Raw genomic sequence first — 71723 nt, forward strand, 5'->3', positions numbered from 1 at the left:
TGCAGTTTTTCGGATGAGCAGCACGAGTGCTGACTGGACCAAGGCTTTCAGGGGAGGTAGTCAGAGGAAAATCCAATTTGTGAATCCCAGCAGAGAATGAAACAGGAACTGTACCCCTGAGCATGCCATGACTGATGTTTTTGAGCAAGCCCATAGGTAGACGTTTAAGTGAGTATTATTACCGTCAGAAGAAAAGTATCCTGCATACGCTTGGTGCACAAACTGGAGTAGCTGAGCAAGGGCTCTGAGATTTTAAAATCTGGACTTGTCCAATTCTTTTGCCTGAAAGGAAATGGCATTCTGATGAGAAATGGGCTTTCATGTGTCCTCTACACAAATGGGACAAATGTTTTGTTATTGATTTCAACCAATTGCAGCAAATTATTTCCTAGAAACAGATGAGTCTGCATTCAGTTTTTAAAGTAAGTATCTCTGTTCTCCATTAATTTCATAACATTAGTGGAAAAATAAAAATTGTGTCAAACTTCTCATTTCCTGGTTATCTACTGGAGGACAGAATAGTTGCCTTGAGCATTGCATTAGTCACAAAACAATGTTGTTTTAGCTGCCATGTCTCTCCTTTTGTTTGCTTCCTGGTAGCCCTAACCACTAAGCCTTACAGCTGCTTTAACTTGCTTAGATCTTGCCTTTTATTTCATTAGTAATTCTGTTACTGAAGGCTTCTACCTTTTGAGCTGCCTAAGTCTGGTATTTCATGTTAATACAAACAGCAGAACTAACTGAATCACTTGCAGTAATGTACTAGTGCTAATTTCTGGTGACATCAATGTTTCATTCAGCTTAGTTGATAAAAAATTAATGAAGAAAAATACCTTAGGTTTTGTGACCCATCTGCTTTTGCAGATGAATTATGAAGATGTTATTTGATTTGAAACAAGGCATATTTATTAAGTCTTCAGAAACAAGAACCAAATTCAATAAAGACAATATTACTTTATTATTCTTAATGTCTCAAATAACTTTCTGATTGCAATACTAAATAATAAGTAGTATATGACGTAACTTATAATCCATTATTATTGTTAATATATGCATTCTATAAAAATAAGTCTCCATGTATGTGCATATGCATGTGTGTGTATAAATCAAGAGATCCTCCAAATGAACATTCTAATTTTTGGAGTCCTGGTTTGTGGCATTTTAAATTTAATAAATATAAAACCCCTTTCCAATTTGGATTTAATTTAGAGGATTGTCTGTGTGAGTGAGAAAAAGAGTAAACTATATTGTGGGTTAATAAAGGCTCATGGCATTTCTTAAAGAGCAAGGAGAACTTGCATCATGGGCACAGGGATGCAGAGACACCTGGGAAGCTGCCTCAGTGCCACCCCAGCCCTGGTACAGGACAAGATGGCATCCCAGAGCTGGCAAGAGGCTTTTTTATTTGTTCAGTTGACACAGACACAACCCACTGCCTTTATTCAATTGCCCAAAAAGTGCTGCTGATATACCAGCTCAATTTAAACATCTTTGCTTGGGGAAAGTGGCTTTGCTCATAAGCACTTTGCAGGGCTGAAAATGTGATCCAAATGCATTTACATCACACAAACTTTGTCTGCCTAAAGTTTCTAATGTCCATAAAAAAACCCCGTCCTTTAAAGGCAGAGACTCCCTGGCCATGTCTTGTGCCACCTGTCTGGGCAGGATTAGTTGTCACCCATAGGGAGCACTGCATGGAGGTGGCCACCAGTCTGATCCAGACCAGAATTTCCTGTGTTCCTCTCTACTCATCTGACTGTCCCAGCCAAGGGTACAATTTGCAGTTTGTCCAGCAAGAATTTACCTGTGAACAGAGTCATATCATCTCAGAAGTGCATTTTTTCTTCTTCACCCAGGGAAATAGTTATAGTTTGTTCACTTCTCCTGGGTGGCAGCTGTGCCAGCAAAAGTCCTCAGCACCCTCCTGCCCTCAAAAGACCACCACGTCGCTAGTCTTCTGATGACCTACCCAGACTTCTTATGGTCAAAATGAGCCAGCCTGGGTAACAAGTCTGTGCAAACTTGGTTCTTGTAATTAAGGCTGATTAGAACAGATGATAAAACCATAATACAACTATTCATGGCTGATAATCCTCATAATTAGATGGATTTCCATTGTAAAGTCGTATCATCACCTCTCTGCAAAACAGTCTCAGCTTTTTCAGCAGCCTTTGCTGATAGGACTGCCAGCAACTCCTTAGGAGACATCTCACACCTGCTTATGTAACAGGCAAAAAAATTTGTCCTCATGATTACAATATCTTTTTATTGAAGGCCCTGATGCTTAGGGAAGTTCAAGACCCATCGTCAATACCCGCTCACAGTGCAGAAGGCATGTCACTCAGTGCAAAATTCATTGGGACATGCAGATACTGTGGGGTGGGTTAAAGCCAGTGGCTGCCAAGTGCCCACCATGATCTCTCTTGCTCCTTCTCCTTGGCAAGGCAGTAGTGAAGGAAAATAAGATTGAAACATTCATGGATCAAGACAGGGACACCACTTATTGTCATAGGTAAAAACAGACTTGACCTAGTAGAGGTTTTATTGCTAATAAAAAATGGAGTAGCATAGGGAGAGAGAAAATCAAACTAAAACCATCTTCCTCACCCCACCTTTCTTTCCAGGCCCTCACACTCTGATGTTAGCAGACCTGGACCCAGGATCCAAAAGGCCACTGAGAGCCACTACAGAGAAACCCTTCTGGTGTCCCCTGTGCATGATGGATGGCTGGAGGCAGAACACCTCCTCACAGAGTTCTGGCTGCTCCACCAAGGAGGCCAATGTGAACCCCTTTGCCATCATGACTTGAGACTACAGAAAGTCAGAAAAGGCAAATGTCAAAGGGGATCTCTCCTCCAAGATGCTGTGAAGACAAAGATAGCAGAGGAAGTATAGGGAAACCTCCCCATCCACTCCTTTTACACTGTGGAAGCTTCAAAAGGCAGATCGTACAGTGAAGGAAAACAGCATGAAAATACCTCTGACAAGAGCTTTGTAAAGAGGTGTATCACCTTCAGCTCACATTTCCATCCAAGACACTCGAACAGCTCCAATCCCTGTTATTCCTCATCTCCTAAAGGTTGAATCTCTAGTGCTTCACTGCTGCAGGGTGAATGCCCACCTATCACAGAGCTCTCCCAGCCTGTCTGCAAGCATCACCTCAGACACACAGACTTGTCTCACTTTGATGGCTGCTTTTGTAACCACTAAAGACATCTCTGGCTTGTTTTTGAATTGCAGTGAAATACTAGAGTGATGGGCATAAAGAAATGGCACTGGCTTGGCAAACTCTGATCGACAGCTGGTTCACAGTACTGCAGAACAGACTGCAATATTGGTTTGGAGTGCTTCCCTTTAGCTGCTAAACTGAGGCATGGAAAGGAGAACAAACTGCATAAACACTGTGAAAAATGATGGCAGGAAGAGCTTCTATTACTCAGTGATTTTGACAGTTAAAGTTCTGTTTTCAGCAGTTAGCTAGGGACACCTTTCTCCTCTTTTCTGTCTTTAGGAAAATAAAGATGTTCCTTCCTATATGTGGGTGGCCCAAGACTGGAAGACAATTTTGTTACAGGAGACAAAGATGTAAACAGCTGCAATCTTTTATGCCTTTGTTTATTGCTATTTTTGATCTAAAAAGTTTTTATGAATGGAACAAACAGACTGAAATCTTCTTTTGTAAAATTCATGCACACAGCTTGTGATTTAACTGCTGATATATTTTTTTTTGTATTCTTGGCTTTTTTCTGGCATGTGAATGAAAGAGAAATTGCACATATGACAAAAGCAGAGCTTTCTATATGCTTATAATGCTGTTAGCTAGATTTACATGCTTTGACTTGTTGGGAAGATTCATTGCTGGCAGAGCAGTGAGGTCTGGACAGTTGGCAGGTCAAAACATTTATTAATGTGATTGTGCAGAAAAGTTTGGCTCCATGGTAGAGAAGATCCCTCTGAAACAAATATGGAGACTGGGAAATTAATTATTAAGGAGGATGTTGCAAAAACATACATCAATACTGTTCAATATGTGGTTGGAAGGTAATTGAAAAAAATTATATAGACCCTGACTTAAAAGGAGAGGGAGTCTGATGAGCACACACTATAATTCCTGACAGCACCGTCTGGCTGCTGAACCTGTCACCATCCAAAGTAGAGCTGGAAAAAGGCCAAGCCCAGTCTCTCAGACATGGTTTAAGCATGATGGAGACTGCCAGAGAGGTTTGGTTGTTTCTCAGTTCTTTCCTATGTTACTTGCACTTCACTTTTAGGAGGGCATGTTTCATTGAAGCATTTTAATTCCTCTTTCTATTAAAAAAGTATTTAATATGCTCCTAAAATTATGTTCCATTAAACTCTGTACATGATCATCTTCCAGAGAGGTGCATGAGAGAGTTGATCACTGTGTTCATTTCCATATATTAGTTACAGAGCTGCCTACAGCTGCTTAAATTTCACCACCACTTAAAAGTCCTTTGAACCATATTATAGTCATGGGGTGTGTTATTTTGGGTTATGTCCCTTATTAAAAAAAAACAACAAAACAAACAACAAAACTGTGTGATATTAAACACATATTGCTTGATTTAAATAAACATTGGAGAAGATTTATGTAACCCAGTTCAGGATACACATCCAAGACAATAATTTCTCCCACATATATATATAGAATTAAGTCTATATAAATCTCAAATAAAAATGGAATGGTGATACTAATTTTGTTTGCATTGTTATTTGGCCAGCTTTGACCAATTCTTTCTTTCTTTTCCTTTCTTTCCTTCCTTCTTTCTTTTGCTTTCTTTCTTTGCTTCTTTCCTTTTATTTCTCAAAGCAACAACAAGTACATGCTAAATTTCATCTAAAGTCAAATGGATTTCTGGGAGCCACTCTAGTCATTCTGCCAGTCTTTTCCACCTCCAAGGGAACTGAGAACTGAAGATTTCTTCTTGCAAAAAAAATTAAATAGTTCCAGAAGACTGAAGCACACCTTTTCCCAAGAGCCTCACAGTTACTTCAATGCAGTTTAATACATCACCTCTATACAGTATAGACTGTTGAGTGTGAACCTGCAGAAGGTTTTGATCGTAACTTTTTCTCTGCTGGACACCTCTTTTCATGACTGAGGTAGGAAGGGAGGATATTCTTGCTCTCTCATACCATTTTCACGTAAGTGGTATAGTAGTACAGCAAACTACTTTTTCAAACTGTCTCAAACATAAAATGTCTTCACAATCTACTCAGTAAATCATATTTCCCAAGTCTTGACTCTCATCTGCTATTTCAACACAGGACTGCAGGAAAGAAGTGGATTTTCTGCACAGTCATTCTGTTTTGCATTTCAGTGGGCTTGGGTTTACTGTGATTATTTGAAAAAATTTCTAAATAGCCCTGTGAGGATCCAGGAAATAGTTAGAGAAAACATCTTTCTAAGTGTGCAACACATTTTGTACCAAAAAAGTGCAGCTAATAGTCAGCAATTTGGCATATTGTTCTGATTTTGTTAGCTTCACCACTGTTTTCATGGGAAGCTGGCTTTAAAAAAAATGACCACAGAAAACAGTAGTAATACCTATTACGGGAACTAAAGTCTGGAGGTGTATCTCCTGCTCAATTTTCTTTGGCATATTTAGGGTTCAGAGTTCCTTTAACTTGGCAAGCCTGGGCAAGGAACTCCATGTGCATGCAGTACATTCACTCCCATATAATTACTTTTTATTAATGCTCTGAAATAATTTTCTTTCATTTTAACATAGTCTCCAGTCCTGCAGACATCCAAGCACATGAATAACAGACTTCTAACTTCAATCAGATTACAACTGGGAATAAGGCTCTTAGCCATGTGCAGCATCTGGTTGCAGAATTAAGATCATTTATCTCTTGGGTCTTCTTAGGCAATTATAGTATGAGATATATGCATATGGATGATGGGATTCATGCAATGGGGGCTGCTTTACCTAAGATGAGCAAAAAAGTTTTTAGAAATCTTAGGGCAATGGACACAGCTAGTCCAGCAGCTCCTGCAGAAAGTATATCAGCTCCAACAATCACACTATTCATGCACTGTGGCATTTAGAGGGGGAAATACAGTCTATATAGAGAGCTCATTAACTGTTCAAGCCAAAAGGAAGTGTTGGCCTAGGTATTTCATCAAGATCAAGGACTTTCCTTAATATATATATATCACCTTAAATAATACACTGCATCTGATATCTGAGAGAGGACAGCACCTTGGTAAGACCAGTATTCATTGAGCTTTACCCAACTGTCTTGAAAAGAAGTTTGTGATTTCTTTGATGTCTACAAGTTTCATTGACATGTACATAAGCTCAGAGCAGTGCATGATGTTAACAACCTTAGTCTAATATATCACACTTTAACCTAAATTCCTCACGAATTATCTAATGTATTTTTCTATGTCTCTACACACATTTATAGGATGTGTGTATTTCCAGCAGTAAAGGCATTTTTTGGTATTTTGCCAAAATACTTTCAAAGCCTATTTTTAAATTTATAAAAACATTTAAAATTTAAAAAACAAAATTCAAAACTTAATTTTTGAGCCGTTATTAGAAGAGGTAATTAACTTAATATGATAATGTAAAAAGTCAAAATAAAAGAGTTTTCCGAGTGTTTCTGAAAGCTGTTTTTAGTATGTAATCATTAATGTCTTAAAACATGTACAAAAATGCATTAAAGGATCAGAAATATTTCCCTGCAGGTACTTAGTATCTAATAAATAATTAATATGATGATTAACTACATGGGCAGAAGTACAGAACACCACCAAGAAAAAAAACTGCATAAAATCTGGCCTTTGAAAGGATGTGCACCGTCGTTTTTAATACATAAAAACCCACTGTGTGTGAAGAGAAAATAAAAGAAGTAAACGTGCTTGAATCGACATTATATTTTCAAATGAAACATTTAAATATCGCCGAGAGCAGTGAGGGTGTTTGGAACCGAGCGGGATGGCACCACAGTGAGCTGGGCGAGCAGCAATGGCCCTCAGCGCTGCTTGAGCAGCCACAGCGGTTTGTGCAGGTCCAGAGAGCTGAAGTACGACCACCACCAGGGCTTCTCCCTGCCTGCTGCCGACCCTCCTCGAGCCTCAGGCTGCCCGTGCTGGGCGTGAGGGTCGAAAAGTTCCAGGGGGTCGTGAGGGTCGTAGGCGTCCTCCATGGAGCGGCGCAGCAGCTTGTTGGGCCAGGCCTCCACAGGCCGCAGCACGAAATCCACGCGCCCGGCCTGCTTCATCCTGCTGGGGATGGTCACCCTCTTCATCACTCGGCTGTAGCCCGGCGCCTGGGCACTGATGATGTACGTCCCTGGGGCCAGCAGTCGCCAGTAGTCGCCATCAGCAGCTGAGGAAAGGGGCAGGAAGGACAAAACTGAGCTGTTTTTAGCCTTGCAGACCCGGTGGTCACACAGCCACCCGTGGGCACACAGGTAGCACAAGCAGCTGAGGGCAGGGCTATGGAACGATCTCAGGTTTTGAAAAATGTCTGAGTGTTAATTCTAGGTGGCAAAAGGAGACTTCACCCATGAAAACTTGGCCCTTGGGAGCTAATGGAGTGAAATTCACACACTAAATGTCAGTAACTGCTGTTCCTGTGTCACAGGGAAGAGAAGCTTTCCTTCATGCTGCTTTTCCCAAGGGCACAAGGAGTAACTCCCAAAGAAATTAATTTAAAACTACGTGAAACTTAAGAAAGTGAAATCAGAGTCCAGGCTACAATATATATATATATATATATTTAACATGTCTAAGGAGCTAAGAAATCCCTCTTTATTAAATTACATTCAATTACTTTGCAGACATTCTAGCATGTAAAAGTATGGAGTTGGAGCTGCAGCTGGTATAAATTGCCATTAGTGTAAAATGGGTGTAAATTTCCTCCAGCTGAAGGTTAGACCCTGCAGGCAAAAGCAAGGAGTTTTAAAACAGAAAAATTTATTCCTCATTTTATATTTCCTTTATTTTGAATGTCAAGTCTCTCAGCTCAGTTAATGTTGCATTAATTCTGTTTTCTCATGGAATTTCTTAGTCTTTTTTAACACCGAAATCAAAAAACTTTTTAATCATATTACATTCTTACCCCACCTAACTTAAAATATCCCTCTTTCCTAGAGTGTAAACATATTTTTTATTTAATTCTTAATCCTTTAAAGGTCCACTGCCGATGGGAAGCCATTGTCTGGAAAGAAGTTTGAAAAAGACCCTAATTCATGCCAGAGTCTCCTACCAGCCTCAAGAATCTGCCTCATCTCCACTATTGTATCCCCTCTAGTGCTAGCTTTTTTGAAAGCTGGAAAACATCCACTACATTATAAGCCATTCTGGCTTTCCAAATTGATTCAACAACTATCATTAGGGAAAAATATTACCATTCATGTCTTCTATTTTGCACTTCTATGGCCTACACTGTTCTCACTGAAATCAATAGTAAAAAGAAAGCATTGATTTCAGTGACAGCCTAAGAGCTCAGAACTTTATGACTGTGAAAAATAACAGTTGCATATGCCTCAATTCATGTTTATCCATTGGTGACAGGTATAAAGTGGACATAATTCAATGTTCTACTTTTTCTGCATTTGATATAGTTACTCTCTAAAAATTGCACATATTTATGCGTGTCCACATGAACAAGAAAGGTTGTGGGCCTTTCAGTTACTGCAATTATTCTAGTTGTGAAAATCAGAGAGGATCTAACTGTACTCCCTACAACTCTCATTCACAATATCTCAAATAACTTACTCTATCAGGGCTCCTCTCCTCTCCATGCTGAGTTACAGCCCCTGAGCATAGCTGCTGCCATATTCCCCCCAATACTGCCTTTGGTGGACAGCAGACAGTCCCAGGTGGAATTTTTTACAGCAAGAACTCTGTCATCCCAGAGACATGACAGACTTAGCAGCTACCTTGGCATGTCTTCTCTCTTGTTATTCTAGAAGAAAACCCACACCTGACCCTTCAGTTCTCCATTGAGGTGCCATTCCTACCAAACACAACAATACTTTTGCAGGTTAAGCTCTCAGTATTTTCACTCTGCCCCAGGAAAAATCAAACTAAAAGTATTACCTGTGGTGACATCATGCTGAATGCCCCTGACTGAAATACGAGCATTTTTTATTGGGTTGCCAAACTTATCGGACACAATTCCTTTTATCCCCCGATGAACCTGGCAAAGCAAAGCAAAGTTAGGTGGGAGTCACTTATTGCAATATCACAAAGAAACCTTTCTAGAGAGGAAAAAACTGTCAAAAATTTTAACCCATTATAGAGGCTCTCAGGCACTAATGCCCCTGCAGATCACATTCCCTATTTAGGGAGCTCCAAGGGGGCTGAGGGAAAGGGATAATGGAGCTTTTTCTGGGCTGGGTATGTGGCTCTGCATTGACAGACCCTTTTCTGCACAAATCACTGGCACCTCATGATCTGACCACAGGATTTAGGGACTGTTTCTGAATGTCTGCCCCAGACACAGAACCACAAAGAAATGAAAAGTTAAGGCTTTAAAAACCAGTCTGATGCTCTTTCCACAGTGAGGAGGCATCACCTCAGGTACTTGTGACTCATCATCACTCTGCTGCCTACACTTCACTGCCTGTCAGAATGCCATGACAGCAGCATGTGTGGCAGCCATTCTCCCTTCTCTACAAGCGCAGAACTGAGCTGCTTGAGCTGGTGAGAAACGTGCTTGGTGACAACTTAAAGAGCAATGTGAATGCTGTCATACAAGGAGGTGCACAAACAGCTATACTGGACGTCCAATACAATATAAAAAACAGTAAAAAATTCCAAATATTTAAACATTAAGCCTCTTAAGGTTCTCTTTTTACACTGCTCCAAAATGAACATATTTTATGTTGGAAAATCTATATGAGCTCTTCAAGTGAAAAATAATTCCATTTCAATTTTTTCTCTGAACAGGTATGACCAACTTGAGCTGCTCTTTACTTCACTTCCCCACCTCCTTTTTCTCTTCCTCTCACTTGCTTTTCCCCAGTACCCTTGTTACAAAAGAAGAATAGAAAGAAAACACGAAGCATCAAAACAATAGGAACAAGATATTTGCTTTTCTGTTGGAATATAAGGATGTCTAAAAATAATCATTACAGTAATTGATAATACAAAGCTCAAAAAAATAAGTCTAGTCTAGTTACAGGAGTTTTTAATTTAAGGTGAGACTGTGCTTTTGTTAAGCAGCTGTTCCATATTGAGTGAAGCTATTCACTGGAAGGCTTAGGAACAACTCAGTATAAGGATTTGAAAAGTATCCCTTATAATGAAACACTGCAATTTGCTTTTCAGCATGAACTTGAGGATTTATCATATGGATAGAGAGTAAATCTGGTCAGAAGAGTCATCTCAGACTCAAATTTAATTTACAGTGTAGACATACTCAAAGTAGTATGACCTCATCCAACTCCAATGATAATTTTGCAATTTCAACATGATGGGATAAAAATGACAAAATTGGAATTTATTTAACAATGTTGCTTCAGTTTGCTTTAGTATTTGTACTAGCTTTAATTTTCCCTCAAGTCGGTGTTACATGAGTATGGCAGAGTTTTTTTGATTTTACTTCTTATGGGGAGAAGAGATTGGCATTTAGGAAAATGAAATCTACTTCTGTGTGTTAAGCCAAGTAGATCTGTACACACACCAAACAGCCTGGTATATATCAGAATAAGAAAAGTTTGAATTGGTTATGGCAGACTTAATCCTTATCGGGAGTAATTCAGTCATCCTTATCTGCAAAGTTGTTTTGCTTACTGTCCTGCATTTACTCAAAAAGCTTTTTCGGCACAGACGTCTACAGTATCTCACACTATAAAATCTTTACATCTTGAAGACTTCAATTGTAATATATATGGATTTAACCCAGCTCCATTTGGATTCACTAAAACTCATTTTCATCAGACAGCTGTAAAACGAAATGAGTTTGGTGGTCTGTACTGTAGACTTTATTGAATGATAATACTTACCACAAGTAGCAAGGGGTTGCTTAGAAAGGCCATAAAAACACTCCTAACAATTTTAAATTACTGCATACTCTATCAAAATAAGGCATGACAGAAAGCTAATCTACTAATGGCTAAGAGAAAGATGAGCAACTTCTGTTTCTGTGCTCACTTACTTATTGTCAGTGAGGTATTTGTTTTTGCTGAGCTTAAACTTAGTATTAAAAATGACATTTAAGTAGCACGTTTTAATGCTCAGAGACACAGAGTTCTTCCTTTAGAAGATTTGGCTTCAGATATTTAATAACTACTTTTATAAATAAATCAAGATGGAAAGTCTGTAAACTGCATTTCTAGCAAGACTTTAGATGAATCTCAATCTTATGCTGTGGAACAGTAGGGTTTGGGACACAAACATGGAATACAGAAAGGAAAAAGTTTCAGGAAGCTCTCTGGGGAGCAGATCTTGCTGCTTTAGTCTTCAAGAGGAAGGTTGATTCATATTTTTCTGAAAGTTACGGTTTTCTGTAGTGTTAAATTTTGGACAGTTGATGAATAATGTTGCCCAAAGTATTCACAGATACCCTTTCTCACTATTTTCAAGACCTTTGCAGTCCTCAATCTCAATCCCTTCTGCAGCACAAGCAAAATGTTATTGGTGTGTCCTGCTGGACAAACTGAGGCACTGGGGCCCCTGGTGGGGTGTGGTGACTGATTCAGTATTATCTCAACAATTAACCGGGGAAACAGCAAAGAAATTAATTTTGACAAAGAATGAAAAAGAGAAGCCATAAGCAGAGCAGTACCATTTCCATGTAATTCAGAAGGGCACCTTTGTTTTCATGCCAGATTGTAAACAGTTCTTCCTCCAAAGGAAACTTTTCACATCCCACCTCCACGGTAATTTCAAAGCAATTTGTGTGAAGGTAATTAAAATCTGCCATACCTATAGGTTTAAAAAGAAAAAGGAGAGCTCATGAACAAGCCATGTAGCCTTTAACTGGAGCTTTGCTGCTGCAGCCAGCTGAATGCTGTCCCCACAATTGTGGGTTATTGTACTGTAAAGAATTCTTGCTAATATATAAAAAGTATTCAACAGATTCAGAATTCTACAGCTTGTTTCAATTACAAAACAACTAATGACAATGACATTTCGTTCAGGCAAAAAAGCATAATTTTACATTATTATTCACCTGGCCAAGAAGCAGCAATAGAGCGATAAAGATTGGTTAATCACAGTAATTGGATAATCGGTTGTATCAGAGGTGATTGCCAAGGGTCATCAGAACAGAAATGACCTTTTGCCATTGTTATGTTCAAAACTCTTTCTGTACAAAAGACATTGGATATAATTTTGGGATGAATGTAAGCCAAAGATATCCAAACCTAATTCTCACCCACGCCCCAAAGCATTCCAAATGTCTAGTTTCAACATAATTATTTGGGGATCCAGCTGAGTCCTACTGGAAAACACAACTGAAGGACTGTTGAAAATTTATGAACACTGATATTTTATCCATGCCAGTGTTGAAGGAATCCTAATGAAAACAAAATACTATTATTGGGGAAATCAAATTAACAACGGAAGCACAAATGAATTGGATGTTTGTCTCTGTTGTAGCTTTCCCTGAAAAAAGAATTCATTTAAACAGATGAAAAAGCTGTGCTTGCATACTCTACAAGGTTGATTCAGACTCATGCTGCTAAGGAATGAGAGCATAGCGTTAAGCATTTATTTCTATGTCAGATTTGAAAATGAAAATGATATTATATGCTATAACAAATTTGACCCTAGCATAACTTGTTAATTTTTGTCAGGTCCCATTGGGGTTGAATGCATCCCATGTTATCTGCATATAAATGTTACCAACATACATTTTACTACTTAAACACCCTACAAATTATGTTTTGCAGGGGTAGGACCTTAAGCAAACTAAAAGGAATAAAATTATTTTGTTCAAACCCTTGTGTCTTATAAAGGTCACGTAGAGGTTTTACCTCACTTGATATGATGGTAAAGTGGTTTTACCTCCAGTGAAGCTGTACCACTCAGCACCATTTATAATACCTCCACGTTTTACAAAATTCCCACCACAGCGAAGTTCGGAGCGGTCAGAGATGACGGGATGTGCGTCTGCGTAGGCTTTAGCCAGCATTTTAAACACCTGCAACAACCAGGATTGAAAGACATTTACTTTTACAAAGTGAAAACATTGCTACTTCTGCTATTAACTATTGCTGTTGTGAGCTCAGACAATGAGCCACCCTGCATCCTAGAGACTGAAGCAGGTGATGAACTGCTGTGCACGGAAGTTTCTTTTGTTGCTAAGAAATTTTTATTTGTCTTCTTCTCCAGGGTCCTTCTCTGAAATCCAGTATATTTAGCCAGAGATGACATATTAAATACTAGTGGGTTTTGTGATACTTGGCTTCAATCTACCGCCTGGGGCAGGAGCAGAGGACTTTTTTGGTTATACTTCAAGTACCAGATTTTAAAGTTGAAATTTAGGCATGCTTTAGGTTATGTTTTAGCTTTTGCTATTTTTACCCCTTAGAAACTACCTCTATTGCCTTCAGCCCAACTAGATCTTCACACTGACTGCTGCTGTTTAAAATAGACAGTGCCAATTTGCTTTGCACTTATCACTCACACAGAAAAACCTGCCAGCTCGATCTCAGTGACAGTTGCTTCTTTGTGGGGCAGAAACCATTCCTAGGAAGTGAATGATAGGATGTAGTGCTGTAGGATGTCACCACTGATTTCCAAAGAGTGTTGATACTGATGAAGAGCAGAGCAGTCACCACGCAGAAAGGAACAGTGACAGAACATGTAGCGAAGACAGAAGAAAGAGCAGTTATCTGCAGAAACCATTTATTTGAGTCATATTCCTGCCCTTCTTCTGCAATGGTTATTCCAACTTTGTACAAAAATCCTTCCTCTCGTTTTTGTTTATTTGAACCTCTCCTGCAAAGGCTACACTTTCAGATTTCAACACTGAAATTACAGTGGTTATCAGATGCTGCTTGATCCTACTATTCATCGTCATGAGTTTCATTCCATATTGCTTAAGACAATGTGTGCAAGAAGTTGTGTGGCTAAAATCCTAGTTTTAGAAATGATCCTAAAACTTCATCCTAGATGTTGTCATCAAGGATAAAAACCAAAATGACCAAGCACATAATATTGATTAATATTTCTGATTGTTTCTAATAATCACGTGGCTGAGCCAATTATGGGATCAGGGAGGTGACCAAGGAAAGGTGGAAAGAGAGTTTAATGTAAGAGTAAAGACAATTTATTGAAATACTTCTGATGACCAGACACTAAAAATCCAGACTTAATAAAAAATGCTTTTGCAGCTCCCTTAAGTTTCTATGTGTCTAAATATTGCTCAGACCAGAAAATAAGATGTCCTTCAAAGTTCTGTGGAAAAAGAGATAAATGTTAATTAAATATGTTAAGAGGAACATTTACTGCCAATAGTTCTGTGCCAGGCTCAACATCTTTAATTTCTACCCAAGGAATTTGGGTCCCTGTTCTGAATCTTCCATGGAAGGTATTTGATAAAAAGTTTAGAATATGCCTGTGTGAATTAGGAGCATGTTCCTCACCTTTTACAAAAACATCTGAAAAAGTTCTATTTCCAGTGACCAAATCTCCTCTCATTTGTCACCAAGAGGCATAAGGCTTTTGCCTGGCCACTAGTGAAGTGAAAGAAGACAAGTGGTAGTGAAAAGAGAACGTGAGAATTCCAAAAGAAAGAGAAATCTATTTAAAGAAAAAAAAGTTGCACTTAAAAATTAAAATTTCCTGGATAAAAATACACTTGATATAACCTAGAAGCCAATGCATGACAAGTCATGAACCTCAGAAAAACTTAGATATTTAGGTGTCATGCAGTGGGACAAAAAGGGAAAAAACACAGAAGAATCCTTGTGACTTTGGAAGTGTGAGGTTTCATACAGTAAAATGAGGTCGGCGCTGTTACCTTGGCCAACACTTTTAACCCACTGACTGTCACAGGTTGTGCTTTTCACGGGGAGGCAAGGGAGTGTTTCAACTCACCAAAGGGAGTGAACTTGACTTGGTGTGGATCTTTCTGCTCTCGTGAGCAGAGGCATCAATTCAGCTTCTTATGTAACACAAAACATTAAAACATCTGTCTCCACAAGCCCCAAAATATGGGAAAGTCTCTAATTAGGTGAGCTGAACTAGATGCAAGAATGTGAGTGTCAGGACATGGTCCAGCTTTGAGACTCCTTGTTCTCAGCAGGTACTGACCCAGGCTACAAAGAGGCTTGAAATCTGCAGTGCCTTGGAGCAGAGGAAAGAGAGGATCCCTGTGCTTCCACACATGCTCCGTGATAGACACAGGAAGGTGGCAGCATGCAGATGCATTTACAAATGGGGAAGCATGGTTTGAATACATTTCTGAGAATCTGATATTTTAATATGTGGCTATATTCTGCATTGCAGCATTTCACCCAGGGCTGCAAGATACCCCTTGCACAGCAAATGTGGCAGGTCAGCATTCAGAACAAGGGTTATGGCCAAGGTAGGGCAGCTAAACCAAACTGCTGTATTTTGGGATGCAGGTTCCCTGACAGCAGCAGCTGTATATGACAATACTTAAATGCAGGTCACTTCACAGGTACAGGTTTCATAACTTTCTGTGCAAAATTTGAAGTGATACTGACAGTGCTGTTAAGGTTCCTGTGCTGAATAATTTGAAAAGTTGTTTTTTCATTGAGAACATCCCCAGCTCTCCCCTATATGTTCTAAGCTTCCACTTTTGTAGCCAACTTCCCAGACTTTGCAGCAGTCACCTGTGTAAATTTCCTTGTCTTGCTCTGTTGCAAGCCAGGAGTGCCCTCAGGGTTTATCCAGCTGTGCACTACACTGGGATGGAGCCCTTTGTCTATGTGGCTGCATCCTTTCACTCCAAATACACATGCTGTCCCTGAGTGGAGATGATGGAGGTGCTGCTGTTCTCCCATTCCAGGGGTGAACTGCTTGATAATGCACACATGGCAATATTCCTTCACCATCCTAGCTCAGGCAGTGAGATGCAAATGCACACATTTATGATTTCTCCCAGTCCTCAGCAAGAGGCTCTGCAGCTTGCATTAGCAACCACCAGATATTTCTCACACAGGCTTTTTTACTTTGCAGTGCCTGGTTAATTTTACTGCTAAATGATTTTCATACACACGTATTCAGTAGCCATTGCACAGCTCAGAAGAAATGGATTGATACAGAAAATGTTTAACAGTCGTAAATCTTTAAATATTTAATGTGTGTTAGTGAGAACTGTCATTTCAGAAGAAGTCAGCCTAGAGATATGCTCAAAGATAAAGGATGCTTCAAGTCAAAGATCAACTTCTGACTATTTTCAACTGCTCTTTGTTTATATAAAGAACCACTTTTCTTAAGAGGCCACAGACATTTTTAGCACACGCTAGAAGGCTGAAAAGCTAGCTGATCTCCTGGTGGGCATGTCGGCAATGAATACTAGATTGAGGAAACCAAAGGGAAATAGGAAAGATGGCAAAAAATTTCACAGAAGATTTACAGTGAGTCCCAAATGAGGAACTTTCCAGGGACAAGAGGGGGAAACAATTCCCATTCATTTGACCTGGAATAAATGTTACAAGGCTGCCACCACATGGCAACGAGCTTTTTTTCCCCCCACTCCTCATGGATTCCAAGGGAAACAAACTCTGCTGGTCAGACTTGTTCCTTTTCTTCTGGAAACCACTGGTAAAAATATCACAGCCTACTCTCTTTAAAAAATTAAAAGCTTGGATTTTCCTAATCTGCACTTTATGAAACCATGTTTGGTCTCACAAAAGATGGTAAATCTTTCCAGACCAAGCTGATAGTATGTAAATAATTTTAAAGTATGTTAAGTAAGTGTATAAATCAGAGTCACATAATGTTCTGAGCTGGAAGATATCCACAAGGATCATCAAGTCCAACTCTTAAGTGAAAGAGTTGGTTGAACACTTGACCTTGGCATTATTAGCACTATGCTCTACCCAAATGAGCACATGTCACATTATATACAGACTTACATTATGTATATAAACATGTGATTTATTACATATTTAATACATACATGCATACATATACACACATGTACACGATCTAAATTAGTCAAAGTTTGTTATTTATTAAAACAAAATGTTTCCATAGTTCCACACATGGAAACCACACCAGTATGCTCACCCTGCAAAAACAATTTTACCTTCTCATCAGGTGTAGGGGAGAACATTTTTTCTTCCATAGGATGCCTTGAATAGTCATAAGGATAGGTCACAACCAGCTCACCCCCATGGAGGCTGGCGGAGAGCACAAATGGGATAGACCTCAACCACTTCATGACTGCTTTTGTCTCAGGGGCCACCTGAAATCCAGGAGAAAAAAAAAAAAAAAAAAAAAAAGCTGTGACTAGCCATGCAGCTCCAAAGGGATTTCATCCTGGGCAGGATGAAGCCCAGTGGAGAAGGGACTGTGTAGAAAGGAGACTTTTGAGGCTCTTTGGCTCTTCCATCCCAAAAGTTACAGGGGGAAAGTCTGATTGCCCCAGGGAATAGATGATACACACCGTTCACTGTGGAAAAACTGGAGCAAAAAGGGAAAGAGAAAATTTGACAGAAGAATAAACTTTTCATTACAGTGACATTTTCAGCAGTTCAAAGTGATGATGGCAGTACTTTAGGCTGAAAAATGTGTGGCATTTTATCACTACTTACAAACCAAACTCCCTATCTAATTTCACTTCTGAATCAGGATTCAATCCTGATTGAATTCAATCACTTCTGGGTTGACTTTGAATGAATACGCTGGAATAGGGGGATAAATTTGCAATTCTCATCACTTGATGAAAATGCATTTGCTATCTTTTGGTCCAGGTTTATCTGCAAATAAATGAAAACTAATGCATATAAAACACAGCAATGTCTGCAGTTTACCTGCAGTGAACTGTGGCAGATAAGTCGCCAAATTTGGGGGGTTTTGACAGTTCCTCTTCAGTAACAGCGGCCAAGGGAGAGGGAACTGACTCCAAGAGATGTGCAGGCACCCAACATGCCTACATGGCTCCTTCACCCCGTTTTTGAGGAGTAATTTCTGGGACCTGCTCCGGTGGTAGTTCATTCTTAGGGATAACAGTGTCATCTGGTGGCCGCTCTCTGCAAGCCCAGACTCACACCAGTGCCCCTGGAGAGATGAGATTCTTTCCCTTGCAGCTGGGCGAAGTTAAATGGGGGAAACCTGAGGAGGGCAGAGGCTGCTCGTCCAGGCTCTGCACAAGTGCATAAATGCAGACGATACGCAGATATCTCTTACAAAAATGAGAATGATCTGGTACAATGAACTTTGTCCAACATCTATTTAGGGCTGCTAACATTGCTTATCACCCTTTGCTTTGACTCTGTCAGCTGCAGAAAACCAGATAGCCACAGCTCCTGAGTGCCTAGTGACTAACAGTGTGCAGGAAAAATAGTTCCAGAACAAATAAACAAGAAAACTCAACCAAACGTACCGAATGAAACTCCTAAAGACCTATACATTTGTGTTTCAACGATAATTCCTGTTTTCTTTGGATCAGTCCCTAATCTGATATTGTTACAAAAAACCTTTGGGGATCCACAAACCCAGGTCTGGAGCAGAGAAAAACACTGTGAAGCAAAAGTGAACCATGGACGTATTATAGCTCCATCAATGAGGCAGAAAGCCAAGGAAAAAGTCTTATCTAAGTATAGTTTCACCTAGAATGATTTAAGTAGATATTGCCCCGTCTATTCCTGATCTAAGCAGGAAAGAACCTCCATATAGATGCCATAGTTATTAACTGAGTCCTTCTAGTTTTCAGGTTTCCTTAAAATACCCTTCTGTAGCTATTGATCTGAGCTAGAGCCTTTAGCCACTGCGAGTGTGAAAGGCTGTGCCTTGTATTAGGGAAGAAATAGGGAAACTCAGGGAAACCTGAGTTTCCCACTGCTACAAAGTGAATCATTACATCAGTAGTTTGTGATTAGCATATGAACACAAGCCAGTTGGTGCCACTGATCCCCAGGAGAAAAAGGCCAGGTTTATTTTGTCTGTCAGCCTAGTGATAGCCTCTGGATCTCTGTGTGACAACCCATTCAACATTTGCATTTTAAAGAGGCAACTTAAAAAATGGGATGTAACTGGTAAAGTCTGACCAACTGAGGAACACATGGAATGCACTTTGCACGCCAGAAATCTAACCTAGGTTTTTTTACATGATAGGGAAGATTAGACACAGAGTTTCCAGGAATGGCATGACATGGAAAAAAAAAAAAAATTGAAAAAAGCAGATAAAGGGCATTCTAAAAGGAAAGGACTTTTTGCTGTCTCACACATCCACTCACACAGTGCAGAAGTGGAAGAAGAAAGTAGCCCCCAGGCCTCCTGGCAAGGAACATGGAAGTGTCCAAAGGATTGTCCACCAAATTATTTACTTTTTCTTGCCTTTTTACAGTGTCCTGGAGTGATCTGATCATGACCTTTATCCTGGTAGTATTTGGGACTGCACCAGCCACTCCCACCTTAGCCCTGGAAGTTCATCCTTTGAGCTATCTCCTCTGAGGAGCAGAAGAACCCAGATGGCTTGTAAGGGGCTGTAAGTGTCCCTGCCTGCCCCGTGGATCCCTGTTTGGGAGCACCTGGCCCCAAGTTCACACCCTCCAAGCCCATAGCATCCGAGGAGGATGCTGCCCCAAAATCCCATCAGCTCCCTGCCCTGCTGCAGCTGACCCAGCTCCTGCTGCCCAGCCAGAGAAGCCATGCCTGACACAGCATCAGCCCTGCTTTCAAACAGCAGCCTCGGGCCTTGACAAGATTTTTAAATTGCTTCTGAAATTCAGTGGACAAGAGTAAAATGCACAGTTTTATTTGAGAGCTCCTAATTTCAGTTCTTCATCTCAACCAGCCAACTGGCTAAGTAGATACCTGCATAAGCCCCAAAACTGTGGTGTCTCACAGAGCCCAGTGTCTTATTGAAGTGAATGTTGTAGAAAACCAGGAGTTTCAATGTCACTATTTTTATCCTAATAGCATTTCAGTGACATCAATGATTAAGGCTTTGAAATGTGCACATCTTGGTTCAGCTCCACCGGATGATAGCAGATGTTATCTATGTCACTCTGGCCTTTGACTTTTCCTTTAATGTGGGTTTTGTGGGGTTAGATTTTTTTCACCAGGGCTTTTGCTTTTAAGTTAGATGAGATCAATTTTAAAGTACCCATCTCACAGGAACAATTCAGAGCACAATTAGAAAACAGCTAAATTATTTCTGCCTGAGTACAGAGAAGGGCCACTACCCTTTTTAAACCTGAATCTCATTTCTGTCAATTATACTGCAATTAGTCACTGTCTCCATGGCTTTCAAAGATTTCTATTTCTCCCTTTTAAAAGCAGCCAGACTAATTTTCCTAAAGACTATGCCAGCCTCCACTGGCATAGACTTCCAAATTCTGTTTGAATCAAGCCAATTGAACTGACTTTATTTCAGATGAAGCCTGAAGTCTCTCTGTCTGAGCCCTCAGACCACTTATTACAATAATCCATAATAGTGGGGAACAAAACACACTATATAAAGCCAGGCTTTTGGGGAGCAGGATCTCTGGCTGAGAGCTCGCTTTCTGTTTCCTGATCTTTATACAATGCCCTGCAACACTCAGGTAATTACTTTAATAAGGCAGGTAACAAACACTATTAAGTAAATGAAAGCTGAGAGGCTGCTGCTGAAACATTCAACCTAACACTCCTGCAGGCACAAAACACTGCTCTAAGAGCTGTGGGCTCATCTGCCTGACAAAACTAAGGCTCATTTTGGGGGGGCTGGTTTGGCAGTCCTGTGATACCACCAGCAGAGGGGACACAAGGCTGTGAGACCACTTACTGCCAGGTTTGGAATCACAGGAAGCTACAATCATCAAGGAGATTTTGTGGTGCCACCAAGGCCACAGGCACATTGACTCCTTCATTTGTTCTGCAAAGCACATGGAGACGCTTTGGGTGTTGTTTACGTGAGGACCAGCGTTGGGGCCAGGAGAGCCCCTAGAAGTTCTCTAAGCTTCACTGCTCTGAGGAATGATTCTTTGGATGGTCACCTTCCTTCTCCTTTAAAACCAAGGAAAGGTTTGCAGGAGAAGCAATGCATTTGTAAGCCCAGGTCTGCACCCACTGAGGCAGAGCTCAGGCCAGGGTGATTGTGTGCCAAGGCTCCCTGGTCCCCTCTCTGTGGCGGCAGAGAGCCCAGGGTGAGCAGCACACTGCAGCTGGGGCAGAGCTGTGCTGGCAGCTGTGAGAGCAATGCTAGGCTGTCTCCACCCATCCCTCTGTAAACTGCTGAGAGCTTACACAGTGTTTAAAAAAGCTAAATACATGGTTGCAAAAATGACTTCTGCAAGTGGCTTCCTGCCATTGACCATCTCACAGATCAGCAGAACCAGGGCAGAAGCAGGACTTGGAGAGGAAGGAGGGTAGAGCCAGGAAATCCAGAGTTACAGGGACTCTGGGCTGCACAGTGTGAGAAAAGCTTACAGCTTGCACCAGGCACTGGCAAGAATAGGGGTCAAAGACATGTTTGTCCTTCCTCAGTGTTGCTTGGATCCTCAACTCTGCGCCTCTGGACACAGAGAAAGAGGGAGAGCATGGATGGAGGGAGATCTCCATCCTTTCCTTCCCATGTTGGAGCAGGGGAAGAGTCTGAGGAGGCCTCCCCCTCGGGTGGAAGGAGCACCACAGATAATGTGAGATGAACCAACCACAGCCCCCATTCCCAGTCCCCCTGCACCACAGGGGGAAGCAGGTATAGAATTCAGGTGCAAAATTAAGCCTGGGAAGAAGGCAGAGGTGGAGGGAAAGTGTTTTTAAGATTTCGCATTACTGTAATCTGATTTGATTAATAATAAATAAAAGAAATATAAATAATTTATAATTAAATATAAATTATTTCCTCGAGTTGATTCTATTTTGTTTCTGATGGTAATTAGTGACCAATTTCTCCCTGTCTGTATCTCAACTCATGAGCTTTCAGTCATATTTTCTCTCCCCTGTCCAGCTGAGGAGGGGAGTTATAGACTGGCTTTGGTGGGCACCTGGCATCCAACTAGGGACAACTCACCACAGTAGTGAACCAAAATCTCTCTGATTTTTCTCCTAAAAATCCCTTTTTTTTTTATCCCAGCTATTTTCATTTGCCCTCAGGCTCTGCTCCACAGCTTTCAACCCTTCTTTTCCAATCTGAGGCTCTGTACTCTACTTGAATTTACCAGCTCACTGTTATCTGTTATTATTCAGCCAAAGGTTGAAAACTTTTAAGCTTGTGACCTATATTAATGCAGATTCAATGTCATTAGCTGGGATCTGTGAATACAGCATAAAATAGAATGAACTATTTGAGCTTAGTTATGCAGAAATTAGTGATCTAATATACTGTGCATTATTGAGCCTCTCACAGCCTTGCAACTTCATATGCACATTATCCCAAGGAAGTAATGTGCTTTTATCCAGATTTTACTACTGCAAAATGAAGTGCCAGGACACTGGGGCAGCATCGGAGATGCCTTTGGAATTTAGACCTGGCTTTATAGAAGACCACCTGCAGCAGAGTAAGAAACTGAAGTATGATCTCTCAAATCTTCTGCTAACACACCAGCTGCTGAAACAACCTTCTTCCCCACCTGTCTGAGGCTTTCTGCCCGCAATAAATATTGAATTAGAGTAAAATTAGTTGAAAAGCAGAAGAAAAGCAGAGCTCCCAATATATGAACTACTGATTCAGCTCCCTGTGATTCTTCTTTCAAGGGCAGCTAAGGTCCACTGAGAGTTGCCAGTGCCAGGGATTGCTGGGCTGCCAGAAGCACAGGTAGGACTGAGCTTTGCACTCCTGACAGAATATTACACAGAGCTGAGTGAGGATGAGTGTGAGGCCCTGTAGTGCTGCCTCCATCCCGCTCCCACCCTGTATTAGCAGCTTCCCCTTCCAGCAGCACTGCAGCTAGACAGGATGTTCTTACTGCCCTGTATGGTTCCAGTAGTTTATAAACACCCTCTTTTAATGGAAGATGACTGCACACAACTTTGCATGCAGCCATTGTACATTTTCCAAGGCAGAAACTCCTATTGCATCAAATCCGTGCAGAACTTCCTGCAATGACAACCAAATCTGCAAAGCCTTTAGCATGCACCACATTTTAAAGCACTAATGATGAATCATGACACACTTGTGACCCCCTTGTAACAGTCATTATTCTTAACCTAATACAGCAAAGTTCAAATAATCCACAAATTTTCTGAATTATTTGTGACACCTGCTTCTTTGGCTCTGGCCTACAGCATGATTTTCTTGCCGCTTCTGAGCCTGTCCAGTTCAGTCCTACTTAGAAAATCTGATTACAAGCAAATAACTTCAGAACAAGCAATCTCAGTCTCTTAATTCCTGAGCTGCTCTGCAGTAGATATGATTTATAAAATGTGTAATTCATACCTTACCCCACCAATAGGACTGTGGAATGGGGATGTGGTCCAGACGGGCCCCACGAATCCCAGCTCTTCTGTAAGCCTCAGACGTCAAATCTGGGAAATTTCTGTTCAGGTCCAAGTTCTGAGCTGTCTGTCGTCCAATGACCCATCCATTGTAGCCAGCCCCCTATTTTGGAACACAGAAACCAGCTTCAGAACAGCTCCCTGCCTCCAAAGAGCACTTTGTGGAAATTGTTTAATCAAAGGGAAGTTTTAAAAGAAGTAAACTGAAAATGTCTGTACTGTTAAAAACCCACACTTACTAATTAATCACATTTTGTCTCCATGAATATTAATGCACTAACTAGCATTCAGGAAGTGTTTCACTCACCAGTGATGTGACTCATGAGAGGAACACAGGAGCCTCTTGCTCAGAGCAGCATGCAGAGTGGTTAGAGGAGGAGAAAAAGAAAAGAAGAAAATACAGCTGATGCCCCAAGACAGGATGAGGCAGAGTGCAATGACCCCCAGACTCACACAACTGACAGAGCTCACCACATGAGCAACACAGAGAAAGAGGTCTAGTTTCATGCTAGTGGTGGTAGAGAAAACAATGAGGGGGAAAGAAGAATGTTTAGTAACAAATGATAGAATCTTTGTTTTCACAGGTCTCCCTCAGATATGAGGTTATCTCTGAAAACTGCCATCCATTATTGAAACTGTGACAGTACAGAAAATATTCACATTTCATCATACCTACACTTTTAAAAGAGGGGAACATTTATTTCATGGTATTAAACTGCATTTCCTTATAAAGCAGTGTAAGTCATTATAGTGAGTCAATAGGCATTTTGTTCTAGAACTGATAGCAGAGAGTGGCAAGTGTGTGAAAGACTAACACAGTCATTCCCACATCATCACATGCAGGCACCAAAAATGACAAATTTGGCTTTGATTTCCTCTTATTTCTGTTCACACTATCTTTGGAAAGCAGTGCACCACCAAACCCACCTGGGATTATAACAGTTCTAGCAGGAACATTGTTAATGTTCCCTCCTTTACATGACACTCCCCTCCCAGGTTGTTCTTACCCACAGAGAATTGTAGAAACATGAAGGCCTGAACACCTCCTTATACTCAAACTTTTACCTCTTCTGCAGCCAGTTCATACCCATCAGGGTTGAGTGAAGGCAGGAGATGAATTCTGGTGTTATTAATCAAGCTCTGGATGCGAGGGTTCCCAAGAAGATACTCTGAGCACAGATACTGTGCAAGGTATATCAGCAGCTCCTTCCCCACAACTTCATTGCCGTGCATGTTGCCAATGTACTTAAATTCTGGCTTGACTGTGGGATATGAAGTAATGAGATGCTTTAATTTGATTATACCTGAGTGGTTTCCAAAATCAGGCTAACCCAAGTTGCTTACTGATGAGTCAAATTTTGTTTACACTTATATCATGCACACTTCCCTGCAAATAGCACAGCACTTCCAGGTGAACTTCCCTCCATTACACACAAGTTCAGTAATAGTTTAAATAGTGGGAAATAACTAAGTCCAAACTATCAGGATTCCAAACCATAAGAGGCAATCATTGCTCTGAGCTTTTGCTAGACTCGTCATTAATTGTGCACAAAGGATGCTGAAAACAAAAATTTCAAGCCATGGCTGGGGAGGAACAAAATACAACCCTGACATTCTGACCTACCTTGGGCAGCTTCAATGCCTTATTTTGTCACAGAGCCTAGAAATGACCTGCAGATATGTAATATATTATGCCTTTATTTGGCAAAGAAGATAGGTTAGGCATATAAAGTGGCTTTCAGGATAAATAGCCCTGGAATAAGCCTATTAGAAAAACATAACTTCACAATTCCCTTCAGTTATTCTCTCAATTTCCATCATTCCTTAGAGACTAATGGAAAGTAGAAAATAGGTGCACTTTGGATACACCCTTTCCTGTCTATCCCTTCATCTTTGCCTTTGATCCTGGCCAGCCTTGAGCACCAGACACTGGAGGGGGCCCAGCACAGAGCTATTATGCCACTTGCTCAGGCTGGCAAAATCTCCAGCCCTGGAGCTATTTCCACCTCCTTTTATACTGTCCTGAGCAGCATGAAGCAACAGATTTAGAAGGAAATGCTAGGAAAATGTGTTAAATTACCACCTTTTATCATGCCATATCACAGTTTTCATTTAAAAGCCTGATTCACAGGCTTTGTGTTTTCCTGGCCAGTGGAGTATAAGCTTAAAAAGACACCTGCAACTTCTTTTCTTTGAAAAAGAGAGGAAGGATGATAGGCCAGGAAAATGTAATGTAGATCTTTGCTCTGTTAATGATATTTACTGGGACCTGAATAAGTTCAAAGGCACCTCAAAATACCTCTAGACTGTGCAAGGCAGCAGGGCTGAGAGTAAACAAAGCCACCAGTCTTTGCTGTTTTCTGCTTCCCCTGCAGCACAGCACACAGAGGACACAGCAGCCTGACCTGAGACCATAATCTCAATTAAGTATTAAGCCAGGTGAAGTTCAGTTCTGCCACACTGCTGAGGTTGTATCAATGCTGGAATTCTTCTGATGAGAAGCAACCTGAGGCTCTCAGCAGTGGCCATAGCAATCCACCATATCTAGTCAAGTATAATTTTTGAGCTGGGAGCCGGTGACTGGAAAATAATACCTAATACTCCAACAGAAAATTATCTGCTTTTTGAAGAATTTAAAACACCTAAAAATCTGGCCTACAGAACTACAGAATAAGAGATTTGCACTGTTCCTGTCTGCAGAAAATTTGTGACAATTCATCCTAATGTATATATTAGCACCTATATTGTACATATTAGCACCTATATTATACTATAGTATAATAACATCTGTTTGGGTACTATGATAACATAAATTCCTGGTGCCATCCACCTGTTACACTGACATGAATCTCTGTTCAGAAGCACTGTTTTCTGTGCTGGATCATCCTTTTTTGGGTGTCAATGTCCTCGTGTATCTGAGGCTTTCTCAGAAGATGTGTGTATTTTAGGATGTGAAGGACAATGAGGGAGTGGTAAATCTTAGGGAGGGCAATTCAGAACAGAAAAGTGTCCCTAATTTTGTACATTGGGCAGAAATAAATAAATGCCATATCACTGCAACCAAATACATGGTCCTACAAGGAACAGGTTTACCAAGCATAGTCGTATACAGAGCTGTAACAGTAAGAAATTGCTACTGGGTTTTAATTGCTACAAGGAATCATCAACTCTCACTGTAATTCAGGAACACGAGGGAGGAGAAGCAGCTTTGAGTCAATGCTTTTCACAGTTTCAGTGATGTCCCAGTAAAAGGACCTGTTTTCACTTGGGTTGTCTGCTCTCCCCTCAAGCAACCCGATCAGCACTGATATAACTCACGCAGTTCGTGGTGTCCAGGCTTGGTTGAAAACTCAATCACAAAAAGATCCTTCCCTTCAAAACTGCGACCTATGCTGTAAGTTGTTGCAATGTGGGAGCACTTAGAAGCAGTCTTCTTCAGCGTGCTCACCATTTGGGAATAGGAATGGTGTTTGAACTGAATGAAAGTTGCTGGCAAGTCTGAAGGCAATTCTTCCTCAGCATCTACTTCTCCTGCAATGAATAATTGTAGCAAAATGTTTAAAACCATAGTACTCAGAGGACTGTAAGAAAGTCCATGCTTTTTTGAAAAATACCTTTATGGGTAGAAGAATTACAGAAAATAAAGCTGCAATCAAAACCTGAAATGTATGAAGTGCATCGTACAGTGTTTATTGTGGCATGTTTTATTTGCAAAATCCTACTAATGCATATGCACACTGACAGACATTTGTGCAACCTCCAGTTATAATTTGGCCTTTGGCACGCTAGCTCATTTTAGTAACAAAATGTACAGATTTTTCCCTTTGAATTTGGTGATTTTTTTTTTTTTAATGACATTCATCAGTCTTCAGCTATCTGGATCTTCATCCAAACAAAAATCTATGACAATCATTAACGAGAATATTTCAATGAGCTGTTAAGCTTGACAGGCAATCACAGATTTATGAGTGCACTAAAGTTTCAGTTTTTAAATAAAATCTTTCAAATACATAGACAGCTATCACACAGGACAGGGCTTATCTGAATGCAGCCAAACACCTTTCTCTGAGCTGCCTGTCTTGATGCTCTTTTTAAATGAGGAAGAAAAATAGGTACTCCTTGAGCACAGTTTAATTAAGTGTTTAAAACAGGTGGAACAAAATTAACAACACATGATAGGTCTCTACAAAGACAACAGGCAGAGATGACAAGCAAAGAGGTTTTGTGCCACAGAGATGTCAAGCTGAGTGAGCTGAGCCCCTCCCCAGCAGACAAGGTGTGCCAGCAGAGTTCCCTTGCTCACCTCGCAGCTTTGCCAGAGGGTCAAAGCACCCCTCTTCCTCCCCAGCGAAAAAGCGGTCACAGTCCAAGAAGTAGGGCCAAGCCATGTCTATTGCATCAAAGGCAGGGAGGCAGGTTTTTTTGAGGTTTTCACAGACGTGCCTGCAGGGCTTTATGACTCTGTCCTTTTCACACTGCGGGGCCAGCACTGAGCATCCCAGGAGCCTCAGGTCGGGGTTGCATTCCCCCTGGAGCAAGTTGTGCAGCACGCTGATGAGGAGGTACTCAGAGCTGTACTCAATCACTTCTCGAGACTTCTGATCCAGAAAATTAGGATAGACCATTTGAGTATAGGCAACATCAGTACAAGAACTCAAGGCAATATCCACGCATTTTGCTATGGAGAGGAGATGAACATAGGAATAACAACTTTCTTCACTGACATTCTGAATAGTTCAAAGACAACATAACAAATACTCTGCCCAATGGACTTATTTCTTTAGTTCTCAGATAGGCTGGAAACAGTTTGCAAACTGATTTGCCTGTCTAAAACCACTTACACAAAGATGATGAGAAGCATGCTTGGTCTGGAGATATAATTTGAGTTTAGGAATTTGACCAGAGAATTCCTACGAGAAAGGTGGGAAAAACTCAAACTCCTGAATAAAACTGTATTTGTGATATCACTCTCTCCCCTGTCCTTGCCTCTGCATATGGATTCTCTGAGTAGGTGTGAGCTCATGGAGGTTTTTTTTGTTTAGTGGGGAATGTACCACTAAGTTAGCTCTTTTCTCTGCTTGGTCCCACAAATTTTTTAGAGTTTAATATCTACAGACCTTCTGTGAAGTTTGATTGAAATTGCCCAAAGAGATGAAAAGTCATTCTGGTGCTTAACTCACAGACAAGCAGACCCATAAATGTGATTACATGCATATTCTCATAAACCCAATGCATTTTAAGAAATCAGGTTAGTAGACCTTAGGAAGGATAAGAGTTGACAGTACCTTCAACCCACTCAGAGGTGAAAAGGAGTAATAGAAAGACATCTCTTCATAAAATTACTGGCTATTATAGTAATGGGGGTACATTTGAGCATCCTTTTGATAATGGCTCTGGTTGGTAACAAATGCTGTTGTCACAGCAGCAAAATACTACACGCTGTGAAAGAGCACAGATTTCTTGTAACAAAACCCACTACAGCACTGACATCAGAGTACTTGTCAGGAAATCATGAAGAAATACTTAAGGTTTTGATGTTCTCCAAGAACAGCAAGGAAAGACTCTTCATACCTTTCTGTACAGTTTGGCATTGACCTGTAAATAAAGAGGAAAAGAAAAATCATGCCAGTGTGGGTATACGTGGCTCCTCCCTTGTGTTAGGAATTGTCTGGTCTGGTATCCCCACAGAGCTGCTCAGCTCTGCATCCTGAGGTCCAGCCATACCAGGGACAAACGCATATTCCCAGCAGGCACATATTACAGAATCACAGGATAAGCCAAGTTGAGAAACCCCATTCATCCTCATCCACACACATTTCCTAGGTGCCTAGGAAATTTCACTAATCAAAACCGAGGTCTTTTTAAATCTGGTTTAGTCTAAAAGTCCATATGGGTCCTTCTGTACATATCAAGATGTTTTTAATCAATCTCCCCTAAAAGACCTATTTGTCCCACACAATGCTGGGCACACTTTTCTTGTAAAACAATTCAGCCTTTGGTAGATACAAGAGGACTTTATTTCTTCCTCATCATATTTCATTGTATCTCTAGCACTTGCTTTTTATCACACTTTTAATAATATCTTAAAACTAATTATTTCCCTCCCCAACTACTCTCATAGAAAAGCTTTTCCAAAAGATCACTCTTCTAATAGCTAGAAATTGCCTTTTAATTTCCTGTTTAAAAGTACTTCTGGCCAGTTTATATCCATGTGTTGTTGTGCCAGCATTGTCCTTTAGCTTAAATAGCTCTCTGCATTCCCTGGTGCATTCCTTCACCCTGTGCTTGCAAAGAGCAAACAGATCTCCTCTATTTCCTGTTTGCTAGGTCAAATAAATGATGCTTAATTTTGAGGAAACATGGCTTGATGACCCAGGAAATGCTTCTTTTGCTCCTGTAGCAAATGGTTCTATATTGCCCTTCTCCAAGGCTGACAACTGAAGAAATATATTTCTACCAAGGTATTGGAGTTGGTTTCACCCCCTGTGGGAGCTAAATCACTGTGTGCAAACTTGAACACCACCAGGTTCACTTTCCCTGTGATGCACAGGGGATCTGTTCTGCTGCTATTCCTTCCTGCTCTCACTGGGGGGACAGGCATCTAGCTTCTTGCTCAGTAAATTGAGTATTTGTCCTCACAAGACCAAATTCATTATGTTTTCTTTTTTTCCCTGCTAAAGAGGGTTTAAACTTCTACTCCTGGCATATTTGTTTAAATGTAATCATCTGCATATGTGTTGCTAACGAGTTGATAGTTCTTTAGCCAAAATAAAGTCATTGTAATGAGAACCAAATTAACCGTGGGATTTTATCTTGGAGGGGGACAGTTAATTTGAAATTAGTCTGGTTCTATATTATGAATTGTAATTGAGCCACATTACCTCACAAAATAAATGAGGCATCAGAACTAGCAGAAACAGCCCATCCACAACACCAAGAAGTTCTGTTAAGCAGAAAGCTAGAAGAAATTATATCCATACCAACTCCTTTCCTGCCTCAGAAAATGATGCTAATTGCATTAAATAATACTTGGTTCACCGACAGTGCCTTCCATTATAGGATTTCGTTGTTTCCCCTGGCTAGGCACAATCCCCTCTGTGAGCTAGTTATTAGGGTCAAGGCATTTCTAAAAAAGCTTCATCTCAGCCAGATACTGCACGTAGTGTTACATCTGGGGATAATCAAGGAATAGCATTTTGTACAATGCTAGCTGGGAGAGAGAAAGAAATGATCTCTTGTTAGTAAGAGCTCCAGCAATTAATCCTGCTGATAAAATTGGATGTCACTACCTCCTGAATCTGGACAGTCTTATATACTAACACCATCACACCCACATTCGAGAGCCTGGAGCCAGCCAAATGTTCCTTACAGAGGGGAAAACATAGTGTGGAGAGGACTGGCTTGAGTTCAGCCACGTTTCAACAAGCAGTGACACTAACCTTGTTTATCACCAGGGTCATTAACAATGAATCCCCTTCGTTACCTTAAGGGGTGGATGAGAAATACTTGACACCTATTTTTCCTCCCCTGAGCAAAAAATAAATATATTGTAGCTATTGTTTTAGACTAGAGGGTTGTGTGTGCTGGGCATAGTCCTTCATGGGGCATTTGGGGAATATGAATGGTCTTGCTACAGCTGCTCACATTTCCTCAAAGAGGCATTTCCCCTCTGCTGGCTCCAGGACCAAGCTACTAATGTCCTTTTTGTTTATCTCTCTGGCATGCAATGATCAAAGAACAAAAGTGAGGCACACACAGTCTCCCAGCTGCTTTTGCCTTCAGTCAGTGTGAAATGTGGCACAGGCCTGTTCTCAATGGCATCTCAGAATTCTGCTTATTCAGCTGGAGCACAAGAGGTGTTCTGGCAACACACTGGAACAAGCAGAGGAAACCAAAAGGAAAATGCAGCAGGTCTGCTGCTTTTAGCAGATGCCTCTTTCTGCCCAGCTGGCCAGATGGAGAGGCATCAGGAAGCAATGGATAGCTGATGGAAGAGAGGTGAAATTCTGCTAAGTCATATGCTGTCCCTGGGTTCGCCTGAGGACTGACTCCTTTTGTGAGCAGGAGGAGACGCCAGCACAGGAGAGGGAAGGACAGCTCCAGTTTCAGGCTGTGCTACCTGTTGTCTGCACTTTGATATTTTTACCATACTTGTACAAGGAGAGGAAATCTATTAAGCAGTATGGCTATTACTCTTTATCAAAAATGCTGACTGAAGAGGATAAATCTATTCTTTAGATGAGGAACCAAATCCATCTAAATCTTTTCCATGGCAACTGAAATTATTCATCTCAGTATGCGATAAGCAGGGATGATTCTGCAATACCTCTGCTTAGTGAGTAAAGCTTTTCCACTGCTTGTGGTCCAGAATGTCCCTTACAAACTCAAAGCTACCAAGACTCACTCACTGCTAGCAAAAGTGGCTCCTTGCTCCTGGGTTCTAAACCTGGATTTAAACCTAAATCTAGATCTGAACTAAAATATCACCTAAGCCTCACACTTTTGCAGCACACCATGGTGTTTTCTATCTGTGTCTCCTTACTAAGCTATCTATGCAACTCCTTCTCCTGTAAGACGCCCTCTCTCCCCATCATGCAGTCCCATATGACCCACATATCAGCCACAGCTCTGTCTTGTAAACACCCAAGAGTGAAACAACTTGAGATTTCAGGTTATCTGGAGTCAATATACATGAAAGCAAGAGAGGAAAGGTCTGTTTTATGCCAAACCTTGCTTTACAGCCAGCCTGAAATGTGTATGTGTGCTGATGTGGTGTTTCAATTTCCTCAATGTTTCCTAATGCCAATGCTTACATATGTTTTGGAGGGTGCAGCTCTGCAAGGGCCAAAGATAATTCTCCAGCATGTGTGCTTATATAAATAAGTGTGGATCCACATAGCTGGGCAAGAGCCTGCCTGCCTGGAGAGCCAGCAGCAGGAAACTTTCCAAGGCCAGCTCCCAGGCTGCAGCTGTACGCTCTGTTCCTGCAACTTTGCACCCACTGGCCTGGGTCTCTGCACACAGAAATCACCAGAAAATCCCCATCCCCACCCATGACAGCTCGTTTTCTCTCAGATTTAGTAATGTCAGAAGAGTTCAGCCACTCCCTCATTTTCATAAGAGAAATGACAGGCGATTGTATACAAAGAATTTCTCAGGTCTCCCAATTCACTTGGCAGGCTTCAGTCACTGCTCTCTCTGTGCTTGAAAGAGTCTAAAATTTTTCAATTTTTTTGTGCAAAGGCTTCCCTAGGCTCAAAGGAAGAGAGTGTCACCTCCTCTCAAAGTCCCATCCACTGACAGGTTGGTACAGAGAGACCTTTTTCTTCCTGACCCAGAACAGCCTTTTGAATTTTTTATGTTTATTTTGTACTCTAGCTATTCCACCAGTGCTACAAAAGTCCTTTCAGTAGCACAGCTTCTATTTAAGATTATGGATAAAATAACTTATTAAAGAGGAGAAAAGCCATTTCAAGCTTTCTGAGCTCTCTCTATAAAATACGCTTCTGGTTTTAATTTGCAAAGGCAAGCTTGAAAATCTACAATGCAGCACATACATATTTTACTGCCAAGCTTACATTTTTTTCCCCTTGATGATTCAGCACCGAAGGAAGCAAGTTGCTGTGATTAACCCTAACCCAGACAACAGAGCTCAACAGCTACTTCCAGTGCCATAGACTGGCCGGCTGCCTTTTCAAGAGCAAAGCCAACAGAAGACTCATGCAATTGATGATCTGGAATAAGCCCAAGGGCTAGTCTTAAATCTAAATTACCTAAATCATTCAGTGAGGCAGATTGGTAGGGGTTGTGCTAGTCTTTACAGTATGAATTATCTCTTCTATTTTGATATGTACTGACCAGCATACCTCCTCCCAGCTTTACAGGCTTCTTACAACATTTTTTTAAACAAGAAGAACATATGTATTCATTTTAGCCTGTTTACAGTCAAAACCTTCACTTTTTTCAAACAAAGCATTTCCGTTCCTTATCACATTGCTATTACTCTCCTGGCTGCTGCACACAGTTCATCAAGTCAGTCTTTCAGTGATATTCTGCCTTTGTCACTAAAGAGATGAAAATTAATATCAGTAGTAAGACACAAGCACTGCTGAGCTGTACCATTTTGCAAAACCCTGGAGCAGCACCTTCAAATGGCAAAGCACAGCCTGCTTCCAGAGCCAGCTCCTAGCCACAGCACAAGGACAGGGCAGGAAAAGATCGATTATATAACACTAAAATGGATCAGAATCATCAGGAGGAGGGTGTGGGAGGAGTGGAGATGTAAGGGGACTAATAGCAGAGTAATGAGAGAGCCGAGCAGCTTGGACAGGGGGAGAATGTTCAAGCAGAAAGTCCAGACAAAAAGGCAGCTACACACCTAAGGTATACAGGCAGGGGCAGAAGTGGAGAAGATTCCCAGCCATGGAGAAGAAATTCCAGGAAAACTGGGGGAGAAAGGAGTGCTTGCAAAAAGCAGCCACGCGGTCAACTCTGTTTTCTGGCTACATCAAAGCTTTTGCAAGCAGAGAACTAAATACCTCTTATTAACCCTCCAGCAACTGCAGTGGCTGCCTGGCAGAGGGATGTGTTTGCAGCAGGCAGAAGCAGTGCTCAGAGCACTGTGCAGCCCTTGTTTAACCCTGCTCCCTCACTTGGAGAAGCCTGAAAGCACCTGAAGGAGATTAATGCCTCATCTGCCTTCACTTTGCAGAGCAAGATCACAGCAGGAAGATGCAAGCCAGGGTTCATTGCCAATCACCCTTCTTTCTAACCCACCTGCTGCCTGGCATCTGGTTAAACACACATTTTTATTGAATTACTGAAGGTGTTCCCAGAGCAATGACACTGCAGTCAGCTCTTTAGGGTCTGATTCCTCTCTCAGGACTGCTCTAGGGCCAGTGAGAAGGTACTGAAGGTTTTCCACGCATGATGTAAGATCACAAGCTGCAGACCAAAGGTCAAAATCTGTGCACACCGAGATCTGTCACACAGCAAGGGCACAAAGACAGCCACAGTGGGCACCAGTAACCCTCCCTTGTTTCTAGTTGTTCAGATGCAAATCAAACAGGTCTGTAGTTGTAGGTGCCTAAAAGAACTGATGAAGAGTATTCCTATCTGTCTGTGTGTCCCCACCATTCCTTCGTGCCTCAAGTGACTCTGGTGTCACCCCAGCTGTGTCTCTGGCTGGTAAGTGCTGCTCCAAGGAGTCCTTGATGACCTGACAATCCTGAACATAATCTCCGAAACAAAACATTCTAAATGCCTTTTTCTGGCTTCAGCTGAGGTCTTTCCAAAGTTTCAAGGAAAAAATTACCCATTGGGAAAACAAAACGCAACAAAGAGGATGATAACAAAGTGGGCCAGCAGTTGCCAAATTGGCTGAAGGCTTAGTGAGCTGCATGTGTGACTGGGGTGGTGCTGAACAAGCACTTCCTGTGCACCAGGATGATCTGGAGACATATGGAGGTCATCTCTCAGTATCAGGTCAGTGAAGGAAGGAGAAATCAGCTCGTGTCTGGGGGATGATGGCTTTAAACAGCTGGGGTGAAAAGGTAGAATAGGTTGTCAGAGACTGAAAGAGTTCATGCCTCAAACATTGATATAAAGTTTTGCTCATTGTAACAAAAACTGTGAAAAGAAGCCACTCAAACTGCTGAGATTAGATAAAGGGAAACCTAGTGTTCAGTCATCTCAGGCTGAGGGAAAGGAATGCACACACAAAGGCCAAACCCACCAGATGCACTGAGAATCATCCCTGGCTGAGTTTGGGGTGGGGGAGAGCACAGCCCACAGAAGCCAAGCTTGCACAAACTTCCCCTCCAGCTGAGGGGGAGAGGAGGTTTGGGGTGCATAGCATAACCTCTGGTCGGAGGCAATAAAAACACATCCATCCTCTGTTACACAAACTGGCCCAGCTGTGGAACCCCCAACCCCACAGGCCACATCCACGGGACTTTCACTTGAGAGGCAGCTGAGGGGGAGTCACAATCCATCAAAGACCCCCCAAATGCTAGGCCTTGTACCACAGGACTGCAGGTGTTGCAAGCAGAGTCTGCTGCTAGAGGCTGCCCCCTCCCTTGGGGGGACATTCCTGGACACTGCCCATGGCCTGAGTCCATATTAACCCATGGGATTCTGTGCTTTTGGGGCGACCATCACCACCGAGAAGAGCAGCTGGAGAGGATCAACACGACATCATTGGGATCCACAGATGGTGATGTTTTCTTTACTCTGCCTCTGTCACCCTCTTTCTGTACCCCCCACCTCTTTTCCTACTTCTCCTTTTCTCTCATTTCCTCTCTCTCTCATATTTACTATCAAATAAAACCCATACTATTGACTGGCATATGGTCTTGTTTGCACCTTAATTCGGGCAGAGGTATTTCTAAAGAACCCTAATAATTGGATCATAACAAAAGGTAGAATAGGTTAGGAAAACTCTACAACTATCATGTAAAGGATCAATTTTTTTTTTTTGCCAGGTTGCCTGGAGAAGGATGAAAGCACTTATTAACCAGATAATCTGGACTGGTGGTGCCTTGCATAGCTTTGTGACCATATACTCTTTATAGCTCAGTTCCCACTGTCTGAGAATGGAGTACTCTCCTAGTGCTTTGGCCAACAACCTGCCACAGTCAGAAGCTTTCCTTTAAGTAAGCCAAATTCTGTTGAATGTCATGGGATGGAGGATCATGTCTGAAAAACTGAGGATTTTATCTTTTCTGCTACAACCTTTCCAAAACATTTGTCAAAACATCACCCCATTCTTTTTAAACAGTGTATGCAGCCCCCTAGAGCAATTCTTTCTTTAGATATATGAGAACTGTTATAATTAACATCACATCTGATTCTTCTGTAAGTAGCTGAGTTTCAACCAAATGTGGTACTTTTGTGTTACAAAAGATTGACAGTTAATTTAATAACCTTGAGTTAAATCTGTGCCTTAATCTCACACAATCTCCTAGATAAATGTGTCCTATCATAACCCCATAAAATTGGGTGCCAATTATATCAATGGAGTTACAACAGGATAAATTAAGGGATTGGAATTTCAGTTTTATTTCTGAAGTGGGCAAAGTAACCCTAAGTCCCTAAACTCCACTGATCTGTGACAGCTGCATCCAACTGGGAGGGCAATTCTGTCCAAACAAGACTCAGCAGTCATAAAAGCCCTGGGTCATAAAAGTCCAGCAAAGAGATCAGGATGTGGCCCACCAGCCTCAAACATTATCCTCACAACATGATAGGCCACTTCTGCATGGTACCTCCGTGCTCAGCCCTGAACCAAGCGATAACACTTGACATTTATCCAGCATTTGGTCCAGGACTGAGAAGGGGATGGCTCTCCCATGGCATCAGCAGCCCAAAGGAGACTATCAACCAGACAGAATCCACAAATACTGTGACTGTGTGAAGGGAGAGGTAGTGTCTAGAAATGTTACCATTGGTGTTACTAAGTCTTGTTAAAAGCTTGGCTGTGCCTAAGAGCAGTGGGGTTTTGTTCAAGCTTTGAATTCTATGTATTCACACCCCCACACTTAAAAGATCTCTGTACAAGTATTCTGAAAAAAAAACATTGCCTTGAGACTAAAATTATGCATAAATCATTTTATCAGTGTGAGATACCTGTGTAATTTGTTTTCAATATAAATCTACTTTCCCCACATAAGTGTCTCTTTCTGATCCCATTTCCCATGTTAAATAGAGCTGAAGGTCAGTGTTGCTAAAATGATAATTGTGTAGAAATCCTAGAGCCACTGGCAGGAATTCAGCAGAGCTCACATGATTCAGTGATGACAACTGGCTTCACAAGAGCAGGAATTTCTCATCTCGTGAGTGAGCATGATGTAGACTCTAGTTCTGCATTTTTTTCTTTTGACACAACTTGGGCACATCCATCTCGGTCCAGCAGGCAAGATTCCTAAATCTTGGGCTTTCCCACACGTGGCAGCACAGTCCTGTGGTGATGTTCCTTGTCAGCAGCTGCCTGTGCCAGCCTCAGCAGGATGAGGGACCACCCCACTGGGGCAGGGAGCAGACCCCAGCCCACTGCCAGCTCACTCTGCAATCACAGCAGCAGCAGCAGCTGCAGAGGCTCTGCCTCTGTGTGTGCACAGGTTTCACCAGGAAACCAGCATGAGCAACACCCACAGCAGGTGAATAAATTTGCTCAGGTCCCATGAAGCCAGGACCAGTGTGAGGGTCATGGGAGGAAATAGCTTTTTCCTTATTCCCCTTTCACTTAGCAAAAACCATGTCCCATTGTGGAGCTGGGAGCTGCAGAGAAGGAGAGGGGAAAGGTACAACATCCATATGTGAACATGCTTTTTCTGTCAGTCTGACAATCAGTCTTACTCAAGGCTATAGCTCAGGGAGAAGCCAGTGTCACAAAATCTCTTCTGGGCTCTAGAAGGAATACTGTAACTGTTCTCTGCCTCCTAACCTGGTAGTTTCTCACTCCTCATCCCTCTTCCTTGTATCTCCCCACTCCCTCTCATCTCCAGTGGCTAAGGTCAGAGATCCTCAGGGTGGGGCAATGTCTGTCTCAGGAGAAAGCCAAAATGATGAAAACACCAAGGTGCTTCGAAGAGGAGGAGACCCACAAGTGACAGGTGTGCCAACCAGCACTCTGGCTGCTCTCCCACCTCCACAGCTTAAGGTTAAGCAGCTCCACTCCTCTAGGCTCCTGCCTGGGGAACAGGAGGTTCAGGTGGACCTTTTCTTTCTCTACAATTACCTGAAGGGGGTTTTAGTGAGGTGGGGGTCAGACTCTTTTCCAGGTGACAAGTAAAAGGAGGGGAGGAAATGGCCTCAGGTTGGTCTGGGGGATGTTTAGTTTGGATATTAGGAGAGATTTCTTCACAGAAAGGTTGTCAAACATTGGAACAGGCCATCCAGGGAAGTGGTTGAGCCACCATCCCTGGAAGGATGTAAAAGACCTGTAGATGTGCTCGTTAGGAACCAGGTTTAGTGCTGAACACAGCGATGCTGGGTTAATGGTTGAACTCCAGTTTCTCAGCGGTCCTTCCCAGCCGTAACAATTCCACAGTCCTATCCAGGCTGTTCCACGGGCCCGAACCATCCCGCAAACGCTCGGGCAGGGATCGGGAGGGCGGCAGGAGGCTCGGGCATCCCTGCCGGGGTTAAGGCGTGTGCCAGCGAGGAGCCACACGGTGGCACCACAGACGGCGCTGCCCGCACGGTGGCGGCGGTGGCCGCAGCCCCGAGCCGCCCGGGGACAGCGACAGCCTGGGGAGTCACCTCCCCTCCCCTCCCCGCCCCGCGCACCTGTAAGCCCCGGGGGTTCGCAACGCCACCGGAGCACCGGGGTACCCCTGCCCCGGAATTCCGCAATAAAGCACTCCCAGAATGCAGGTGGTCACGAAAGGAAAGGCTTTACTGCTGTGAGCATCGCTGTTATTAAAGGTTTTGTCGCTGTTATGCCCCAGTCCTGGAAGTGTTCAAGGCCAGGCTGGATAGGGCTTAGAGCAAGCTGATCCAGTGGAAGGTGTCCCTGTCCATGGCAGGGGGCTGGAACAACATGATCTTTGAGGTCTCTTCCAACCCAAACCGTTCTAGGATTCTATCAGGCAACCTTAGCCCTACCCCGATGGCATCACAATTGCAGAGTTGTCCCCAGCTGCAAGGAAAGTCACCTGTTTGAATGCATACCACCAGCCTGCTTCTAAGGTTTTTGGTGGTGTTGTCAATCATTATAAAGCACTTCATTTAACTAACTACCACTGGACTACATCAGTCAGCAGCAGAGACACGCAACTTCCATAATCAGGAACCTGTTCTATCAGGTCCCTCCTAAAAAGTTTGGCCATTTCTCAGGGGAAACATGCTAAGCTGTATTTTTCTCTCCCAAAATAAAGGATAAGAGGCCAGTTAAAGTCATCAGGGTCTGAAAGTGCTGCCTCAAGATGGGAATGTGTAGCATCTTACCACTGAGAGAGACAGTAGCTTACTGACTCCCCAGGGATGCAGAACACAGCTAGGGAGAATGGATCTGCCCTCTCTCAGTGCCACGGCTCCCAGCTGCTGCCCAAAAAGCTCACAGAGTGCATGGTGCCTGCATCGTATTGTGGAGCTGGATGACAGTAATCATTTCCTTATTTTTCTAAACAGAAAAGCACAAGGCATTTTCACGGGATGTTGGTATTGTAAAGCATGTTTCATTTTGGCTTCTTATAAAAGAAAAAAAAAAGGCACAATGAGTCACTGCAGAACAAATATCACCAGGCAGCCTTCAGAAAGCCACTCCAGCCTTGCTGGGAGTCAGACACTGGTTCCTGCTTCCTTCTCCTGCACAACCAGCTCCAGGCTGGCCTCCTCCTGTAAGGCACTACAGGTCTGACCACTGGGGTACACCAAGACCTGCACAAGAGATCCCAAAAGAGTGGAGAAAATCCCACTGCTACAGCTGAAGATATAGCCTATGCCCTGAAGGCTGAGAGGAGACCCCTGCAAGGTCCATTTGTGAACATATGCATCACTGCAGGCTCCTCTCTTTTCACCTGGCCTGACATGACCTTATTCCCCCCTTTAGAACAGAAAGACCCTTGAGAAACCTGGCAGGTGTCTCAGTGTTAAAGCTGCTGCTTTATTGCCTGATCCAGCAGCCCTTCAGTGGGACACAATGTGGTGACATTGACAGCTCCCTTTCCCTACCTCTAGCCATGCCTCTAGCAGCATATTCAGCTGCCTTTCTGCAAGTCCTGCCCTAAAGACACCACAGCTGCCAACACACACAAAACTCTCTCAGTCGCCCCTCAATGATCCATACATTTGTGGTTGCTAGGATTGATATCCCATGGCAAGACTTTGATCAGCTGGAACTAGAGCAGAATCATACCTCACAGAGAAAGGTCATGCTGCAAACCACACAGCCTCTTCCTGTAATTGGCTGTAAATAGTCTACAACACTTCTCTTTGTGCAGCTTTATCCAAAAATAAAATCCCTTTAGGCTGTGGTAAGACCTCCCTTTGATGTTCGTGGGAACAGCACTCTCAAATTATATGCAGTGTAGGGCACATGGACAATATTGTGTGGCAGTTCAATGCCAGCGACAGTCTGTGGCTTATATTTAAGCACTGAAATATAGTTGAATTTCCTTGGGTAGAATGAAGGTCAGTTTCAGGTTAACTTATGTCTTCCTGTAATCCTATAAAATAAATATTTTTCTGAGTCATTTTAAGTTTAAACTCTCTGAAAATAGTTTTCCTGGAATAGACCTTGTCACTACACTGAAATTCATGTCTCCACTGTCCCCACATAAATGAAATTTTAATTAAGCACACTGGATAAAAAAACATATATTTTTAAAAGGCACTGTTAATATATTTTATTAGTCAACTGATTACTGAATCAAAACTTTCAATTAATTTAGCAGCATGTCCCTATCTAGCCTTTATTCTAAAGGGTAAATCTGCTTTTCCAGCCAATCAACTCATACAAATTCCATATTGCTTATAGCAAGCTAAAACACACCCTACAGCTGTCACATCCTAATAAATCTCAGACTTTGGACTTGAAATAAATGACCTAAAGCTAAATGTAGGGAAAGGTTTTTTTCTTAAGCAGAAAAGCATAGAGAAGGTCAAAAGTTCACCTTCTTGCAATGTGACTACCACATTCCTAGAAGGCAAGGCCAGAGATGAGGCGAATCTTCCACATTCCCCATAACAGTGAGGGGGGTCCTAACAACGGGCAGCTCCACAAATTGACAGAAAGACACATCTACAGACAGCCTCAAAGACAGTGATGAGGAATCCTTATGCTCCCTTCCATCACAGCCTTGTTTTTCTGTTGCAGAGCCACACACCTCCCACCTTCCCATCCATACTTCCCTAGCACAACCCCAGTTTCATCACCAGCATTATGCAGATTTCCCAAGAGTTGATCCCCCTCATCTCCAGGGGAGACTGACAGCTCCTGCCTCCCTCTCCTCGAAGCCGGAACTCTTTACTCATCTCCAGGAGAAGGAAGAAGAGGAGAAGGAGAACTTTTGGAGTGATGAGGCTTACCTAGGGTCTCCTGGCCGGTTTCACAGCGGGGTGCTGGCTTGGTGGCCCTAAGCAGCCCCCCGAGGAGGAGCAGGAGCCTCAGGACCATGCTGGAGCCCCTCGCACAGGCAGCACAGTGATGTGGCACTCACTGCCTGATGCAGTGACTCCTCTCCTGAGCCTCAGCGCGGCTCTGGCTCTCCAAGCTGCAGAGGAAATCAGTGCACTGCAAGGGCATGCCCACGTCTCACAGTGTGTGCAGTCCAGGCGTCAGATTTCAGCTGCATTTCAGCTTGGAAAGCAAAAGGCTTGGAGACAGAGAGGGAGGAGGAATGAGCTCCCCCTCCCCTCTGCCTGCAGACCGTCTCCCTCTTGCAGCCTGGTTTACAATTTCACAAACAGTTTGAGCAAAGCGGGGTCCCCGCAGGGTTTTGCCTGGCTGCTCCTCACCCGCGGGTCCCTTTGGTCTCCCCGCAGCAGTTTTCCTAAGGGACAAGGGACAGTCATGAAAGCGTGCCTCCCTGAAGCCAAGCGAACTGCCTGGAGAGAGCAGATGGAACAGAGACAGAGAAAAGCAAACAACTGAAAGCAACTTTCCTCCCAAAGAGTGGTATTTCATCACATACTTGACTGCAAGTTTAAAACATAACGTGACAGTGAAGGCACTCTGAGCTGCATCCCGTCCAGCACAGAGGGAATGGGAACTGAAAAACAGCCACCAGGATCCCCTTCTGTGTGCTCCTCCTGGGCATTTCACTTAAGATCCAGTTTACAGAAGCAAATTTGGAGGGATGACAGTATTTTCTATCTATTCTTAAAAAAATAATAATTTCACAAATGTGTAGATAGGACACCAGGACAGCATTATAAGTTTTAAACTGGATGGTAAAACTATATTAAATTGATAGTAAATTGATTTTTTTATTTTGTTGTTTGTTCGGTTTTGGTGGGTTTTCCTCAGCATATTTTAGAGAAATATGCACTGTATGTTTTTATTTCTGTGCAACAGGTATGGTGGAGAAGGTAGGATGCAAATTCCTCATTTCTTACCTGCACATCAAAATACATCTCATACCACAGAAAAAAAGGGAATTTTTCCTCAAAAATCTAGACCACAACAGACCAAAGCATCCTACCTTTTCAGGCAGTGCATGTTCCTTTGAGCAGAGTTACCTGCTTACACATGAGAGCAGAGAATCTGTCCTTGCAGGGGGAGCATGCTGGCTCCTGCTGATCAGTATCAGAGATCAGTAGGGAGTTATGGTGCTATATGATAATGTAATCAAATAAACCCCCATAGGGAAACTGCTGAAGAGGCTGACAGGGCAGGAGAAAGCTGTATGTGTCTCAGAAAGGAATTGATGTCTCATCTTATTTGGAAGAGATACATTGGGGAGCTCAGCAGTCAAATATATCCTCTGCCTCCAGGCTCAGCAAGGAAGGTTGGCTTTTTGTCTCCAGGATTTTCTTCTTGATCTGGAGACTGCAGAGTCTGCCCCACAAGTAAACAGTACCAAAGCCTATCAGAGTCCAAAGATCAAACTTCCAAAGACAAGAAAACTATTTACCTGCCTTATTTTTTGTCGTGATCACACAGCAGTATAGCTGGACTCTAGAGAAAAAAAAAGGAAAAGTACCAACATAGCCCTGGAAGTGTAGCCTCCAAGGGCAGGAATACTTCAGCTTCTGCCCAGCAGTTTGCAGTTGGCTACTCTGAATGCCAATCTGTCACACTCGTGCCTGATGTGCTCAGGAACAGCTGAGGTTGTCCAAGCCCAAGGCTTGCTGTGTGCTTTTAACACAAAAGGCTGTGCATTTTGTGTTAAAGGGAAAAAAGAAGCTGGCCAGAACCAACCAAAGTGATGTCTCAAAATTTTTTACAACAAAAGGCAACAGAGGTTAGACTTGCAAACAGAAGCCAACCCTCAGACCTTGGAAGTACTCATGTCTTTATTGTAGTTTTCTGCAGCCCTTCAGAGTGTGGGGTGACATTCTGTCTCATACATCCCAATGTTCATGGAGGTGAACTCTGCTGCAGACCTAATCCTGTACTATCTGTAGTCCTGTCAGCTTTTTCCTTTTTTTTATTGGCATGTTTTTCTGCCTCTCAATTTCCTACCCTCCAGCCTAGGCACTATGTCCTTGTTAGTGCCTCTTCCCCTCCCCTGCACTTCAGCCACCAGTGCCAGTGTAGGTGCCACATACTTTGGGACCATGTATTTTAAAACACCAGCAAATGTGAGCCTCCTTTACCAGGACCCCCCAAAACATTTGCAAACCACTGTCAGCTGCTTTCACCAGCACTGTTAGCACTGTGATACTCCACATTCATACTGTGCCTCATACTGAGTTTCAAATACCAGTGAGGCAAAGTCCATCCCACTGCAAATACTGATTTGGTGTCTTTTGGGAATGTTCATTTGCTATTTCCTTGAATTAAAAGATTGTGGCACACATTATATATTTTTTCTCTTCTCAAGATTATTGTATACATATAAAATTATTTGTGGCTTGTCCTTGCATTGATTTCCACCCCCCACCCCCTCAGTTCAGTCAGCCTTCAGGCCATTATATCAACACCAACAGAACCAGATGGAGGCAGTGTAAGGACTATTCAGAACAACAGAATAAACAAGTAGCAAGGAAAGTGATAAATTAAACCCACAGACACTCAGCAGTTAATGAGCAAGTGATGAAGTAGACATTAACAGGAGCTAGAACATGTTGGTCAGTGCCTGATGGACCATTAAAGCAACAATTTGGGCACAGCCTTGAGGAAGGTCAGGCTGAACTTTGTCATTGGTTAGAAACATAAAATATTATTAACTTCAGCATTATTGGATATTAGAAGTGGATGACCATGCAAAACTTATGACTATGTTCTAAGGAGAAGGAGCAAGGAGAAGAACCTGTGTGGATCAGGGAGGTCCAAGAGTAGGAAAATCAGAGGAGGGGATTAAAAGGAATGGCTGCATGCAGGTAGCTGCCAGGCTGTACACTCACCTGACCGAGTCCTGTGCCTGATCCCTGCAATCCAGTCTATTTTCATATTCAATCCTCAACTTCTTTTCCTCCTACTATGCAACCTCCCTCTCTGATCCGTGTGTGTGCTGAAAGGTCAAAATGCCAGCAACTCGAGAGACTAAGTGTGAAATGCTAGGTCTAGGTGTCTGGAGAGACCTGGTTGTGTTTATATTTCCCAAGTGAATCTAATCCTGTGCCCATGTGTGTGCATGTGCAGTTTGCTAGCAAGCTGCAGTCTGGATTAGCAGGCAAGTAGGAGAGGACCTACCTGCAAAGACTGGAGATGTGGATCAGTAACTGGGTAAAGGGACTTGGTGCAGACATGACCTGAGAGCTTGTGCTGATGTTTGAGGAATCTGTGAGTGTGAGCACAGCTGTGAACCCAGAGAGTGGGAGCATGAGTGTTTTCACCAGTGAACCTCAATTCTGAACAGCCAGAGAGGGACAGCAGGACTCTCTTCAGCTCTCTGAACTGACCCTTACATGAGTGCTGGGGACAAACCAGCTCTTCTGGCATCATATGTGTGTGCTTGGCACCATGGTACTCACCCTCATTTCTGTCTGAACTTGCACACCTCCTCACTGCCTGGATGACACCCACAAACATCACATCCTTCACAAGCTCCGCTGCACCAACTAAATAAAGCTGTCAGTAGCTGGCAAGCTCCAAGCTTCTCTGTTCCTCAGCTTTCACAGACCTTTTACATTGAATCAGGATGTCTATTTGGTAGCAGGATAAAAAAATTGTAGCAGAGGTAGGATAGATGGGGGCTTAAGAATGACATTCAGGTTATTAACAATAAAGGCAAATTTATCAGTTTGTCACCACCATCTAGAAATATTTCCATGCTTGCATGCCCTAAGGCACAGAAAAAAGAAGGTCTGGAAGGATTATTTCACTTTTAGCTTAGATTGCCTGTTCTTTTCTTCCTTTCCAAGGGATTTGATCCCAGGCTTTACAGTGTGTCTTTCTGTGAAGTTTTGGCATGTTTGTCACCTCTGGGTTCCCCTGTAGACCTGCATCTTTTTGAGGGGAACAGTAGTTCAGACACTGCCCTTCCCACTTATACATCCCACTTTCCAGCCATCCAACATTTCTAAATTGTTTGGCTATTTTCAGCCCATTGTAAGCAGCTTGTGTATATCACTTGCCCTTCTCTTATTTTTGCTGTGCATTAACACTGACTCTGCCAAATGGGACTAGCAGGTATTGCACAGCTGCATGGCCAAACCTAAAAGCATTAAAAGCAGCTGGGGAAGGGATGGTTGGGAATAGAGGGATTCCTCTACCTCTCTGCTTTCATTTCTGGGGTTTAGTAAATCTTTTAGTCTTCCCAGAGAGTTGAGAACAAGTTCTGGATTAGGCTTAAATATGATATTTTCCCCCCAGTTCTAAAAGGATATTAAAAATGAACCAGTGAATCCCAGAGTGTTAAGCAGATGTAACAACATCACCTGGGTTCCATCATTTGCATTTGCAATCACTGCAATAAAGTTAGATAATTTCACAAGCTCTTATTGCTGACTATGTTTTTCCTGATCCGACCTTTCTGTTAGCCTACAGTCCACAGTACAGCAGCAATCCAGAAATCCTCAGACAGGACTAAATAACAAAAATGGTTTATGTCCTTGGCAGGTACTCAAAGTGGGATTAAATACAGTACATTGAACTTGCTTGCATTCTCATGATTCTTACTATTGTAAGAGAAATTTAGCAGAGGAATATCTTAGATTTAGATGGGGTTTCATAACCTGGCTCTTTTTTATTTTGACTCTGCTGAGAGGAAGTTGAACAATAAAAAGAAGCAGTGCTGTCTAGATAACTTTTCTGAAGGATAGACAAAGACCACATGAAAGTGCTACCTCATGACTTGTTATTCTCTTCCACACTAGGTGCAGTCAAGCTGGCAGAAAGTGTTTTGGAGCACATCACATCTGCTCCAGCACAAAGTCAGCAGGTGTGGTTTTAGGACTTTACAGTAATTTAAATTAATCCAGGAAATATTTTCATTTGCACAGCAGAAACCAAGACCCATTCTGTGGGTTTTGTTTCTTTTTTATTTTTTTCCCCCTCTCAGTTTCTGCAAAGCAGGGCAGAGAAGAGGAGCTGCTCTCAGGACAGACAGGGAGTAAATCAGCAACTTCCTGCAAAGCAATAGCAATATTTAAAAAACCCAACCCTGTTCTACCTATTTAACCCTATTCCACCTATGTTTGCAAGACTTTATTTCCCCATGTATGGATTGAGTTTCATGTAACAGCAGAGATCTGAAAAAAGGCCCATAAGGGCTTCTCTTTCAGCTCCTAGCAGCTAAGTTAAAAAAGGAAAACAGATCTGTTCTCCAAACAAATATTTCTAATTCAAATTAACATGCATGTGGATAAGAGAGATGGCTAATTTACTCTAAAGATATACAGACTATTCTGAGCTCTGCACTTAAGCAGATATTTTGGGATGTTTCTCTGTGCCTTCTGGGACCATCTACATTACGCTTGGGGAGCTTTTAACTTTCTCACTGAGCGTTTTTGCAGCAGTGCCTTTTATCTCAACTTTCAATTTGTTCCCCTTATGACCCACAGGATTAAACTCCCTCTAGAAACTGCCACACACAAATATTGAGTGCTGGAAATTTGATTGAGAGACTGTAAAGAAAAAGACCACAAGAATAAGTTTTCCTGGTTTTTTGCAATGTACCCTAAATTTTAACCTAGAATGGATCATGGAACACAAGTGTCTACATGTCTCAAATACTTCAAAAATCCCCTGTGGCCTCTACCAGTTATTTTTCATTGTTATTGATCAAGTACATATTTTTACCAACTCATTAAGAGAGAAAAAATAAAGCTCCAGTAAACCTCCTCAGAATGAACGAGTCTCACCATACCCAAAACATTAAATTTCCTGCAATGGCTTCAAAATTGGTCTTTAATTATTTTCTTTTTTTTTTTTCATTTTGACATGTTTTGCCAATTTCTTTCCCCCGGTTTTTTCTCATAAGAGAGAAACAAAAGCAAGCAATGAGTGGGTGGGTTTACTTCCCCCACTTAATATTACAGTTACAGATACTCCTTTCCTTCCTGATTAAATATAATACATGTTAAAAAATGCAGCTCTTGAAAAATATTTAAATTATTTAAATTCAATACCAGTACTGTCAGTGATAAATAAATTCTGTTTTCATCTTCTGACTTTTGTCACAGATTAACCAAGTCAATGACCCACAAAATTAGTTGCTTCCAGGTGATTCACTGAACTGATCCTATCATAATGCAGAAGAATGCAATTAAGACAGGAGAAGGCCCTACCATCCCCAAAAGATCCAACTGAATACATGCCTTTCTTGCAGCCTACCCTTCATGTGGTCTCCGTGCTTGTTTGAGTTAATCAGTAAGAAATGAAGCCACTCAGAAAGTTTCTTTTGATGACCAGAGAAAATGATATCTAGTTAAAATTCAGTCCTGATCAAAGGCACAAATGATACAAAAGACTGGAAGGGAACCTGGCACCAGATGGTAGAATGAGACCACAAAGGGACAACAGTAATAAATATGATTCTATATCTAGGAGAACATGTGCAAAATAGCATGCACTGATCACCAGATCCTGCTCTAAACACACAATATTATTTAAATTTAATCATTAAAAAGATAGAGCTGACATCAGGACCTTGTTATCCTCTCAAAGGCTGCCTCTTATTACTCCCACATGTAAAGCAGCAAAGCAGGATTACAGCTGAGGGGTTGCTGGTGATGCATTTTGCAGTTTCAGTTCAAGATGAGGCTCAAAGGTGACTGCCTGACTCCCATAAAGCAAGAAAAATAATACAAATAAGTTGGTGAATCATAGAACTGAATATATAACAGCTACAAGGAAAAATGTGTGCTCAAAAAAGATCTGTGCTGAGAACTAAAGGTCTTTCTTTTCTTCTGATCACAGATGGAGTATTAAAAATTAATGTAAGTTCTACCAGAAAAGAACTTGACAGTCCTATTTTGAGACTCATTTCACTTCGTCTCTTCTCCCTCTCTCACAGAACATTAATGCCAAAACATTCAAAAGAAGTTCTCTAGGGCTTGCTTTGCACATTCGCAGAGGTGATGGGAAGCATTTTGAAAAAGTGACTTGGAGTGCTTCAGTTTGCAGATACCTGATGGGGGAAACACTCAAGACCCTGATGCTTTTAAAGCAGATCCTTGGCACTTTCCAAAGAAAAATAAGGCCCTCCAAGGCTGGCCCTCCTCAGAAAACTGGGAGTTCAGTTCAGATAACAAGAACCAGTAGTCATTTCAGATGATGTTAGCATGACAGCTCTGAGGATTTTAACTTCACTTTCAGAAATACACTTCTGAGACACAAGTTTGACTTAAAAACAGGAGATTTTTTAAAGATATTTAGGCACTTTAAAATTACATAGCAGTATACTGAGAATCTACACCACGCTAAATATCCATGCCATGATAATATTTAAGTGTCTTAATAATAATTTTCTATATTGGGGTTCCAACTCTTTATAGTGGCACAGCCTGTAAAAATAAACAGAGTATTTTAAAACATAGAATTTTAGTTCAAATTTTATTTTCTGCACTTATTCAAAGAATTTGTGAAACATCTATCAATGAATCTAAGTACCTATTAGTGGAAACTAGAGACCAAATATAAAACCATTGGCTTTTTTCCCCAGACAATCCTTGGAAGACAATATTTGTAGCCTGTGGTATTCAGGCATGCTCCACTCAGAATGTTCAGATTAAAGATGTGCTGAATTGCCCACAGTCACCAAAGATACTGGATAGAGATGGCAAAGGGGGAGAGACCAGGCTGGAGGCTGTCCTTGAGGTCATGCAGGACCCCATGCTCCTTGGATTTTCAGCAGCATGATGCCCCCAGAGGCATCACACTCAGCCTGCTGACCTCAGTCTTGCTCCCCCAGCTTTATCACCATCTACATGGGCAAAACCCATGCCAGACCCACATGCAGCATCTTGGCTCCCTAAGTTATTTGTAAGAAACTCATTAGTTTCTAGATACAGGTGGCTGTTTTAAATGCAGATTGTATCAAGTCCTGTGGGGAGGGCAGGGTGGTGCTGCTGTGTCATTGTTTTGGGGCTGCTTCGTGTGGCTGTCCCAGGGCTCACTAGAGAGCTCCAGAGCCCTGCTCTGTGCCACCCTCCAGCCAGGCTATTGTGCAGTCCATGACATTAGAAGCATGACTTTTTCCATTTCAGGAAAAGCACTGACGAATCGGAATGGATTTGCAGAGAGGTAACAAATTGGATGGGGCTTAAGTATTGACTCATCATGAGAAATAATTTGAGCTGTTGAATATGTTTTTTTTCTTGGCCAAATAATGACTAATTTGATATTCAAGGGTCTAAAAAATAAGTTGAATAGGACAGGCCAAAGCAGAGTTATGAGGGGTCAAGAGAACCAGCACAGGGCAGAAGAGAGAGTAAAAGAACAGCTATAAGGTCTTAATTACTAGCCACAGGCTAAACTGTGGGAACAATACCAGTCACAGGCTAAACCCTGGGAACAGCTCCACCAATTAGTCAAATCCTCCTCCCTGCTTTTCTAAAAAGCCTGCATTCTGGAATAAAACCTCTGCCAGTGTAAAGTAATCCAGTGCTACTGATATCATGATGTTTCCCTGGTTAAAGACCTGATCCAGAACTGCTAAGTTTTGAAAAGGTGTGAGAAATGCCTTATTGTCCATGTATCAACCCAAACTGTGTGGGAGAGATTTCTTCAGCCTACAAGGCTTCAGGACAAGACCTTTAGTAGCTCCAAGGCTGTCATTGGTCATTCTAGTCATACTATTAACCACCTGAGGTACTATGGCACTGAGATCCTTATGAAAACTGTGAATTTGCATTTTTCTAACTTCCCTCAACTGTTCCTATCACTGAGTTACCTTTTACTATCATTAGGGAACAAAAAGGAACTAGTGTTTCATCAAAAAAGATTAACTTTACCTGTCAAAATTTTATTAGTCAGGACCTTCCTTTAAACCTCTGCTAAGCAGGACAAATTTGGAGAACAGATATCCAGAGAAACTACTGAGCTATTCCATTTCCTTGCAGATTATCATGCTAGGCAGAGCTTGAATCACCCCTTCTTTCTTCTTTTAGTAAACTCCATGGTACCAGAAGGCAAATCCAACCTCCATCTTTCCTCTCTGGGGAAGCTTGGGTGTCAGACCAAACTATTTACATACTCCATGTTATGTTGGTTCTCTTCAGCTTCCAGTTGCCAAACGTTTGCCACCCTCAGGGCTCATCAAACCATTGCCATGGCAGTAGGGGAAAATTGCAAAGCTAAAGGGATCCATTTTTCTGGGGTTTTTGAAGGTTCATATCATGTGCAAGTGAAAATAAAAAGGTGGCTGACAGTTAAGGGCTGAACCTGAGAGCATCAGATTTGGACACAGAGGATGTGAAGTGCCAGGGAAATTACTGACATTGCAGGAAGAGCCTGGAGAAACCCACTATGCATCCACATGGGGTGGGTTGCAGTTCCATCCAATCTTCCCTTCATTATGCTTATTAGGACAGCAGGTGGGAAGTTTTATGGAAGCTCTAATAGCAAGAATTTCATTTTTACGAGGAATTCATGCTGAATACCTTGATTCAGCCATATATGGATATGTGGTAATTTTATCTGAAAGTGAGGATGTGACAGTAGTCATATTATTACTCTCTGTGTGCCACTGACTGCAGAAATTGGTAGGCTGTAATCCCAAAGGACAAAGCAGATTCAGTAAGATTCTTGGTTTTATTCCTTTACCTTTGTTGAGCACAAAAAAAGTGAGTGTCACAGCTTTTTTCCTAGTTTATTTTATTTGCATTTTGCAATCCTGCTCATCTGCACTAAATTAAAAGCTGAAAAGCCTGTCAGTGGAAAACTGAATAAAGACAACAAAGAAACCCCACAGAAAACCAAAACCACAGGGAAAAAAAAAAGGAAAAAGTGAGAATACCATGACAATAGCCCAAGGGAATGCATCCAGGAGAGAAGGGTCTGAACAGCCTGCCTGTCAGCTGACATGAGAAACCAGAGGGCAGGCAGAAACTTTACAAGGCAATGAAGGTGGAGGAAACATGGGAATTGACTGAGCTTCCAGCAAAGGGAGGACAGGCTGGCAGAGATGAAAAGAGCAAATGCTGTTCATGTCTCTGCTCAGCTCTAAGGCCAGAGATTAAAATAATTGAATGGGAGGTAATTTATGAATAATAAGAATAAACAAAGGGTTTAAGAAGAAAGGAACATACCCTGGGTTTGAATCACTTTTCAGAACCACTGTCACTGTGTTCCTTTGGGTCTAGAAGAAAGGAGCTTACGAGTGCCAAATTCATTTGGCTGGAGTGACTGCAGATGCTCAGCAAGCCACAGGTGTCCTCAGGGAGAGGACAGCAGGAGTGTGCACAGAGGTGTGAGAGAGCTCAGGGACAAAAGGGCTCAGAGGTGTAAGTGACTGTCAGAGCACAGCAGTGCAGGTTCCTCGACAGCCACACCATCTGTAGTTCCAGTCTGCTTGCTACCTTTGTTGTCACTTGAAGAAAAACTTATACCTTAGATCGCTTTACCATTCAGTGCTGTTAATGTGGTTCACTAGGATAGACAAGAATCAAACTATTTTTTCTTTAATGTGATTAATTCAGTGAGCAGATTTCATAACTGAGCTGGTCTTACATGACCTTCTCAAAAGATTTCTGCAAATTTAGACTTGGACTCTACTGATGAAAACCTTCAAGTAAGATCTTGGCTTACCTGCACCTGCAATTGATAAAGACAGGATCTTTCCCTGAACTTATTTTCTGATTCAGGAAACTTCTGCCCACTAACAAAATGAGTGGGATGTAATATACAGCTGGGGTATAAGCAGCCCTCAGAAGAGAGGTAGAGGCATCATCCCTCCTTTGTGATAAATGCCCTACCCACTGAACTTCACCACCATGTACACACAGTCTGTGCCCTCTCATACACAGCTTCTTAAATTTCTGCTAAAATTCCAGCCTGGCCAAGGTGGTGTTCTCCAAAAAGAGAGATCCCAGCCTGAGCTCTCGCATCCAGGGAACACTACTGAAGCTGCATCCAGAAAAAGCAAAAGGGAGCTGTGACTTCAACATATGCAGCTGTGTTTTATGAGTAAGGGGTGTCTGTCACTCCTTTTTTTGCATGGTGCTGGTACGGCAAACTCCTCAGGATGAGAGGAGGAGCATCCTATTCTCACATCCTAAATATCTCTCTCCCAAAAAACTCAGCTCCACTGTCAACTCTGAGGTATGCCTAACCATCATGAGAAGCACATTTTTAAATGCCTGAGAAACTTTGAGCAAAAGATCAACAGACAGATTCAGGAATGTTATTTGTCTTCCATTCCTGGGTATCTTCTAAAGCATGCTTCATGCAATTTCATCCTTTCCTGACTGTGTGGTCTTTCATCTCTGTGCCTCAGGTCTCCTGAGAATAGCAGTTCTAATGCTTATCTGGCTTCCAGCAAGGTATTAAGAATAAAAGGATAATGAAGTATTCAGACTACTGTGTGAGAAGCCCAAAAGATATTTTAAATGGCTAAAGCAGGCTTCATTTGCAATGATAACAACAAGGGTCTGATTAGCTGAAAAGCCAGATTTCAGGCTGAAAGCCAGTCTGAGCTCTGCATCTGCAAGGAGTGATCAGCAGTCTTTTGTGAAACAAAGGTCATATATCACCAATCAGCATTTTGTTTTCCCATGATAAGGGACAAATATGAAACATAAGACCTAAAACACCCTTAAATATTCCCATAGAGGTACACACACACAGACAACACAAACCCAACCTCCAGTCCCATGCCATGGAAGCAAGGGCACTGAGCAATTTATTGGGTTTCAGAAAACATTCTGAAAATGTGCAGCAGGGCTGACAGCTGCAAGTGAAGGGAACAGAGTGGTTGGATAGACAGGAATTATAAAAGTGAAAAGGAGGTGGTAATGAGTCTGCCACTTACGGTCAGGCTTCATTGAAGCACAATTTGAGTGCTACGCCTTTGGTTGGAAATAAAAAATCAAATTGGGAAAGTGAGTTAAGTAAAACTACTCCTGTGTCAGGCATGAGGAGTTTTCTTGGAAAGTGTTCGAAGATTCTAATCCGTTTGGTACAGGAAAGGAAACCTGGAAACTTAAAGATATGCTGTATAGTTTGCTCCAAATTTGCCAGATACAAACCTGTATGTGACATGTGCAAACAGCAGGAGGTAGTGAGATGGATGAGACATGCACAACAAAAATTAGGTTGTGTCCCAAGGAGATGTTTTTGGGTTTTGTTTGGTGTCTTCACTGTCCACAGTGGACTGCTCAACAATTTGCACTCTTGTGACAATGGATTGGACACTGAAATGAAGGTGCTTCAGTTACAGCTTATAGTATTTTAAGACACCTAGTTAAAAAGTGGTGTCAGTGGACTGGGATGATCTGTAGTTCTCAACACTCAAAAATACTTTTAAAACCATATGGACCCCATGACATCTAACATACCTGCTTTGCAATATGCCTCATTTGCATAGAGAATGTGTGAGAAGCCTGGCTGGGAGCAGCTCATGGTTCACGCGTTGCTCACTTACAGAAAAGAGCAGAAGCACCAAGTTTGCATCACACACCCTCCTGTCCTGGCAAAGAAAATCTGACATTAAAGGGAGAAGAACCAGGGATATGCAGAACTGGGACCAGCTATTTGGCCTGCTTCCCATTCATAAGCCACAGGGAAAAGCAGCTCCAGCTCAGAGAAGGAGTTGGCTGCATGTACTGTGCCAGGTGACATTTTGCTGCCCCAAGCTTCTGGTACTGAAAGATATTCATATATTTACAACCTTTCTTAAGGTCATCTCTGCTGTGTCTCCAGCTGAGCCATTAAATATTAATTGGACTACTTTCCAAAAATAAAAAGCAGAACCCCTAATTTACTTGTGTAATTAACACCTCCCACAAACCAGGTGTCCTCCTAAACCAGACTGAGCAAGCCATTTGCTCTCCTCAATCCCAAAATATGCTATGTGCTTTTGAGACAGACACACAGTTGCTTGTTCATTCTGTGTGCACAAGTGCATGTAATTATTTGGGGGAAATAAGCACCTCAAATACAACAGAAAATATGCCTTCTAGGTGATGTAGTCAAACCTTCCCACTCACACTAGATAGTTCTCTTCAGTTTGTGTTTTGGGTTTGATTTTTTTTTTTAAGCATTTTACCTAGAAGGGCTTGAATATCTTGTTATTTGTAGTTTTTTCCAACAAGACTCAATGCTGCTAAATGTCTCAAAAAGCTCAAATATTAACCCACAGTTGTAAAGAGCATGATCACTCTCTGGTCATATCCAAGCACTTGCATTAAGGAACTTGGATTGTCACTTAGAATCATAGAGCCATTTAAGTTGAAAATGATTTGTGGCATCACAGACTCCAACTGTAAACATATTTAACCATGCAATATGCCTAACATTGCAATTAGCTCTGAAATTTAAGTTCAATACCAGCATTACTCACATTAAGACAAGGTAAATATGTTTTCAGTAATCAGTGAGCTGCACAGATTATTTGCAGAAGTGCTGATTTACCCAGATGAATAACATGCCTGCTCTTCAGTGAGTCTAAGGAATTGTGGAGTAAAAATTCATAGAATTCAAGGTCCTCAGTGCTCAGCTGCCATCTAAGCTCAGAGACACTAAAGTTCTCATCCAAGAAAACTAGTTTTGGTTTTGTGCCTGTAGTGAAGCACATCCATACTGTCAGGATTTAGCAGGCTGGGAGCCAGCTCATACCTAAACCTTTTGGGACTCTCTAGTCTAAGCAATAGTTTGACTTTATTGCCTCAGAAACCCAGTCTGTCAGTCTCAGAGCTTACCTGGAAAAAGAAAAAAAAGCTTATATTTTCTTTTGGAAGAAGTGACCCTCTTTGTCATGAATCTCAGAGCACTCACCTAGGAAATGAGGCACACAGATTCAATTTCTTCCTCTGAAAAGGCAGATTCAAAATGCCATCCTGAATGTCACCTGAAAATACCCACATCATCAGGCTTGGAAATATTTCAGTGAACTTGTGTTAAGAATTAAAGTTTAATGTCTCCTCCTGCATGGGCTAATCAGGGGTTTGTTGTGCTGCAGAGTTCATACTCTGACTGCCATTAGGTGAAGGATGTCATGCAGGGAAGGTGCAGTTCTCAGCTCCAGTCTCTGCAGACAAAATACAAGTTTGGAGAATTGGAGAGGACTTTGTGAATTTGAATTGCAACCAGGAGCTGAAAAACTACAGCCCAGGAGTTTTTGGGGGCCCTACTGCTCTGAGAAACAGTTTTAACAACTTGCCATCCTTTTCCCTCAGCAGCCACAGGTGGATGACAGCACCTCCTGCTAAGGAAATCACAGTTTCAGGCAATTCCTGCTGACCCCTGTGGCATTTCCACCACCACAACACACCTGCCAAGTGTTTGGCAGCCTCTTGTCTCTTAGCAAAGGCACTCCAGGCCCTTGGGCAGGAAATCCAGATGATGTTTCCTAGAGCTCTACCTTTAAGCTGGCAAGAGTGTGTCAATGGCAAGAGGCCATTTTGGATATCTCACTTCAGCTTTTTTGGAAATCTTCTGATCCAAACTAAACCCTGCTGTCAGGACTGTGTACCCTGTTTTATCTAAAATGTCAAAATGTCAGTAAGAGGGAATCCACAACCTCTGGCAAATGTTCCCACCATGTAAGATATATGTAGCACTAAATCCTCAGATACTTTTTGCAGCGTTCCAAAACAGTGGGGGCAGAGTGTGGTTTTCCCCTACTTCCTCCTATCCCTGAATAAACCAGCGTGGTGAATGAAGCACAAACCTAATGAGTTTTGCCTACGTCAGGAAACCAAGGGAATGAAAGTGAGAACGCTCACTGAACGTTTTCTGCTTTTTTAGAAAAGCTGCTCAAGTCCTTCTCTGGTGGGGAGTGAGTGGTGAGAAGAAGAGAGAAAGAAAAAAATTTACCTGTATGCTGAGCAGGGGGAGATGCCTTTTGGTAATGCTAAACAAGGCTGTTAAACTTCATTGCAAATCAGGACTGAGATTTCAGCTCTCTTTGCCCTTCCTTTGTTTCTGGTCTGCAGCACTGTACACCTTGGCTTCCTAATTCCATGTGGAAAGGAAATCCAAAAAATGTTCTGCAACACCCAGCGCAGGCTCAATTTTTTTTTTTCACCATCTAGACCTGAGCAACTCCAGAAGTGTTCAATGCTTCAAAGGTTGAGTGGTGTTGTAAAGTGTACACCCTCAATTGGCCCACATAAGCTTCATTAATTAACTTAATAGCAGAGGTAGCATTTTAACTGTGTTCTGTTTTATACCTTTAAAATGTGGCTTATAGTTTAATAGCTTTAGAAGTTTATTACTGTAATAGCTTTAAAGTTTATTTTTTTTTCTCCTCTCCCATTTTCTCTAATAATAACGCTTTATTTCATTTATATGTCTTGAAGGTGACAACTTAATACACTTAACTCTATGTAACATATTCCTTTCCCAAAGTGAGGACCATTTTGTTTAGGAAATCAAGGGTAAACTAACAACTGTAGGGATCATTAAGCTCATGTTTATTCATGGAAAGCTACTGTAGGCTATTAAAAGTTTTTGGCACAAAACTGTCTAAAAAAATTACTGAAAATTTAGCATCCCTCCCACTCCCCTGAGTTATCAGGTCCTTATGTTGCAGCTGAAATGAGAGACTGAAACATCAGGTTATTCTAGCAGCATGGCAGAGGGAGGCATGGGGAGACAGGAAGACAGTTAAACTGAAAAGATTCCATAGACAACTTTTTTTTTCTGAAATACTGTATTTACACAAAATTGAAGAGAGTACAAATACTTTACTAAGAAGACAAAACCATTATAGTACATTCAATTTAAACACAGGCAGAACTATAGATGCAAAGCACAGAGGCCTAAGGTACTTGCACAGGGGTAAAGAAAATAAAAAGAGCATTATAAAGGCCCCAGAGAATTAAAAGCAGGAGGTAAGAGAATACTGTATTTGTTAGGCAGCATCATCTTTCCTTGACTTCAGTGGGATTGAACAAGATACTCTCCTTCCTCACTGTGGATGGTGGGAAAAACCCTCTCAGTGTGCTGACTGCTCAACTCTGACTTTGCAAAACGGTTGTGTTCTTAATTTTCAGCATGGAAATAGAGCTGTTAGCTTCAAAGAAAATTGTATTTGTGCCTAATCACATGCTTATATGCTTAGTTTGACCAGAAATAGCCTTTTCAATGCTTTATAGGGTCAAGTCCATTGTTACATAAAAAATAAGAGTACTTTACTGTCATCTTTCTTTTTTTCTTAAAATATACTTTAGAATTGCTTTAATTTTCCCATTATGTACTCAATTAGAAAATAGTTATTTATTGAATGCCATAGAATTCTTAAATTTTAATAAATGTCTTATATAATCAAAGGAATATTGTTCAAAAATAATTTCCACATTTTTCCAAAGCCTGTTTAAATTTAAAAATAAATAAAAGAGAAAAATACTTATAATAACAAAGCAGCTTTATATTTCTGGGCATTTGGCAGCAGATCTGTGACAATATTTCTCACACCTCTTGATGTCAGTTAAAATCACCAGATTAATTGATCATTATTAAAGATTGTACAGTATTATTACAATCCACCATATATAGCCAATGCATGAAATATTTTACACGTTATATATTCCTTAAAAAGAATTAATACATTTTAGCCTTTTCTTTGAAAACAGATAGCTCCTGAAGTAATATATTTAAACACAATGGTATCTGTCACTTCTACTGTCTAACTGATTTTTTTTTTTCTGAGCAAAAGCTTGCTTGAATAGGACTACTAGCTCAGTGATGGAACTACAGTGCTATTTAACTAAATTCCATACATGTCTTTGTTACTGTTGCTGTAATTATTGTAATCACATACCACTGAAGTGCTAAATATTAGTAACTCAGATATGTGGACTTTGGTTATGCTTCATAGAATACTGGCATACCAAATATATGTACCACTTCCTAAAGGCTATGTTACAATCATGATGCCTAGTAATAAATAATAGTAATAATAATAATAATAATAACAATCTCGGATTCAAAGTGCTGACTCACTTGAGGCACCAATACAATAAATCAATCAATTAAAAGACCTATTTTTAATGTCCAAAACGAAGAGCAGATCCTGGGCTGCCAAGTTACATGTGCAGCACGGAGGACTCTGAACCTGTCCTTCCAACGTGGGGATTCCTGCAGTCCCAGAAGACACTGGAATATCATTTCTGATATGGAACACTCCAACACGTACCAAGTCTTCACACATGAAACATTAAGAGCTGTCTAAGCTCCTCTAAAGCCTCAAAAGGCTCTCTTGAAACCCCTCAGGCCAACTGTATTCACTCAGGGACAAGGCTTTTCCACAAATTGTGCTTGGCTGCAGAGCAGGGAAGAGCCTTTTATGAAAGTCCACGGTGAAATGTGTGCATTAATGCAGCTTTCACACCCTGGAGACACTGTCACCACTGTCAGCACGAGAGGGGAAAGGCAGCTTTCCAGCAGCAGCAAACACCTGTCTCCCTGGAAGGGGAATGCTTTCGTGTTGTCAGTTTGTTCTGTGCAAGCAGTAATCATTCTCAGTGTCGAGAGAACTGTTGTACCCCGATGATGGATACAGGTCTCTCTTAAGTATCCTGTTGACGATGTTGATCAGAACTTTTTTGTACTGTTGGCGTAAAAGTGAGTAAACAAACGGGTCTGATGCAGCCTTACTGTAGGTGAGGCACTTGCTTATAATTCCCCAGTAGTAATTTATGGTAACAAAAGGAAGGAGCTCTATCAACCTGTTAAACATTAAAGAGAAATGGAAAGACTTGAGTGTTATATTCACACCGAGCCCAGTGCTCAACTCATGCTTCATGAAACATTCAAGTAACATTTATTTTCTTACAGTACACAGTGCTTGCAGGAGAAGGGCCATGTACTTACTCCTCACATTCAATAAGGGCAAAGAGAACTTTCCTAGCAAGGCCACTGGGAGACAAAATCAATTCCTTCTACGGAAAGAGGGGAAAAGTGTTTTCAATGTTAATGCTTCTGTGCACCGGAGATAAGAAACTGCTGCAGTTTGTTGCTCACTTTCTGGATTTACTGAGTTGTGCTGGTAAGTGGTGAAAATTTTGGTGACATAATTAGCTACCTCTCTCCCACAGCAAGCTTGAGATAGACACAGATCACCTGGGACACCCAGACTCAGTGAACTCAGTTGCCTGAGTAGAGCTGTCTAGTGACACTTGAGACATTTGGACATAACCCCATTGGCATCAGGCTGCTGCTCCTGGAAGGTCTGCTTTGGGTCCTGTGGCATATCTGCCAGCCTGGCTAAAGACCTTGGATACTGTGCAGCATCTCAAGTGACACCAGAAACCTGGTCTAGATCATGGAATCCATCCCCTCAGACACAGACCAGCAAATCTTCATTACGCCACTGTGGTGAATTAAGATGCAAAGCAGATCCATGTCAGACTGCTGCAGTGTGAAGAACCACCTGGCAGTATCTCAGAGAGGTTTGACTGGCAGCTGCAATCCCCTAGTATGCTTAGGAGCACACCTACAACTACTTACCCATGGAAGTTTCTGTGTGCATTCAGCTGACTGCTGGTTTGGCCAAAGAAAACAAGGAGACAACATTTTTATCATAATTATATGACCAGTCAGCTGCCTCCAGACCTGTGTCTTCTGCTCTGCTTCACAGATGATTGGTAGCCTCAGCACCTCAGCTGAGAGGGATGTATTAATCTTGGGGGGAGAAACTGCAACTAAGGCAAACCATTTTTCCACAGAAGTGAGAGCAATCCTTCGGACTATTCCAACAAATGTCTCGCCCAGCTCATCTGCAGTGGGCAAACCCTCCAGAAAGGTGGAAGAAACAGGGTGAGGAGTTTTTAGTCTCTGTATATTTTTTTAAACCTTTTCCAGGAGCAAGGGTATGCTACTTTGCTCTATTCATCTCAGAAGAAAAGAAAATGTTCTGGGAGATAAAATAGCCCTTTACTGTACTCTAAGATATCACTGCTTGAAGATGTAAGATCAGAAGCTTTCTCAAGGCTTGAAGAACCTTCTGTCCTCTTTCCAAAATCCAGAGCTCCCAACTTGCAGGGTGTTGACTTTTGAAGGTGTTCCAATCCCTCCTCATAGAAAAGCTGACTTACCATGACTCGGACTGAACATTGCAACAAACGACATGAAAATTTCTTATTTGTATGACTAAATGTTAAATCATTCCTATGGCAAGTGCATTTGAAAAAACAGATGACTTCTGTTTGAAGCTGCTCAGGAAAAAGTTCCAGTGAATTCAAATAGGTAGAACGGGAAGACACAAAAGAGAAATAAATGTAAAATAAATGACACTTGCTACATGATTTCTTGGGTTTACCCCATCCTGCATATCACCCTAATACAAGAAATATATAATTTATGTATACATATTTGATGTTTTTATAAAGACACCAAATAAGAAAAGTAAGGTATCCTTCAGTCTTGAAAACAGATGTATTTCTATGTTCCCATTAATGGTTTATGGCTCCAAACTTAATTGTGCTGAAGTCAACAGAGAAGAATTACGCAGATTTTAATATGATAAAGGGTCTGGCCAAAACAAGTCAGACTTAGAAATACCCATCTGAATGCATCTTAGTATAATTTTCTTGTTTTCAGTGCTGTTACAAAAGAGATGAAACTCATCTGTCATTTCTTAGTGAACAGACGAATATATTGCTAATGATCCTAATCTCATTCAAATTTCTGAAGTGAGGAGCAGATACTGAGCTCCCAACGCAACCTGAGTCACCAGGCCAGGAGCAGGAAAACAGAGAGGATGGCTTCCCCATTGCCTCCCCAGAGATTGCTTCAGTGCCACCCTGCTAAAAACCACAATGAGGGCAGGATGGAGAAACAGGCATGGCAGCAACTCCTCCAAAATCACCTCCATCATCACCTTTTATGTAGTGCCATCTTGGCACTGTCTTGTCTTTGGGATAAAGAGCCTTTTAGGATGTCCTCCTCAAATACTTCCAATTTTGCTGTCACTGAACCAGCTCAGTCCTTGTGACTGAGACAGAAGCTGTACCTGGACACACATTTCCATAAGCCAGCCCTCAGCCCTCTCTGCAGTGATTCAGTAGGTACCAGTTTGTCACACAGAGAAAATGCACCATCTCACTTTTGCCAAATGCAAGGTCTGAAGAAGGAAGTAACTTTTATTTTAGAAGTTTATGAGAAATATATCTGCCCAGAAAAATGTGGTCGTGTTTGGAATTTGCTGAGCTTGGTAATGTTCACATGGGAAGAAGATGGCAAAATCCACTTTGCTCAACATAATTACATCCTGATTATGGCAAAAGTGAATAGAAAATTACTCAAAATGTACTGAACAATGATAAATTAACCTTTTAACACTGCAGTGCAATGTTAATATTTGTAATAATCCTTTCAACTGCAGGAAAAAAGATGTAGTTATCCAGGCAATCAGGAAGGAATCCCTTTCAACATGTAAATGGGAACTGAAATAAATGTCATTTTAAAAATTAAAAAACATTGTTTAGTGCACTGGCCTTAACCTATCCCCTCCTCATATCAGAAAAGGGCAGTGACACTGACCACAGCCTATAAGATCAGAGCACTAAATCTGGCCAATTTCTGTGAGCTGGTGGGGCTGCAGACACAGGCAGTTTGGTAATAACCTTGAAGTAGCCCTCACCAGGGGGTTGTGCACACTACTGCACCTTCCTCAACACGAGTCAGCACTCTTCAAGGCTGTCTTGAGCACATTGTGAAGTAGGAAACATTTTTAAAAATCACTTGAGAAAGATGTAACCCATTTTAGTTCAGAGATGAAAGGCTAAATCCTGGGGTGCTGCAATTCAGCATAGTTACACTGACTTACAGCTCACTGATTTATGCAAGATTTAAAAATAATAATAATGATCTATTGTCTGGAGACTACACAGGTACATAACAACAATGATGCATGGATAATTAAAAAGGTGCAAATCATCAGGAAGGATGCCTATAATTCTATAATTCTGTCCAGTTGAGGAACGTGGTGTTTCCTATACATTTTGGAGTCTAATTATTAGTTTTTCTGAGTAACTTTTACACTTCATCACAAGTCTGTGCTGCACCATTAGTGCTCAGGCATTAATGATTCCAGACAGAAATCTTGTCTGACAAATTATCAGCCTCTACAAATTTAAGTGTTATATCAACTCAGCTTCTAATTGCAGCAAGCTTGGCCTTACACCTCAAAAAAAAAAAAGGAAAAAAAAGGAAAAAGAAAAGACAAGCTAATCAGGAAAGTCTGTCTGTTTTCCTCTCTATTGCACTATTGCTACGGTTGTGCTAATAAGGAAGGGTGGCAAGTCTTTTAAACTGCTTTTATCTCCCACTGGCATGTAATTAATTCCTGGTACTTGTCCTAAAAGCCACTTGCTCTTGGCAGAGGCACGCAGACCTGGCTGCAATGAGGGAAGGAGAGCCAGCTCCTGGCGTGGCTGCACCCTAGGACTGGGCGTGTGGGTGGGAGCAGCGTGTCAGGGTGTGTTTGTGTGTGTCTGCGTGTGCTCTGCCCCCCAAAACCTGCCCCGGGGTCCCTTTGGCTCTGGCACCCCAACATTAGCTGTAGGACCCCCGGGCAACTGCACTTCACAGGACATCCTGGTCTCGCAAAGTCCCCCACCCCGACAGGGGACACTAACCTGGTGATAATGTAAGGACCAAAACAGATCACGAACGACCCTATAAAAATACTGATTTTCTTGGTAGCCCGCTGCCTCCTCCGTTTCTGCTCGTTCAGACAGCGCTGCTTCACACTAGGAAGGGAAAAGAGCAGCAAGGGTGTTAAGGCAAGAAGGGGGGAGGTGAGACGTGAGCCCAAGGGAGAGGGGAAGGACCTTCTCCAAGCCTGAGAGCCCCCGGGCCCGGGAAAGGAAAGGAAAGGGACAGGAAGGCAGTCCCGAGGGAGAGGAAGGCAATGCCCCGGGGAAGAGGAAGGCAATGCCCCGGGGAAGAGGAAGGCAATGCCCCGAGGAAGAGGAAGGCAGCCCCGAGGGAAGGAGGGCAGCCTCCCGGGGGACAGGAGGGCAAATCCCCGGGGGAGAGGAGGGCAGCCCGGAGGGGAGGAGGATAGCCCCAGCCCCGGTGAGCCTCGGGACGATGGCATTCAACAAAGCCGTGGCTCCCGCTGAGAGAGAGCTCAGGCAAGTGGATAACCCGGAGAGCCCAATTAGCATTTAAACAGAGAAGGCTGAAAATGCACACGCCACCGTTCCTGGCACTGTAAGCAGGGTCTGAAACTAGAAGAAGCGCTCGCCATGCGGCCGGGGCGGGCAGGAAAGGGTGGTGGAGAGGTGGGATATCGTTTCCACCCGGGGTAACTACCGCGAGTGACCCGGGGCTGTGAATCCGAGCGCGACAGCTTTACCTGGGGTGGATATCCACCAGCAAAACCAGAGTCTGCATGGTTATAATGTCTATCCGCTTGCAGTGGAACCGGGCAACTTTCAACACCTTTAAATAGGTGAAACACAAGATCACCAGAGACAGCATGAAACTGGTGGAGTGAAAGACAATGGTGAACACTGTAAACCTTCTCCTCTCCGTCTCTTCCTTCAGGTGTAAGGTGCAAGAGGCATAAACGCTGTTGTAATCTACCCACGAGTAAAACAAGGATACCAAGGGGAACGTGAGGGAGTGGAGCCACGAGTAGCCCATCAGTATCACAGCGTCCTTATACCGCATCTTGCTGGTGTAGCTCAGGGGGAACACCACGGCAATCCATTTGTCGATGCTGAGCGCTGCCATGCTCAGCATCGTGTTGGAAGTCAGGAAAGTTTCCAGGAAACCCACCGCCTTGCAGACGCAGCCCCCGAGGGGTTGCTGGCTCCTCAGGATGCCCAGCAGGGTAAAAGGCATGTTCAGAACGGTGAGAAGCAGGTTGCAGAAGGATAAGTTCACCAGGAAAACCCCGGCGACCTGCTTGCGGATCTCCGTACTGTAGACGAAGCATAGCAGCACCAGGAGGTTGGAGAGCAGAGAGACAACCAGCACCAGCACGAGGAGCAGCGCCAGCAGCACGCCTGCCAAGTCCATCTCTCAGCGGGTCGCCTGGAGCGGGCGAGGGCAGGAGGAATGGGGCACCCGCGCCCGCACCGCAGCCTCGCCTGCCGCCCAACGCGGCCGCCCGCGCATGGTGCCGGCGGCGGGGCAGGGCCGGGGCAGCGCCGGGGCAGCGGAGCGCACCGAGAGGGGCAGGGGCGGCGAGCGGAGCCGGAGGTGCAGAGAGAGGGGCGAGGGGAGCGGGGCCGGGCGGCCGGGGCAGGGGGGAGAGGACGGCAGGGATAGCTGGGCTCTCTGACAGCAGTCAGGCACCGGGGGAGAGGAGCAAGAGCCGAGGGTAGGGGCTCCGGGGAGCGCAGCGCCCGGATCGGGAGTGGGGGGAGATGGGGGTACCCGAGAATGGGAGCGGGAGACAGGGGGTCCGGGGCGCCGGGGGAGCAGGGGAAGCCGGGGAGCAGGGGAGCAGGGGAGCAGGGGGAGCAGGGGGAGCAGGGGGAGCCGGGGAGCAAGGGGAGCAGAGGGAGCAGGGGGAGCAAGGGGAGCAGGGGGAGCAGGGGGAGCCGGGGGAGCAGGAGGAGCAGGGGGAACCGGGGGAGCAGGGGGAGCAGGGGGAGCCGGGGGAGCAGGGGGAGCAGGAGGAGCAGGAGGAGCAGGGGGAGCAGGAGGAGCAGGGGGAGCAGAGGGAGCAGGGGGAGCAGGGGGAGCAGGGGGAGCAGGGGGAGCAGGGGGAGCGGGGCCGGGAGCGGCGGGGCCGCAGGCGCGGAGCTCGCCGAGCGCTGTCCGCGGTGCTGAAGCGGCGCTGCCCCGACGGCCGCCCGGCTCGGTTCAGGCAGCGCAGCGCGGCTCCCCCCGCGCCCCCTCCATGCCCCGCCGCGGCTCCGCTCCGCCGGGCGCACGGCCTCCGCAGGCTCTGAGCATCTTCCCCCGCTGCCCAGCCCCTCAAATACTCCAGCCGCGGAGCCTCCTGCGGCGACTCATGCGCAGACGAGCGGCTGCGAGGCACAGGCTCAGCCAGGGATCGCGGCGTCGCGCTGATCCACTCCCGGATCGCAGGCGAGAGCGGCAGGAAGCCCAACTTTCCGCTGGTGTGCGGCTCAGGAAGGATCAGACCTGCAGATGGGTTACCAGCAGTTTGATCCCTGCGCTGCGCTCAGGCACGCCCTGAGTGCACCGGCTGCATCTGGCACTCCTGAAACCTGTTTAAAATCTGGTGTCTGTGCCCCTTGGCAGGCTTTCATCTGAGGGACTGCTTGCCCTTTTCCCCCTGCAATACTTGCTCTGGTTGCCCTCTGAGTATCCACACCACCACCCCGCTAGCCAGTGGTGAGGGTTGTTTCTTGTTTAGAGACTCTGCTTTGAGTGCTCAGACTCACCAGCTGATTGAAGAAGTGCCCACATTATGATGTGGTGATGCTGGCACACTCTGTGGAAAACTAAAGTCTCTATCTTTACCATTTTCCAGTCGCACTGATAACACAATAGTGTGGTGGTTAGAAATGTTCTTTGTGTTATCACACTCTGACAAAAGCTGAAAAGACAGACATGAAAGAGAGCAGAAATTCCCTTTCTGCAACTGCAACTGTCAGAAATGTGGACCAAAGATGCCGTGAATCTTTGCCTTAGATTAAAAAAAAAAAAAAAAGAAAAAAAAAGAAAAAAAAAAAAAAAAGAGAGAGAAAACAGAGTAAGTTCTGGTGCATCAAAACACTGGTATAGAAAAAAGCTGCCACGTTTAATCACTGTCACATTTTACAGTTGATTGCCAGAACTGACATGAAGAAAAAGGAGAAGAAAAGGTAGCTTTCCTACTACCCAAAATTACTATTAATACCCCAAGGAAATGCTGTATTGTGTATTTTGTCCCTACCGTGTAGCCTTGTCACGCAAATGTGACCACTGTGTGAATGACTGTACATAAAAGTGCTTGGAAGAGCCTGAAGGCAATATAGGTTTTGTTGGGCTTTTTCCCCTCAAGAGTAGTTAAAGTTTTGGATCATGCCCTAATTGAGAAGCTTGCTATTGTAAATTATGTCTTAAGGAAAGAGCAAAGCATCAAGACATGAGATGTGTTATTTGGAAGTGAACCAGTACTGTGTTATTCTCCAGGATAGAAAGAAAATGAATGTTTTCTTTGATCAGAAAGCTATCATTTCCAAATATAAAGCAGTGCAGATACATTTGACAGGGCTTACACCTGACGAACAAAAATCCAATATATATATATATCTGTGTAAGCATTTGAGGTAAAAGAAATCTATAAAAGCATGACAATACAAGTTTTCTCAAGTTCAATTGTTGCATTTCTATCATCAGAGAGCCAACACTACTTGGTAAGGGTTGGGAAGAAATGAACCATCATGGGAGAATCTGGCTGTATCCTTAAAGAGCAAAGGTTCTGCAACTGGTCCCTCTCTCACAGCACCAATTCTTACAGTTCCTGCTAGTCAGAACCCATATATGACCTACCTTTCATTTAACAGTGTCACAAGGTCATGGAGCTTTTATGTTAGCCATCTGGGATTAGAGGCTGTATTTCATATCATCACAGAGATGTGCTGTTCCCTTACTGTGATAGCTGCCTGAGAAGCTGTTTCCTCTTGGATTAGACAGAGGACAGCTTGTGTCTCTTTCTTTCTCTCTCTCTTCTACACATACATGCATACATACATAATTTCTCTCATCCAGCCTTTTCAAACGAAGAATGAATTTTTTCTGAAAACTGATGGAGAAAGAATACATTGAAGTAAGACAAGAATAAAAAAAAAAAAAAAGGTGGCAGAAAGATGGGAGAAAAATTATTCTGATTTTTCACATATGCAGTGAGTGATATGGTCCCCTACAACAATATTCTGGGCTCAAAGAATCCAGTAGGGACAATGTTTTTGGATTTCTCCTTTAGCTTTCAGTAGAGCTTTGTTAATGTGACATGTTAATCATGACTTTCTGTGGGAGGTGAGTCCTCTGCTGATCCTTTCCCATTTACAGGCAGAAACCCCATAACACTTCATACCAGACACCTTTCAGTCTTAGTTGCAGTTTATGAGGCTGGAAACACCTGTGTGAGCCCAGAAGGCTTAGACTTGCTGTGGTGGCCTTGCAAATGTAGGCAGTGCCACCTTAGCCCCTGAAAACACATATACTCATGCCAGCTTTTCACATATAAGCAGACATGTGTAAATCATTGCAAATTCTCCCTGCAGTCATACTAAACACACATATTTTCACAACCAAGATCTTACAGTATTTATCAACGATGCTGTCTTGGTGGATACTGGGGACTGTAGAGACTGTTTCTGCAATACAATTAAGAAAAGGAAAAATAAAGATATTCTTGCCAATAATTATCCTTTAATAGGCATAGACTATTTAGTTAACAAAGATTAGGTAAGTACTTGAGACTTCTAATAGCTGCATCATTCATTAAATCTACACATTCATCTGTTCTAAATATTGACCACAACATATTGGATTTAATGGTGAACGGACTGTATTTGTTGGAAAAGAATAGGGGAAGATTCAAATTCCTTTTTTAGTTTCACTCCAGGAGAGATGTGTCATGCAAATTTCGATGTAGATCACAACAGTGCATAATTCAGCTCTAATCAATGTATTCTGCAATGGCTAGGAGCACACTTAATTTGGTTCTAATTTTAAGAAAGCACCATGAAAGGAGGAAACCTCAAACGAATTATATCAATTAATTTGCAAGTGCAGAGAAAAGCAACCCTTTTTCCAAGAGTCTCTTATGACAGGTGAAGGGAGGGAAATTAAATTATATTAACCACTATGGGGGGAAGTGGAATGACTCATGGAACTGATGTTACGTAAAAAGCTTTTCACTTCTAGGGCACTTGCTAAAAAGTGACCCATTTCAAAAGTGAGTAAGACTGGTTAATACCCATGAGATTTTTCAATATGCCCTGTAAATAGATCTGGTACTCATAGTTCCTGACAAGCACAGAGAAATGTCTTCTTGCTACCACAACGGCTGCAGGTGTGTTATTGTTGTCACATTGCATTTAGCTAATGAAGCTTTAGTGAAGTCAGAGTCCTTCAGGTCTCAGCAACAACTTTTTTAATATTATTCTTTTGTTCTTTTTTATTCCCTCTTTCTTTTCAGAGGCCTATTTTATTAGGATTTGAACTACAGGGTCTTTGAGCAAGCAGGGCTACTACACTAATACAGATTTTATTCTTTCTGGAACAATAAGACAAACAAGAAAGCACATAGTAGTATTGTGACAAGTGACATCCTGTTAGTCTGTAAAGAAAAGATGTGAAGCCTGACTCATCAGTCTAATACAATTCTGAAAAACTGTTCCAGTGGCAGAATTCCAGTGGGCACATTTACCACCTGTGGAATAACTTTGTCCTGAAGATCTTCCAAAAATGGAACAAAGAAAAACTTTACATGTGTAAAGCTCACACTTTCCTTCACTAGGCCTCTACTTTTCAGGGGAAAAATTTGGAGCAGAAATATGAAGCTCAACCATGCCACAGTTCTGCAGAATGAAATTGCTTCAAAATTGCCTAAGTACTGCAATGAGAAATCTCAAAGTTCAACAGATAATCTTGCAGTTGTATCAAAAGTCTGCACTTGCAAAAATCTTTTGAGTCACATTTCTGTTTATGCAAACTAGAAATATTCCTGCAGCCTGCAAAAATTTATCTCAAAATTATTCCAGAAGACAATATTTTATTTTGGAAGATGGAGGGCAACAGAGCTGATGAAGGGTCTGGAGTACAAATCTTATAAGGAGTGGCTGAGGGAGCTGGGGTTGTTTAGCCTGGGAAAATGAGACACATGGAGAACCTTATCACTCTCCACAACTACCCAAAAAGAAGCTGGGGACAGGTGGGAGTCAATCTCTTTTTCCAGGTAACAAGTGACAGGATGAGAGGAAAGGGCCTCAAGTTGCACCAGGTGAGGTTTAGATTGGATAGTAGGAATAATTTCTTCACCAAAAGGGTTGTCAAGCACTGAAATGGGCTTCCCAAGGATGTGGTTGACACATCATCCCTGGAGGTATTTGAAAGGCTCCTAAATACCTTTAAATGTAGATGTGACACTGAGGGACATGGTTTAGTGGGGACTTGGCAGTCCTGGGTTAACAGTTGGACTTGATGATCTTTAGGGTCATTTCCAACCTAAATGATTCTATGACTCTATTCTTAATATTCTAAATGGAAATGGAAGTGCACAAATTCTGGAAGATCACAGGAAAACAAAAAAAAAAAATCACAGAAACTCAAGCCAGTTTCGACTGACATACAATTCCAAAAATAGTTATATATGGATATGTGTCAATGCTTCCTCTCTCTCCCACCAGTTAATTTTGTCTTTTTCTTCTCCCACAACACAAGGCAGCAGGTAGAACCAAAATTCTGGATTGCAAAGCTTGGCTTTGGAATCAAACTGGCTGCTTTGTTAGTTTGTATTCCCTAGAGTACAATGTAAAAGTGTGAAGGCAAAAATAGGCTATTCTACTGAGCAGCAAAATATATTGATTTCAGTGAAGTTTGTGTCAGGAGGTAAACAAACACTAACTAGCATTTACACCCAGAAGCTTTACAACTATAATGCAAGTCTGAAATATTAATGTAGGAATACAGTTGCCTCAAGCAAGTGGCACAGGTACTTGAATCTCTGTCTTTCATAACTCAGGGACAAGTTCTTCAAAATATCCAAACTGTGTCAGTTCTTTCCCCAGACTGGTTCTACAACAGAGTTACTCCTGATTTAATTAAATATTCAGGACTTGGGTTATAACTGGAATTTTTTATTTTATGAAGGTACAATCCTTTTGCAGTCTCCAGAAAAAAATAAAATGGTGAGTGGAATCTTATTAAATCCTATTGAATGTGGGAGCACATATAGTCTCCTTCCATTCTAATCTGTTTTGTCTCTTTTTAAGGATTTGGTATATCAATATATATTTTAACCTGACAGGAGTAAAGATTAAAGTGCATTTTCTTACTATTTTTCATTGTCTCACAAACACAGTGGTTCTTACTAGCAGGGCTGTACTACACCAGATTGTTGTAAAACTTATCAAAGCTGCAGGAATGGGGATGAAATTCCCAGGAGCCTTTTACTGGTATTTTCAAAAAATGTGACAATGTTTAGCACTTCCAGGGGCCAGCAAACATTAAATGGCATTTTTCAGAAACTGCTGAGGCAATTTATTTAGTGTTGCAGTGAAGTTCTAGGAGCCAACACATGAAAAAAACAGCATGTGTTCTTTTGCTGTACTGTAGAAATTCTCCTTTCACTGCCTTACTTGTTCCAAATCTCCCCCACATCTTGCAGAGATGGTTTGATTCTGTTTTCCCTGAGTCAGTGCAAATCCAAGATAAGTCTCTTAAAGCCACTGGGAAAACCAACTCAGTGGAAATGAAAGCAATCAAACACAAGACTGTAGGAACAGTATGAAGCTTCTACAATGAGGCCATTTTGATTATTGTTATTTATTAGAGAGAGCACTCTCAGCAAGCAGATAAAGAAAAAATTGAGCCCACCTGGTGCAGTGGAAGGGCTGATCTGCCAGGGATCAGTGCTGAGCTGCTCAGGGACAGAGGCACAAAGCCCTTTGGATGGTTGCAGAGGAAGGAGGACACAGATGAGAGCTCAGTCCTAAGCTGTTTGCTCAGGAGCAGTTTAAGCAGATGCCGAATCAAAAGAGCAGAGAGAGCTGGGCTGGGTAAGTCACCTTGGTTTGAACTCACACATGAGCAGAGCAGCTGCAGCAGGACAGTTTTCTCTGGCATTATGGCACTGTGCCTCTCAGCTCTGAAAATCCCCTCCTACAGGATGGGCATAGCTTATCTTCTCATGGACATGCAGCAGACCAGTCCCCATAATTCAGGGTAACAGCTCTGTGTTGTACAGAGTTCACCCTGCCCCAGCCCTTTAACCCTCACACATTAATCTCTCTGCATCAGATTTGAGCAATCTTTCTTGCTCAAATACCTCAGTTTGCCTTTCCTCTGCCCCTCACTGCAGAGACATTTCTTCACACC

The 71723-nt window shown here is 42.5% G+C and overlaps 2 protein-coding genes and 1 long non-coding RNA gene across 5 annotated transcripts; 1 reads left to right on the top strand and 2 right to left on the bottom strand.

Annotated features, from left to right (window-relative positions):
• Positions 1-6883: 6883 nt before the first annotated feature.
• Positions 6884-41771, bottom strand: CPZ (carboxypeptidase Z). 3 transcript variants are annotated; one of them, XM_085059710.1, is made up of 11 exons: positions 41579-41771; positions 29120-29143; positions 27852-28226; positions 26867-27079; positions 24614-24810; positions 23490-23651; positions 17214-17372; positions 12995-13130; positions 11772-11911; positions 9080-9179; positions 6884-7361 (listed from the first exon to the last, which is right to left on the bottom strand). In XM_085059710.1, the coding sequence occupies exons 1-11, from the start codon at positions 41664-41666 to the stop codon at positions 7006-7008; spliced, it is 1950 nt and encodes a 649-aa protein (XP_084915836.1). In that variant the 5' UTR covers positions 41667-41771; the 3' UTR covers positions 6884-7005. The 3 variants fall into 3 exon arrangements, with proteins under 3 accessions (XP_084915836.1, XP_084915839.1, XP_084915838.1); XM_085059713.1 differs by lacking the exon at positions 41579-41771 and adding an exon at positions 34087-34227; XM_085059712.1 differs by lacking the exon at positions 41579-41771 and adding an exon at positions 33927-34071.
• LOC146438763 (uncharacterized) lies at positions 7310-9811 on the top strand. The gene is made up of 2 exons (XR_014851919.1): positions 7310-7446; positions 8170-9811. It is a non-coding gene; the product is annotated as an uncharacterized LOC146438763 (long non-coding RNA).
• Positions 41772-57411: 15640 nt separating the features above from the next.
• On the bottom strand, positions 57412-65144 carry GPR78 (G protein-coupled receptor 78). Its single transcript, XM_085059714.1, has 3 exons — positions 64069-65144; positions 63344-63457; positions 57412-59431 (listed from the first exon to the last, which is right to left on the bottom strand). The coding sequence occupies exons 1-3, from the start codon at positions 64734-64736 to the stop codon at positions 59194-59196; spliced, it is 1020 nt and encodes a 339-aa protein (XP_084915840.1). The 5' UTR covers positions 64737-65144; the 3' UTR covers positions 57412-59193.
• Between the last annotated feature and the right edge of the window lie 6579 nt (positions 65145-71723).

The sequence above is a fragment of the Lichenostomus cassidix genome, chromosome 4, assembly GCF_008360975.1.
Source record: "Lichenostomus cassidix isolate B80296 chromosome 4, HeHo_3.0, whole genome shotgun sequence".
In the NCBI taxonomy this organism is placed as follows: domain Eukaryota; kingdom Metazoa; phylum Chordata; class Aves; order Passeriformes; family Meliphagidae; genus Lichenostomus; species Lichenostomus cassidix.

Coding starts and splice junctions, on each gene's coding strand:
- GPR78 (XM_085059714.1), bottom strand. CDS start 64,736: ATGGACTTGGCAGGCGTGCTGCTGGCGCTGCTCCTCGTGCTGGTGCTG. Junction 63,458..64,068: donor CTGGTGGATATCCACCCCAG/GTAAAGCTGTCG, acceptor TTCCCTTCCTAG/TGTGAAGCAGCGCTGTCTGA. Junction 59,432..63,343: donor GGTCCTTACATTATCACCAG/GTTAGTGTCCCC, acceptor AATGTTTAACAG/GTTGATAGAGCTCCTTCCTT.
- CPZ (XM_085059710.1), bottom strand. CDS start 41,666: ATGGTCCTGAGGCTCCTGCTCCTCCTCGGGGGGCTGCTTAGGGCCACC. Junction 28,227..29,119: donor ATGCCAAACTGTACAGAAAG/GTATGAAGAGTC, acceptor TCCTCTCCATAG/CAAAATGCGTGGATATTGCC. Junction 27,080..27,851: donor CCCTCTGGCAAAGCTGCGAG/GTGAGCAAGGGA, acceptor TATTCATTGCAG/GAGAAGTAGATGCTGAGGAA.